The sequence below is a fragment of the Tachypleus tridentatus genome, chromosome 1 (genome assembly GCF_004210375.1).
Source record: "Tachypleus tridentatus isolate NWPU-2018 chromosome 1, ASM421037v1, whole genome shotgun sequence".
Taxonomy (NCBI): domain Eukaryota; kingdom Metazoa; phylum Arthropoda; class Merostomata; order Xiphosura; family Limulidae; genus Tachypleus; species Tachypleus tridentatus.
The window spans coordinates 115,567,739-115,639,827 of record NC_134825.1 but is presented as its reverse complement, the minus strand read 5'-3'; the positions used below and the strand labels follow the sequence as shown (position 1 = coordinate 115,639,827).

Here is a 72,089-nt window from a genome sequence, read left to right as displayed (position 1 = left end):
TTATTTCGTGTTTTCAACAATACTCTGAATACACAAAGTATTATTTTTTTGAAAAAGAAAAGGTGAAACGGACGTTGTTAAAAACAGTAAAGTTTCTTTGTGGGTCTTCCCTTTTAAACCACCCTAGGGGAAGAACAACCACCAGTTTTAAGGTCTGGAGCTGCCCCTATCTAACAGTGTTATCCTATCCAGGAATATTTTAAAACGAAACCGTATAACTCAGAATAAGATAACATAGTGTTCAACAAATTAAATACATAATTATTCTCAAACTCTAACAATTCGTAAATTTAAGACATAAGCGGTCTTTCACACCAGGGTACATTTCACATGCTGTTTTTATACGTCATGGTTGTTCCCCAATAGGGAAGCGATTAATTTATGAATTTACACCGCTAGAATCCGGGGTTCCATTCCCCTCAGTGGATGCAGCAAATAGCCAAAGGTGGATTTGCTATAAAACGAGCACACAAATATAATGGCCAATATATATGAAACATGTTTTTTTTTTCTGAAAATTTGGTGTTATCAGAACACATATTCGGCGTATTTATAAGATACCTTGTTACCAACAAGAGGGCTGGACAAAAAAGTCAGGGGTTATTTTAAAACAAATCTTTCACCCATAGTATCTTCATGAATCCTCTGTCCAAACTAAAAAAAATGAGGCTGTTGACTTAACACTTTAGTCAGCCCAACCACTCTATCAGTGACGTATTCTTCTGTATTGAAACCGGGTTTCAATCAACACCCATGGCCTAGCGCGTAAGGCGTGCGACTTGTAATCCGAGGGTCGCGGGTTCGCGCCCCTGTCGCGCTAAACATGCTCGCCCTCCCAGCCGTGGGGGTGTATAATGTGACGGTCAATCCCACTATTCGTTGGTAAAAGAGTAGCCCAAGAGTTGGCGGTGGGTGGTGATGACTAGCTGCCTTCCCTCTAGTCTTACACTGCTAAATTAGGGACGGCTAGCACAGATAGCCCTCGAGTAGCTTTGTGTGAAATTCCAAAACAAACAAACAATCAATCAACACTCGACATATTTGGTTCCGCAGAGCTCTCTGCTCCAGCCTTCTCTACTTTAGCAGTGACAGAAGGCAGCTAGTAAACACAACCAATTGCCAACTGTTGAGCTACTCTTTTACGAACTAATAGTAGGATTCGTGATGACGAGAAAACCCGCTTGTAGAGAAAATTATATATGTAAAAAAACAGCTGGTATGGATAGAGAAAGCACTATGTAGAGGAGCGAACAACGTTTCGACCTTCGGTCATCGTCAGGTTCACAAAGAAAGAAAGAGGTAACTGACCGATAGCTGACCACATGTTTGAAGGCGGTTGTGTAATTGAGTGTAGGAATGTAGATGGCGTGCTTAGATGTTTGATTATATTTATTAAGAGAAGTATAAAGGTGTTTCTTTGTACTGGTTTATTTTGGGCTTGAGTTGTTGTATAAGTAAGGCTTCTTTAATTTTGCGTTTGTTTATGTTTGTTTTGTTATTTAGTATTTGGGAGTTTTCCATGGTTATGTTGTGCTTATATGATTTGCAGTGTTCGAAAACGTGTGAAGGTGACTTTTTGTGTTCTTTGAATCTGGTTTCCATTTTTCTACTTGTTTCTCCAATATAGAAGTCGTGGCAGTTATCACATTGTATATTATAAATAATGTGGGTGTGGTGTTTGTCAGTGTAGTTTTTACATAGTATAGACCTCAGTTTTGTGCCTGATTTTGAATAAATTTGGTATTAACTGAAATGTCATATTTTGTTACTAGTTTTTGCCAAATGTTGATTATTTTTCTGCTGATGTGGGGAATAGATGGTATGCAGCATACTGAAAAACCAGGCACAAAACTAAGGTCTATACTATGTAAAAACTACACTGACAAACACCACACCTACATTATTTATAAAATACAATGTGATACTATCACGACTTCTATATTGGAGAAACAAGCAGAAAAAATGGAAACCAGATTCAAAGAACACAAGAAATCTTCTTCACACATTTTCGTTACCTTTATACCTATATTAATAAATATAATCCAACATCTAAGCACGCCCTCTACACTCAATAACATAACCGGTCTTCAAACGTAATCAGCTACTGGCCAGTTACCTCTTTCTTTTTTTGTGAACCTGACGATGACCGAAGAAGATCGAAACGTTGTTCGCTCCTCTATGTAGTGCTTTCTATATCCATACCAGCCGTTTTTACATATATGAATAGTTGGATTGACTGTAGCAACACAACGACCCCACGACTGAAAGGAAGAACAATGTTCGGTAACGAAGGTTTGAGCCCGCGACCCTCAGTTTGTGAGTAAAACGTCCTAATCGGTAGGTCCAACAGATGACACAAAAATACTAGAAACTTACTGAACCAACGATTTAAACAATGTAATTTCGTATGTTAATAAAACCTTGACACCGCATTAACAATCTTTGTTATTTTTCTCACCAGAAGGTTATTTTAAAAGTTACTGTATATTATTTGATGTTATCGTTTATATACGTATTATTATTGGAGTTGATTATTTAAATGTTATTAATAGTTCATTAGATGCTTTTGTTTGTTTATTTTTTAATTTCGCACAAATGTTTGTTTGTTTGTTTGTTTTATTTCGCACAAAGCTACTCGAGGTCAATCTGTGCTAGCCGTCCCTAATTTAGCAGTGTAAGACTAGAGAGAAGGCAGCTAGTCATCACCACCAACCGCCAACTCTTTGACAACTCTCTTACCAACGAATAGTAGGATTGACCGTAACATTATAACGCCCCCACGGCTGAAAGGGCGAGCATGTTTGTTGCGACCAGGATTCGAACCGGCAACCCTCAGATTACAGGTCGAACGTCTTAACCCACCTAGCCATGCCGGGCCAGGTGCTTTTTTCGATAAATCTTTCTTTTGTTCTCGAACTTAATTCTGGTACAAAACACACATTCTTCTAATTCGTTGTTTCCTGACACTTTCACAGTTAAATCACAATATGGATGACATTCTCAAAAGTTCATAACCTCTCACTTCCGGTTCAACGATTAAATAACTGAACAGTCCGGCATGGCCAGATGGTTATGACGCTCGACCCGTAATCTGAGGGTCGCGGGTACAAATCCCCGTCACACCACATATGCTCGCCCTTTTAGCCCTGGCGGCGTTATAATGTGAAGATCAATCCCACTATTCGTAGGTAAAAGAGTAGCCCAAGAGTTGACGGTGGGTAGTGATGACTAGTTGCCTTCCCTTTAGTCTTACACTGCTAAATTATGGACGGCTAGCACAAATAGCCCTCGTGTAGCTTTGCGAAAAATTCGAAAAACAAACAAACAAATAACTGAACAGCATATTTACAGCGGTTATTTGCCATTTATCACTGACGAAATTCACCTTTAAGTTCGGGCCCGGCGTAGCCAAGCATGTTAAGGCGTTTGACTCGTAATCCGAGGTCGCACCAAACATGCTCGCCCTCCCAGTCGTTGGGGCATTATAATGTTACGGTCAATCCCACTATTCGTTGGTAAAAGAGTAGCCCAAGAGTTAGGGAGGTGATGACTAATGGCCTTCCCTCTAGTATTATACTGCTAAATTAGGGACGGCTAGTGCAGATAGCCCTCGTGGAGCTTTGCGTGAAATTCAAAAACAAACAAACAAACCTTTAAGTTCTCGAGTGACCGTGTTTTTTTTTTCTGGCCCTAACTTTTTTTACGCTGATCTGACATGTTTTTCAAGACTATGTTCGTTGTTTGCTTTCTCATAGTGCTTTCTCTATCCATACCAGCCGTTTTCACACATATAAATATTGTGTATATTCAAAAGAACAGAAATTGCTAAAACCCCGATAAAAACTCATGTTTTCAGTTTTTAACCACAGAATAACAATTGCCCTTCCAAAAACATTTACCTGTTACGTAAAACCATAAGTATACGGTTATTAAGATATGAAAAGTTGGCCGAAGTAAACACTTCCCTGGGATACGCCAAAGTGTACTCACAGTCATACCTGTGCTGTGTACATTGTGAGTATCGAACCAGAGATTTTACCGTTATAACCCCAAAAGTTTACCGCTAAGTAACAGTGGGGTATGGAAAGTTATGAAGTAAACACGTAAAAAACTTGGTTTAAAATAATTTTGAACATTTCGGAGGGGTTCGGATCCCCGTCACATCAAACATGCTCGCCATTTCAGACATGGGGAAGTTATAATGTGACTGTTAATCCCACTATAGTTGGTAAAAGAGTAGTCCAATAGTTGACTGTGGATGGTGATGACTAGCTATCTTCCCTCTAGTCTTACACTGCTAACTTAGGGATGGCTAGCGCAGATAGCCCTGGTGTAACTTTGCGCGAAATTCACAAAACAAACATTTCGGAGAATACAACAAATTACTCATTGTCGTGTCATACAATCACCTAATTTTAAAGTTATTAATTAATAACTAATTAAATTTAACAAATCACACACACAGGTTACTCACCATAACTACGGTTGATGTCTGTTTGTCATAACCTTACAAAGTGCATTTTCTCTTGATACAGAAATGATGTTTGTAATTGTTGTCAAACACAGATACGACAGACAATGAAACTTCCCATACTCCAAGTGTAGTGTGGCACAAAACTGAAACTTAACTGGTATAGATACATATACAACTTTTCAGAATTCCAAAAAGCATTTGAAGAATAATTAGAAATGAAAGGTCATTACTTTTTGGACAAATTAATATTTCAACTTCAACTGATCCCAGGTGTCTTCTCGTTTCCTTCATGTTACGACATGTGACTTACTCAATCTATAAACAAAACCCCAACACGTGAAAATAACATGTCTTAGACTTATTTTGAAATAACACTTAAATTCAGTAAAAGTTGTACCTGAAAGCAAAACCGAGTCAAAAAGAAATTTCTAAAAAAAAAAAAGGCCTAAATCTTTCAAGTTAAATTAAATCATATTTTAACAGCAACGAACACTAAACGATTATGTTACCCTCGGTGAACTCAACAGATAGCCCGACGAGGTTTTACCACAAGTAAAAAAACAATCAGACGATTATATGAAATAACAATCGGATGTTAGGTTTAGTTTCGTAATCACTTTACAAATAAACTTAATTATGCCAATTTTATTTAATTACACATACTTTGCACGAGTATATATGTAAAAGTGTTTCGTGTGTATTTACAATTGAAAATATATTTTTTTGCTGATTATATAAATATATTTCAACCCCATATTTACCCCGTGTTGTTTTTTTCATACATTCACTATCGTGGGTCCGAATTTTGCACTGCACTATATGGTTGCCCGTCACAACCCTCGTATACAGAACTGGAAGGAAAGGTGATACATTAAGTTTTATATCAAATACGTAGGAGACTCAATATTTATAGTATTTTTGTTAGATGTTTGCGTCTGATATAAGTATCAACGCCGTAAATCCACAATAAAAAGTCCGGTTAATAAGCTTGAAACAACCAACTGATGAGCGAAACTGCATCACCCAATTTAGGGTTGTTAAGTCCTAATAAATTAGATACATACATTTATAAAACTAAGGATGATAAGAAATGATTCTTTCATTTTACTAAAGAACCACTAGGTTTTTAAATAAGATACAAAAACATACTTTAGCTTTCTTTTCTTGGCCAAACTGCTTTCAACTGTCGCCATTTGCAATTCTCTGGAGTTTTCAGTTTTGTTTACATTTCTGTTTTAGCTTTTGTCTTTTCTTAGAAATTTACGATGCTGATGGTGTTTCAACAAGTCATTACCGACATCAAATCGTTATTTTACAAACGGTGACTTTTGAGCCCTGAGCAAAAGGATGGCGTTCAGTTTTAACGAATAAAACTTAAAATAAACAAAGGCAGAGTAATGAAACATCAGAATACATTATCCTTATTATAAACTTAACTGTTGTTATTTCGGTTTGTCTCTGGTACAGTTGTCAGCTTGACCCTCTCGGTAAAAGGCTATTTCCTCTCTCATATCAACTGCGTCACTGCAGATTCTGATTACGAAACAGATGCGTCGCAACACCAGTGATGAAACACGCAAAATAATTTCCTTTTACTGTTCCGCAACAAGTAACATACGTAGATCTATGTGTGTCCAATAACAGAAAAGAGGTGTTTAACAAAAACAGAATCGAATAAAAGTTATCGTATCAACCAGCGTTCAACAACTCAACCGGTAAATACACCGGTAACTGCGCCATCAATCGTAGTTTTGTGAATATCTGCGTAGGTCTATAGTGTCGTCATATATCTGGCATTTTGCCAACACCCGCAAGCCACGTGCTCTTTTGACGTATTTTTATAGAGTTAACAATAATACGCATTTTCTATATACATCAGGTATATGTTCACGTTTCGGTGAAAATGTTGTTTTGTTGTCTTTTTTTTGCATGTGAAATATATTTATTTATTACAGGCAACTCGAAAATTTTAAATATAACAGCAAAAAGGAAAACATAAAAATGAAATTTCGTTTTGATTTTTCTTTAACAGAAATAACTACGGTGGATTTGTTGATCAGTATCCAAGGCTATATTGTCAGTTCAGATTAAAATGCGACCTCTTCTTGCAAGTTTATTTGAAGCCTAAAATAACAGAATAAATATAATAATTCTGATTCATATTTTCTTTTCACCAAACATATAAAGCAGGAAATAGAAGAAATGGACAAGCTGTTTGTTGCCTACAGAAATAAAATATAACGTGTGTGTTTTATGATTAAAAATGGATTGTAACAATAAATTTTACTTTGTTTATCGCTTTATTTCATAAATACATAATTCAGTATATTTTCAGGAAATATGGCTAGATTTACTGCCATAGCGACAAATTTTTAACATTTGTTTGTTAAGAATCCACTTGCTCATGAGAATAACAAACAATGTATTCTTTTTCGTTACTGGTGTTTTAAAAGCAGGTCACATAAACCTCTAAAAACCAGGTTTCGTTACTTATAGTAGACACAGCATAGATCATTCACTGTATAGCTTCGTGCTTAACAATAAACAAACAAATCGCACACTCAAAACATACTTCCAATGTTACCAGACATAATTTGGCCTGATGGTTAGGGGCGCTCGACTAGCAAGCAATCTGTGGGTTGCAAATTCGAATTCTCGTCACCAAAGATGCGCGCCCTTTCAGCCATAGGGGCGTTATAAGTACAGTCAATCCCACTTTGAAGTATTAAAGGTATTTTTACTTTCTACGAGAGCCATTCAAACAGTTGTATAGATTTATTAACGTTATCATTGTGAATTTTGAAAAAGCAAAACTGTGTAGCTCTCAAAGTTGTGTTTGAATACACTGCTTGGGCAAGTGGTTAGGGCGTTTGACTCGCAGCCAAGCATGACCATCTAGGCTTTCACTGCCTAATTAGGGACGGCTAGCGTAAACAGCCCTTGCGATATTCAACACAAACTAATATGAAAACTCATAATTCAACCTGTGAAACATTTACTTTGAACAAGTTAAGGGCAGGACCATGCGCAGGAATTTCAATTTCATGTTTGATATTATTCAAGTGTTAAGCCTAACTAATATGTTACTAGCGTTGTTATGATTTCATGTGGCCCGGCATGTCCAGGTGGTTAAGACATTCGACTCGTAATCCGAGGGTCGCGGGTTCGAATCCCCATCACATCAAACACTCCCTCTTTCAGCCGTGGGGGCATTATAATGTGACGGTCAATCCCACAATTCGTTGGTAAAAGAGAAGCCCAAGAGTTGGCGGTGGGCGGTGATGACTAATTATCTTCCCTCTAGTCTTACACTGCTAAATTAGGGACAGCTAGCGCAGATAGCCCTAGAGTAGCTTTGTACTAAATTTAAAACAAACCAAATCAATGGTTTGGTGTTTATTTTCTACAATCTTTCATAATTCCAGTGTTCTAATAGAATAGGCCCAGCATGACCAGGTGGTTAGGGTCGCGGGTTCGAATCCCCGTTGCGTCAAACACGCTCGCCCTTTCAGCTACGGAGGCGTTATAAAGTGACGGTCAGTTTGTTCGTAAAAGAGTATCCCAAGAGTTGGCGGTGGGTGGTGATGACTTGCTACTTTCCATCTGCTCTTTCACTGCAAAAGTAGGGACAGTTATCACAGAAAGCCCTCGTGTAGTTTTGCACGTAATTGGAAACAAACCAAATTAATACATTGCAACAACAGATAAAGGACAATTTGGATTTATGATATGTTAATCTTCTCGTGTGATCTGAAGTACAAATAATTGATCATTCAATAAAAGCTTGTAAGTTAAGGCTTGATTCTGCTCATGGCTTTCACTTCAATGTCCATTAAAGTCGTTAGTTATACCAACACCATTTTGGCACCTATATTAGTTGCTAAGGTTGTGGAACACAGTGCCAGCTTTAACTTCTATAAGGCTCTCAACAGCAACTACATGGTACTGTTAAAGCTGTGTACAGGGCACTTTTAAGACTCGAATGAATGCACATAGATATCTACCAGACCTCAACAGCAACTACATGGCACTTTTAAAGCTCTGTATAGGGCACTTTTGAGGCTCGAATGAATGCACATAGATACCTACCAGAATAACTTTTGCAAGTGCTGAAAACACTTCAATATAAAAACGAATGTGCAGCCTCATTACGACGTTCTGTCATACAATATCTTACAAGCGTGCATTTGCACAGTAGCTTCTGCAACGTGGTTTCGATTGTAAAAGGCTCTGTTGTAAGGATGTCATGGCAAAAGCATACCATTACTCTCTGCTGGCTTTCCACAAGCCATCCAGTGTACATGGTCAAAGGTTTCCCAGCACCCGCTTCAACAATCCGATCACACAGAACCTTCAAGGCTGAAGATTTGACTGGTATGTTTTTGTATGTAACAGCATGGAAACCTAAATAAATAAATACTACAGTTAAAAACAAGGGCTTTTTTTTTTTTGCAGAGTAAACATCTTTACGTGAGCCAGAGGTACAGACACCATCATATTCGACATGTTCCGGCTTCCTTACTTATAGTTCGCTTATTCTGGGGACAAAGGTTATCATAGTTAGCTTATTCTGGGATCAAAGGTTATCAGCATATGTGACAATGGTGTGCTCGCGCACTTCCTTGTAGCTCGTGTGGCGAGCTGTGAATCCGAGGATCCATGTTTTATGTCCCGTTGCTGCAGAATCGTTCTCCGTACTTCGAGGCTATGACTATGTTACAAAAGTGGCGGTTAAATCCCACAATTCAATTGGAGCAATTCAAAAATTGGCGGTAAGTACTGTTAAATAAATTATAGAATGGCCAGTGTAGCTTCACGTGAATATTCGAAATAAACAAACGTATTGACTTGCCTTGGTATTCAAATCCATATTTGTCCTCAGGTGTGTCAACGGTAACCTTTACAGTTTTATAAGGCTAAAATCCGGGGTTCGATTTCCAAGGGGAATAAAATACGGGTAGCCTTGAACAAAGTAAACAATAATTTATCTACATCTTATTTTTCTTTTAATACGCTCTTTAATAAAGCACTTTCAATACTTTATTTTTGTTTTTATATGTAACTAGCTCGAATATCCGACCATTGGTTTGGTTTGAATTTCGCGCAAAGGTGCGCGAGGGCTATCTACGCTAGCCGTCCCTAATTTAGCAGTGTAAGACTAGAGGGAAGGCAGTGAGTCATCACCACCCACCGCCAACTCTTGGGCTACTCTTTCACCAACGAATAGTGGGATTGACCGTAACATTATAACGCCCCCACGGCTGAAGAGGCGAGTATTTTGGTGAGACGGGGATTCGAACCCACGACCCTAAGATTACGACTTGAGTGCCTTAACCACCAGGCCATGTGCCGGGTCACCGACCATTGGAGAAGTGAAATGAAAACCCGTTTGTAATGAAGGTTGTCAAATTATACTTTTTTTTTTTTTCTTAACATAATAAACATTAAGAGTGCAGTAATGATACATAAATATACCAACACTGAAAAGAAAGACATACTGTTTTCACGTGTTCTAACAATGATACATAAATATACCAACACTGGAAAGAAAGACATACTGTTTTCACGTGTTCTAACAATGATACATAAATATACCAACACTGAAAAGAAAGACATACTGTTTTCACGTGTTCTAACAATGATACATAAATATACCAACACTGAAAAGAAAGACATACTGTTTTCACGTGTTCTAACAATGATACATAAATATACCAACACTGAAAAGAAAGACATACTGTTTTCACGTGTTCTAACAATGATACATAAATATTCCAACACTGAAAAGAAAGACATAGTTTTCACGTGTTCTAACAATGATACATAAATATACCAACACTGAAAAGAAAGATATACTGTTTTCACGTGTTCTAACAATGATACATAAATATACCAACACTGAAAAGAAAGACATACTGTTTTCACGTGTTCTAACAATGATACATAAATATACCAACACTGAAAAGAAAGACATACTGTTTTCACGTGTTCTAACAATGATATATAAATATACCAACACTGAAAAGAAAGACATACTGTTTTCACGTGTTCTAACAATGATACATAAATATACCAACACTGAAAAGAAAGACATACGGTTTTCACGTGTTCTAACAATGATACATAAATATACCAACACTGAAAAGAAAGACATACTGTTTTCACGTGTTCTAACAATGATACATAAATATACCAACACTGAAAAGAAAGACATACTGTTTTCACGTGTTTTAACAATGATACATAAATATACCAACACTGAAAAGAAAGACATACTGTTTTCACGTGTTCTAACAATGATACATAAATATACCAACACTGAAAAGAAAGACATACTGTTTTCACGTGTTCTAATAATGATACATAAATATACCAACACTGAAAAGAAAGACATAGTTTTCACGTGTTCTAACAATGATACATAAATATACCAACACTGAAAAGAAAGATATACTGTTTTCACGTGTTCTAACAATGATACATAAATATACCAACACTGAAAAGAAAGACATACTGTTTTCACGTGTTCTAACAATGATACATAAATATACCAACACTGAAAAGAAAGACATACTGTTTTCACGTATTCTAACAATGATACATAAATATACCAACACTGAAAAGAAAGACATACTGTTTTCACGTGTTCTAACAATGATACATAAATATAACAACACTGAAAAGAAAGACATACTGTTTTCACGTGTTCTAACAATGATACATAAATATACCAACACTGAAAAGAAAGACATACTGTTTTCACGTATTCTAACAATGATACATAAATATACCAACACTGAAAAGAAAGACATACTGTTTTCACGTATTATAACAATGATACATAAATATACCAACACTGAAAAGAAAGACATACTGTTTTCACGTATTATAACAATGATACATAAATATACCAACACTGAAAAGAAAGACATACTGTTTTCACGTATTATAACGATGATACATAAATATACCAACACTGAATTGTTTGTTTGTTTTGGAATTTCGCACAAAGCTACTCGAGGGCTATGTGTGCTAGCCGTCCCTAATTTAGCAGTGTAAGACTAGAGGGAAGGCAGCTAGTCATCACCACCCACCGCCAACTCTTGGTCTACTCTTTTACCAACGAATAGTGGGATTGACCGTCACATTATACACCCCCACGGCTGGGAGGGCGAGCATGTTTAGCGCGACGCGGGCGCGAACCCGCGACCCTCGGATTACGAGTCGCACGCCTTACGCGCTTGGCCATGCCGGGCCCGCTAACACTGAAAAGAAAGACATACTGTTTTCACGTGTTCTAACAATAGTGGTTGCATAGTTCATTCTAATGCTGAGAGATATAGAGCATTGGTAATTTTGTGTTTTCGAAAATAAATATGACATTAAGTAGTATAGGAGAACACAGTCTTCTAGAAACTTCTAATGTCATTCTGTATCGCTAGTTGATCGAGATACATGGAATCGTATTAGGAATAAGTTCACACACACTTACTGACGTTTATTTATACGCAATATGTTTTTATAACCGTATTATTACGAGCTTTAAAGCGTTTTTTTTTGCGTATAAATAATTTCCTTCTATTCTCGAACCATGTCCTAAAACTTCTTTACATCACGTGACAAGCTCGTGGATTAGTGATTAAACCTGAAGCTGCCTAGTCCACTAGGACACTTCTTTCAGAAAACTTTAAGAAATTAACTATTCAGTACAACTGTTTATTAAGCATACTTAAGTCATTATCTGACAAAAGTCTCTGAGTATGTGTGTCCGCTTACAACTAGCGAATTGATATACCGATTGTTATCAAACCTGGCATTATCTTCAGGAGTTTGGATATGATCCCCCTGTGTCTTTCCCACAAATTGTGTCTGCTCACTTATAAATTGCGATCTGCTGGGTTGCTTATTACCAAACCTGGTATATACCCAAAGCTCTTTCCCCTACAAAAAACAAAACAAAAAAACTCACAAATCAGTTTTGACGACAACCAAGGTCGTTCCTACAAAAACTTTTAATGATGCTATAATATTGTTTAATCTCCACGTAGTCTCGTGTTCCATCCAGTTAGGGTGCCTGATCTAAGTCATTTTCTTAGCTGGGGTTTGGGTTCTTCGCGCACCATCTCTCACTTTCACCATTGTCTTGTCTGATATTCGGGGTTTTGATCAAATATGGCTTAATGATCATCTGAAAGGTTGTGGCTTGAAGGTCTAAGGTTCGAGTTGTGATGTGCTGATGAACACGCTTTTAACTATGGGAGCATCACAGCTCTCACAATAATTCCTACTGTTCAGTTAAGACAAGTCAGTCATATAGGCGGCACATATTATCGGATGAATACCCTTCCTCTTTACTATTTGTGATCGGTGACATTGATCGTGCAGCTGTCTTATCACCTAAGGTTTAAAATACCAATAAATAAACAAGTTATTTTATTCTAGCTAATTTCAAGTTAGATTATTCGCAGCATTTAGACATTTGTTTGTTTTTGAATTTCTCACAAAGCTACTCGAGGACTATCTGCGCTATCCGTCCCTAATTTAGCAGTGTAAGACTAGAGGGAAGGCAGCTAGTCATCACCACCCACCGCTAACTCTTGGGCTACTCTTTTACCAACGAATAGTGGGATTGACCGTCACATTATAACGCACCCACAGCCGAAATGGCGAACATGTTTGGTGTGACGGGATTCGAACCCGGGGCCATCAGGTTAGGTAGGGGTCGAGCGCCCTAACAACCTGGCCGTGCCGGGGCCTGTATTCAGACATTAAGTGACTAGAAAGTTCTCTCAGAACAAAGTAATAGCTTAACCCATTGCATAACAAGTCATAACTCTGAGATAAATTAGGATATGCTGACAACGGTGATGCGTTTGGTAAGTAAACTTAATTTAGTTTAAAAACTAGAGATGAGGTAGAGGTGTTCTGTTGACAAGTTGTACTTTGTTTGTTTGTTTGAAGCTGAGCACAGAGCTACAGAACGGGCTGTCTGTGCGCTACATACCACGAGTATCGAAACTCGGATTCTAGCGATGCAAGTCCGCAAACATTCCGCTGTGTCACTGGTAGGCCAAGTTGTGCTCAATAGATATATACGCATTCTAATGTGGAAACACGTTCATTTTTGACGTCACAGTTGAAAGTGCAGAATTTTATGCATAATAAGATGTGATTACAAAAAACGGTAACCGATATTTAGAGCCAAATAAAAAAGGAATAGCTTGTAACCCCAAAGAGGACGCCAAGAAAAGGGGAAAACACGAGTAGAGTGGCCCGAGAGTTGACGACTAGTGCTACTAACCACATTTTCTCTCTCGCTGGTCTACCAATTGAAGATTTGGGCAGCGATGTAAAACCCTAGCTTAGCTTTGCGAGAAATTTTAAAAACAAATAAACAAGTCTAAATCAATTATGCCGTAAAACAATACAGATAAGTCCCCCCGCTAGTACAGCGGTAAGTCTAGGGTTTTACAACGCCAAAATTAGGGGTTCGATTCCCTTCGGTGGACTCAGCAAGATAGCCTGTTGTGGCTTTCTATAAGAAAACACACACACAGAAGTGATAAATTAAACTAGAGATTTAACTTTGAGTATAAATATTCTATAATTGTTCGTACTTCAGGTCCATGAATAATGACACACCACTGGTACTGATAAAACACATCAGCTGCGTGTTTACTTTTGGATGAAATAAGATTTGGTTTCGTTTGTTTTGAACTTCGCGCAAAGCTACTCGAGGGCTAATTTAGCAGTATAAGACTAGAGGGAAGGCAGCTAGTCATCACCACCCACCGCCAACTCTTGGGTTACTCTTTTACCAACGAATAGTGGGATTGGCCGTCAACATTATAACGCCCTCACGGCTGAAAGGGCGAGCATATTTGGTGTAAAGGGAATTCGAACCCGCGACCCTCCGATTACTAGTCGAGTGCCTTAACCACCTGGCCATGCCGGGCCTAATGAATTAAGAAATTAAAGTCCAAAAACGGCTACTATCTATATTCAAAATTCATGATGTATTATATTCAACTTTGGCAAAATTTATGAAAAACAAACGCTCCAAATTAATGTTCAATAATTTATTAAGTTTTAGCTTTCTAAATACAGGAAAGAGATCACGTGACTCTAAATTAAGAATTATGTATGTACTTTTCAGTACGTGGATTACTGTAATTTTATAAATATTTCACAGCGCTGCTCAATGACGCTGTACATGTAGTCATCCATAATTTTGAACTGTTAGCCAAGATGAAAGGCAGTTGGTTAGCAACACCCATCGCCAACTCACGAACTATTCTTGTCCTGTGTAACCGAATAATGAGGAACTAACCATCGGTTTTATTATACCCCAAAGAGCGAAGTGCATTTTTTATGCAACGGGACGCGAATAATCCAAATTACAATAATATATTTCGAATCTAGAAATCTTGGTTGCTTCTTAACATTCAAGTATATGACAGATAATACGCGTCCAAACTACCAATCACAATTAATGTGCTCGAACTTTCGCTGATGTTTTATGAAGCATTTATTCTTCATGAATTTACATTACAACTTCCTAATTACGTCATGTAGTCGGACATGTGAGGTACTGGGATGTTGCACGTGTGTTAATTGTTTATTATTTTTGATTTTCCCAGAAGTCGTTTTGTACGAATCCTGGATGTTTTCCAGGGCTAAGTCCTTGTATATAACTTTGTAAAAGCATTTAGGCACGTTTTTTTCATCATTATGACATGAAATAATGCTTTATATAGTGCTGCATACGTCAAAAAGTGGACTGCGTTAGAGTGTTGGTGGATAGGGTGCTCCAATGGACCATAGTGTGCTATGTTGGCTAACAGAGTGTTACATTCGATCATTGGGTACTATGTTGTATAAAATGGCGCTATCATTGAGTGCTACGTTGGACTACAGAATGGTTATTTGAACTATAGAATATTAATCTATGATGCTGTGGTAGATCATTGGGTACTGTATGAGGAATGGACTTTGAAACTGTTCCAAGTTCACCTTATTTCGCACGGTGGAACATCTCTCCTTCATATTTGTGGTTACAACATATTATCTGTATTATGGCACCGCATGAGTTAATTTTAACAACAGACTTATTCGTAACCGTTGTAATCGCGAAATATATTTTTGTTTGTTTTTCATTTGTCTAGCTTAACGGCTTCTTTCTGGTCCATACAATTATTTTTACTTCAAGAAACTTCTTTTGCTCTCGGTGACATAACTGAGAAGTAGAAGATCCAAACTTCAAGCCCCGATGCTGATACAAGCGTTCCACACTTTCAATTGTGACCGAGGTTTGGTGTGTTTTGAATATCGCGCAAAGCCACACGAGATCTATCTGTGCTAGCCATCCCTAATTTAGCAGTGTCAGACTAGAGAGAAGGCAGCTAGCCATCACCACCCACCGCCAACTATCTGCGCTAGCCGTCCCTAATTTAGCAGTGTAAGACTAGAGGGAAGGCAGCTAGTCACCACTATCCACTTCCAACCCTTGAGCTACTCTTTTACCAACGAATAGTGGGATTGACCATCACCTTATAACGCCCCCACGGCTGAAAGGGCGAGCATGTTTGGTGTGTGACCGAGGTATAAAAGTGTGAACTAAGAAAGGGTCTTTGACCTAGATGTTCATCTCACGTAAACGTAAGGTGCTGTTCAAGTTGAACTTACCAGTACTTTTTGCATCAAGCGTATATTTAGATAATACAACACAATAGAATATTTTATTAGGCCTAGTAGAAACATAACGATGCATTACTAAACTAAAGGTGAAAAGGGCACGGTGTATAATGTGGGTCCAGAGCTGTGTCCTTTTTTTTTTTTTTTTTTGGAGGTGACTGCTGTAAAAAGGACCAACATTGCAGTGGAGATACACTGTCTTCAATCTTAACCTGTGTTTAACCAATGTTCATGTTTATATTACAACAATATTACCTCACATAGTTTACAATACAACATAGATAGTTTATGATTATATTATAAAGTACATTACAGGGCACTACATATACACTACCACACAAATTAAATCGTAAGAACTGAATATTAATCGTATGAGGAAAACAGTTGATTTTTAAACTACTGTACGAGACGCGCGTGTCACAAATGCACGTGTGTGTTGACTGTTTAAAAGTGGTAGTTTTAAAAACCAATTTCACAGAGTTTATCCTTATACAGATTATTTATAACAGTAGTTTTGTTTGTTTGTTATTAAGTACAAAAACTCACAATTAGCTCCATGTACTATTCCCACAACAGGTATCAAAACCCGGTTTTCAGCTGTGCGAGTCTTTACGCTTAGCGCTGTGCCATGGTAACCTTACCAAAACTACAAGTTACGATATAACTTAATTTTAGGCAGTTTAAAGTATCACAGTTTAACTGATAGCACCATTGAGAAGAATCGTTAAAAAGTGTAACTTATAAAAGTTTTCGATATCCGTGATTCGTGCAGTGCGGGTGGTCCATTCGGTAGTTGCTTTCCGTTTGAAAACAAGCAAACAAAACGGATATAAAATCTCACTTTAAATTACAAATACTTTCGGTGGGCAAACTAGAATTTTCACAAAAAATAATGACCCAGCGTGTTGTGAAATAATACTTTTTTATATAAAATGGTTTGCATTTTTAAAAATAATTTGTATGCCGTGCTTTTAGTGACAAATTCAAGTACTCTACAAAAATATATAAACAATTAGCTGTAAGATTACAAACTACACAGTTTTGGATGTGAGATGACATCACCTGTCATAGATGGGATACCCAAAACTTACTTTATTTGTATGTTTTGAATTTCGCACAAAGCTATACGAGGGCTATCTGCGCTAGCCGTACCTAATTTAGCAGTGTAAGACTAGAGAGAAGGCAGCTAGTTATCATCACCCACCCCAAACTCGTGAGCGACTCTTTTACCAGCGAATAGTGGGATTGACCGTAACGTTAAAACGCCTGAAAAGGGCGAGTACGTTTGATGTGACGGGGTCGCGGGTTCGCATCCCCATCACGCCAAACATGCTCGTCCTTTCAGCTGTGGGGGCGTTACAATGTGACGGTCAATCCCACTATTCGTTGGTAAAAGAGTAGCCCAAGAGTTGGCGGTGGGTGGTGATGACTAGCTGCCTTCTCTCTAGTCTTACACTGCTAAATTAGGGAAGGATAGCACAGATAGCACTCGAGTAGCTTTGTGAGAAATTCAAAAACACACACACATACACTCTTTTGTTGTATTTTATCTGTCATACGACAAGAAGGAAGCTGTCAAATTTCAGCATTTCCTATTGGAAACAACAACTGAGTGATGGTTTAAAAGCATCAGTGTTCACGTTTCTCTGTGAATTAGTTTTTACCGACTTTAATTATATACGCTCTGTTATTTTTTTAAAGTATCTTTGTATTTGATACGATCTCAGTTATGCAGCTTGCATGTGTATGAAGCAAGAGAAAACATGACAGTTATTGTCCTTGAAAATTTATGAGTTCTTTCTTGTTCATTCAGTGCACGTGTCAGCAAAGGTTTCAAGTAACAGATGTTACATGTAGCGGTGTTCAAACTGCAAGGTTTTTATGTCTGATGTTAATCATGAGATGGCTCACATTAAATCGTTAATTGAGATCCGTCCACTAGCGGAGGAAATTTTGATTCTGGTGGATTATGTTTTAGTACATAAATACAAACAAATAAAAACGAGTTATTCTATGGTCTTAGGATGTAATAAATGAATAGTTTGTTTTATAAATATCAGAAAGAAACACAAAATAAAAAACGTTAAAAACATAAATATTATTTTTCATAGCTCATTGTTCTGTTATTGCGATACGAGAGCGAGAAAACTCAAGCAAATTCATAAAAAAATGTTATGTGCTGCCATCTAGTGTTAATTATTCCAGTAATATGGTATAAACTACCAATATTTGAGAAAATGTTCTTACAAATAAAGTATTATTCTCTTCCAACTATCATTCGGTTTTCATAATATATTATGCACAAACCTAGCCGAGTAATAATGATTGATCGTCAAGTTTTTAAATCGTCAGCAACTTAAATTAATATACGCATAAAAATAATTTATAAGTTGATTTAATAAATGAAATGTTATTTATCGGTTCTTATTGAATAAAGGTTGGATCCCCATATTAGAATTTTAATAACCTTAAAATAACATTATGTATTGAGATTTCGACTTTATGTGTACATACGGTTAAAGACGTAATCCGTAAATGGATAGCTTACTTGCTTTTGGTGGTCGGTGCTAAATTTCTGAACTTACAACACTAAAATTTAGAGGTGAATACCTTATTGTTAAGGGAACGTAGGTGGCTCATTTCTGAGGTAACTTTTCGGGCTTTTAACACTAAAATGAGATGTTCTGTTCCTCGTGATCAACAGAAAGCACAAAGTCCTTATTTTTTTATCTTTAATTTTAGTGAATAACTACACGGTAAATTTTATAAACATTGAAAATAAACATTATGTAATTTATAGTTTCACATATAAGCTATTATTGTAAATGAATAATTGCAAATTGCTGTAATGTTTGTTATCAAACCATATCGCCCTTTCGTCCCGCGAAAAGGTAATAGTGAGCCCTGGGCGAAATATAAACTTATACCCCTTTCTTAATGACCATTTCTTTTGAGAAGATACAATACCTTTTAAGTTCATTAATGATAAAAATTGAGGAAGCATATATCTTAATAAACTGGTTTATGACTATTCTTTCATTATACACGTTATATTTTATTATCTGTTATTTTTCTCGTAACGTACAGCATGACCTTGATGGAGGTGGACTTGGAGAACTGCACCCTTTTCTATTGGATGAAATGCAATAAAAAGTATATAATCTTAGATGGTTTACGTAATTTGTCGTTGTTGTTTAGCGCTATCTATAGGTACTAAAAGTAATAATAAAATGGATGTATACAAAATATGAACTGTGTTTATGTCTGCTCCAGAATGACATAATAAACTGATATTCTGTATAAAATATAAAGTATCATCAATGTGTTTTTGAATATTACTTCAATAATGTAATTACTGCTACTAAAGTGTTGTGTTTCAAAAGTAACAAATTGTTGTAACCTACAAATGCATAATACTTCTCGTTATTAATGGAATGCGTTCGTTCTACTGATGTCATGACAGTAAAAATTGCAATATTAAGCGTCCCTTATGTGACGTCATTTTAGTGTCTACTAACTTGCTGATATAAAACACACTACAGTATAACAGTGCAAGTGGCTTAAACAAGTAACCACTTCAGGCGGGGCCCGGCATGCTCAGGTGGTTAAGGCACTCGACTCGTTATCCGAGAGTTGCGGGTTCGAATTCCCGTCACACCAAATATGCTCGCACATTATAACGCCCAATCCCACTATTAGTTGGTAAAAGAGTAGTCCAAGAGTTGGCGGTGTGTGGTGATGACTAGCTGCCTTCCATCTGGTCTTACACTGCTAAATTAGGGACAGCTAGTGCAGATAGCCCTCAAGTAGCTTTGCCCTCAAACCAAACCTTCAGTCGGCCTTCGGTACCATTTCGGAGAAATTGCTGTTTTTTTTTAACATAAGCCTTGTGAAAATGTGTCAAACAATAAACTATTATAATAAATACACACCGTTGCGTGTTGTGCAGTCAAAACAACCAGCAGGACAAACTGTGTTTTATTTATTAACATTAGTGATAGTTTAGCGATTTTCCATCTTCCATAGCTCAAACTGCGTTAATTCAAACTATCACATATTTTCAGCGTGATGTGTTCTACTGGTTACTTACTTCACGTACCCAATGTCAAGGCAATCCATCAAGAAATACATGAGACATATTTATTTATTTTGCCTCTCGATTCCATGAAGGAACATAGGGCCGCAATCGCTTGCAGATTCATTAACAGGCTGTTTTTAAGTGAGTAGATTGTAAGCTCACTGCACAACCCCCAACCAGGAGGAGAAACCTTAGCCGTCCATAATTTTGCAGTGTAAGACTTGAGAGAAGGCAGCTAATCATCACCACCCACCGCCAATTCTTGGGCTACTCTTTTACCAACAAATAGTGGGATTGACCGTCACATTAAACGCCCCACGGCTAAAAGGGCGAGCATGTTTAGCGCGACTAGGATGCGAACCCGCGACTCTCGGATTACGAGTCGCACGCCTTAACACGCTCGGCCATGCCGGGCCTACATGAAACATAGCTTTAGTATTATTTGCCTTGTAGGAATACAAATCATGACCAGCACGCAAACATAGCATGTGGCACTTATACAGTCACTTATGAGAGCAGAAAGGTATTCTAACTTTGTGTTACCAACCAACAAGTAATGATTCTCAAACTGTGCTGTAAATAATTTTATTCCGAGATGTGAGTCCGGAAATTATTCAGATATTGAATAAAACAAAACCTGGAGAGCACAAAGGTGTTAACAACGCCTGTGTTAACATTTGACAGTGGTTTAATTAGCTGGATTCGATTCAAGACGTGTGATACTGGTGTGAAAACAATTTGGTGTGTACTACTCAAAGAAAGAGCCAGCTGAGACAGGATAAACTATCGGAGAATAACTGGATCACTTTCAGCCATGAATATTGCTGGTCCATTGCCAGAGACAGAATAGGGTAATCAGTAAATACTCGTTATAATATAATACTTCACAAAATAGATCGAGGCTTATCCATTGGTTAATACGTTGGTAAAGTTCATAGCTGATATGTTGGTGGAACACTGAATAGCCAGCTTCATGACATCAGCAAAGATCCACATGATTAGGAAGCTAATTTAAGGATCCAATCATTGTGAGTCATGTTAAGTGTTAGTTGAGGTTAAGATGCGCACATTGCCTTATTACTCCACAGTCTGATGGTTTAGGAAAAGGAAGAGTACAACCAAATACATTCTTGTCACTTTTGTAACCCTGCTGAAGCCAGTGGAGCAAATAAACAATTATCTACAGGTTGTTTGTCAAACGTACTCGTGTCCAGTTGGGAAATTTTACTCCTTGTTGGTATTGTGTATTGTTCTTCCCTATAGCAGACATAACACAATAGCCACAAGACTATCTGGAGCAGCTAAAGCCAGTATTTGTTGATGATCACGACTTTGCAAGTCAGTTGTTAGGAAATTCACTAAATGTTAAAATAAGTGCTGTGACAAGATATTAAAGGACTAACATATCAGTTTGGGGACTGGGTCTAGTTTTGGTACCTACCGATGGCAGCTGAAATCTGTCATGCTACGTAACTGAAAGGACATGCATGTTCGCTAATTGAAATCGAAGCTGCGACTCGTAGATTGTGCATTGAGCTACTTAACTACAAGACCATGCTAAGCCGCTGGTATCGAAGTCAGATTTTTAGCGCAATAAACTTTCAGATTTACCGTTGAGCTACCAGGAGGGGAAGCTCTTTGATAGTTATATACCATTACGTTTTATGTATAACCTACGTTTTTTTTACAATAATGAAATAACTGTGTGTTTTGTGTTTGATTTTTATATATTAGTTTTGGACTGATGGATTTAGCTGTCTGAGGTATCATTTAAGACTAGTGATGCTTTCGTTGAAATCTAAATTAACCTGAGAATGATGATTCTCTAACCATTAAACTAAGAATTTTAATTTTTTCGCTGCATGATTATTTTATATATATATTTAATTTAGGAAAGTTATTTATCTCCCGGTAAAAGACAAAGGTAAAGTAAGGTATTAATTTAATGCATTTATTCCATTTTGGTTATCGATAAATAGCTAAAATTGTGGATTTATTTTCAACTCTCAAGTGGTCATTTATTAAAATACTTTCTCTTTTTTTAAAGGCGTCGATAATTATAATAGCTTGCGACAGTTAGTCTCAAATTGCCTGTGACGTGTATAATTCACAAAGTTATTTAATTAATATCACTTGGTGACTTGACAACAATCTCCGCAGTTTGACGTCAATATCTGTACGTGGTAGCAACCCTTTTTAACGAAAAAATAAACAAGAATTGAAATATGAAACATAGAAACGGTTTTTGTATATTTTTTTAACATTGTAAATGATGTGTTTTTATTATTTTTGAAAGTCAGTTACTGTAGTGTTTTCACTAGCATAATATATCGCGTATTTATTAGATGAAAAATACATGCCAGCAATGTTTAGCGCATGCTTATTCGCTTTGGTTTAAGTTTTTATATATATTTTCCAAACAAGTCACTGATTGGATAGAATATGGTTTTTAATTGATTTTCAACCAATTGTCAGGACTGTAACATAAACCAATAGCAAAGACACCATGTTCACTAGAGGCTCATGGGTAAAAAAGTTTATTGTCGTACAGGTTGAAGGGGTGTGTTAATAGCTTCGTGTCTGAAAAGGTTTACATTTTACATTCTGGCAAAGTGTGTTAAAAAGGCTAGAATGAAAAGCCATATTGCTTTTGCATTATTTGTGATAGCAACATTTTCTAGAGATAGTGCTGGATATGTGGAGGTTAGTAATATAATTGTTATATCGTTATCTCGGCACATGTGTGATTAATAGTGATCCCAGTGAATCGTTTTCCTACTTTGGATCTCGGTGTTTCGTTAGACTGTTTATTTCGCTGTCTTAAGACCAAGTTAGGCTTAATAGTGAGCTGAAGTCGTTGTCGCTGTACTAATATAATTAGTTTTATATACTTATAGATATTTATTTAGTTAGTTTTTCAGCCACTTATTTCTGCTTATAAAAGTGGTTGTCTAATACAGGTAATTAACATGTTTTTGGGAAGGAAAAAAATGATTAAATCCTAATTTAAAGTTGAACGGAAGAGAGATGTTATTAAATGTGAAAAGACGAAAGTGCTGAAGCTGCGTGAGTGATTGCTTTAACTTAATTTTTAAGCTTTAAGTTTAGTATAATTTTGATGGGGCTAACCTTAAAAGAGTTATGGAATAATAGAGTCACAAGTCATCCAACCAGTGCTGATGGTAGGACAGTGTTGTAGGAAGCAGTTTTGGAGTGGTAGGACCCTTTCCTGATTATAATTGTGTGCGTTCTGGTGGCATGGCCTCCTCAGAAAATATTTAAAAATTTAATGATATTCTGGGAGATTGAATCTTGAGCTATTTTAACTACAAATACTGCATACATAAAATATAATGTATTGAAATAAAAAAATGAAGTTTTAATACAGAAATTGTCACTGTACATGTTGTGCAAAAGTGGTCAGGTCTTGTTCTTAGTGCTTCTTACAGTGATGTAGGACAATAGAATTTTAGTTAACATCTATTGAATGTAAGTCTGAGGAGGTTATAAGTACAGTATGAAGCATTGTATAGGCCTCATTTGAAGTGTTCAGTCTTGGGATCCTTGCCTCAGGTAAAACATTGAATTGTGGTAAGGGTTCAGAAGAGAATTACCAGACTGATATCTGGGGCAGAAAGTGTCATACGAGGAATAGATTGAACAGTTGGTAGCTTACCATTGGTCAGTTTGGGTGTGCTTAGTACAGAAATACAAGTTACTGAGCAGGAAACCAATATTTAAGGGTTGAAAGTGCATAAATTAAAAATTATAGACTTGAGATTGACAGACAGTTTTACATTCCTTAAGTTTTATTTACTGTTACCATGGTCTTTTAAGGTAAATTATCTTTCAAATAGGTCTGCATATGCTCAAGCATATAAATAGGTTAGGAACCTTGACATTTGCCTTGGGGGGGTAAGATTGGCCTGGTCAGTGGGAACCTTTCTGAATTAATTTTTATACTTCTAAAATTTTCAGATTATATAGTTTGTTTTTCCTTTTTTTTACACAAATGTAGTAAATTGTTTCATTGTGTACCTAGTGATACTTTAATGGATGGAACCATGGTAGTAGTAAATAAACTTGTAAAATATTCAGTTGTGTTTATTACCCTCAACTCTGTAATTAAGTTATTTCACCAAATACTAATATGTTTATGTATTAATTATGTAAACTAAAATAATTACCACACTGTAATTTCAACACCATGTGTAAAAGGCATCCATTGCCTTTTATGCTGTATATATATATATATATATTTTTTTTTTTTCCAGCAGTACACTTTTGTGTGAACAGGCTCCAGTAGTGGCAATAATAAAATAAATCAGAAATGTGAGACGAGTTCAATAAGTAGAAATATTACATGGCTACAGTATTAAAAACCAATCATCTTCGACGTTTCAGAGAATAATAAATGTGATATTTACCAACATGTACTTCAAATATGACAAGTAGCCTTTACTAAGGACTCCAGATGTCTTCTACAGATTTGTGTATATTTTACGTTATAGTACGTGTATTATACTGGTCAAAAGTAACCAGACGTCATCCAGATATGTACTCAGAATGTGAATTATTGGAGCATGACTCAAAGAGTGATTGATTATAGCTAATTTTTCGATGTTGTTCATAAAGTGGTTGACTTTCTTAACTTCACATTGTACAACTATACTGTTATATACGTGGTAATTCTACATTGTAAGTGAAGGTTTCTACATTCTGTTTCAATAACATTTAATCATTTTCACACGTGGAACTCGAGTATGATAACATTTACAGACAACAGAGGACCTATTGGTCAGTCTTGGCTGCCCCATTCTCTAACTAAAGTAAAAGTTATGAAACAAATTTAAAAAATAAAAATGTTAAAGCCATCCATTATCTAGAGATATCAAGAATTGTAGCAAGTTGTACTTCAGTGCAACTTTATCCTTTGTCATCAGGAGTTTTATTTTTCCCTTCTCTGCAAGTTGTGGATAATGACTTCTGTACCATTGAGAAATCCTACACTATCCAACTTCCATGTCCTTACCATCATGAATTTTCTCAAACTGCTTACAGCCAAACTACAGGTCTTTAAATTTTGTTTTATTTATATATGCTCAGGTTGTAATTTAGAATACATCACTGCTTTACAGTAACTGCTGGCTCTGTTATCACTTATACGTATAAAATGACCAACTACATATGATGCGAGTCTGTTATGTTCTCATGTAAGTTGAATAAAAACGAAAAATCAAAATATTAAATGCAGATTGCTGTGCATGAGAAATGTAAACACTGATTTGGCTTGCATTGGAAGTAAACATGCTTACATGAATTATTTCCAAATATAACTTTCTAAAAAAACCATATATTAAACTGGATGATTATGGTTATTGAATGCCAGAACTATATTGTAATATATTCAGACAAGCAATATCATTAATGTGAAGGTTTTACATAGCTGATAAAATTATAAATCAAACAAACATATTTTCTGTTATATCTATGATGATTTGTGTGCACATATTGTAATGAAATGTTGCTATTAATGTGTTATGTGATACACAAGGTAATTCACTTATACTTATTTTGGGCTTCACTTTGCCATCATATTACCCCCAAATGTTATATGAGAGATACAAAAATAACAGTATCTGTTTTTAACCTTATGTCAGTGCTGCAATTTTTAACTTCTTTCTGTACATGTTTACAGAGTTGCATTAAGATTTTAAACTATTTTAATTTGAATGTATTGTAATTACATTATTATTAAGTAAGTCATAACTGAAAGTTTTATATTATCTGAGTTTATTCTTTTATCTCAAAAGGAAGGATTTAAAACTGCAGGTTTTACCATCACATAATCTGCTTGCAGTTACGAGTCTAAACTTTAAACTTTTGTATATGACACTGTGAGAATAGAAGAAAGACAAAGTGAAATTGATGTTCTACCTGTCTTTCTTTAGTATCTGGATAATTTCCACGAATTTCTCAATTGAAGTTTAAATTATAATATTTCTAAGCTTAAAGTCAGCAATGCCCACTTGCAAAGTCAAAGCTCTGTTACGAGGTGATAGTTTTAACTTGAATGACATGTCTACAACCAATAAAAGGAGAAACTTTCCCACTATTCAGTTATAGCCTACTGAAAGTCCTCCTAGTGAATAGATTTATAATATACAACAGAAATGAGCTTAGTCTATTGTTTTCTTAAAATGTACAAAGTGTTTGGCAAGTGTATCTTGCTTCGTGTGCGTTAGTTTGCTAAACAGTTAGATTGCATTTAGGTTTCATATTTATATTCTAAGTATGTATTATTTGTATTTATAAATGCATATTTGAATATTTTGTTATTTTTTTCCCCCAATGCTTGCCCCCCCGTTGCTAGAGAAATTCCCCCACTGCTTGGTATAAATTTAACTCAATGTAGTTTGACTTGTGGAAATGTTTGAGCAAAATGGTGTCATTCTGGTGTGCAACTGTTAGTGAAAGAGTTTGTGGACGACCTTTGTTCTGTAATAGCTGTTATAATTGCGGGATCACATTACAAGGAACAGGTTGACACACCTACATCAAAAATAAAAGATAAAAAATTGAAAAGGAAAATTAAAAATAAACTAAGAAACAATAAAGAAGTGAAGTTATGCATATGAGAAAAACATACTGCAAAACAGTCTTTAAACATTTAAAACATACTGCAAAACAGTCTGTAAACATTTAAAATGTACATATTTCCAGATAATTTATTCGGCACAGCACCTAGGGTCTACAAAAATTTGAGGGCCTACAAAAACTATGGGTCCATGAAAATTTTCTTTAAAAGTTAATCTTTGGTTTAACTTATGGCTGGCAGTTCCTACGAACAGAAGGTGCCTACGGCCCTATGAAAATCTTGGTATGGCACTGCATATTTCCATTTCTGAAGTTTAAATATTTCATTACACTGTACTGTGTTGATAATCTATAGTTAATGATAATAGAAACAATTACTTTAAAAAAACATTTTACATTTATTATAGATGTAAAAACGACTGGTATGAGTAGAGAAAGCACTATGTAGAGGAGCAAACAGTATTTCGACCTTCTTTGATCATTGTCAGGTTCACAGATAAAGAGGTTATTCGCTCCTCTACGTAGTGCTATCTCTACCAATACCAGCCATTTTTACGTATAAATTTCTCTACAAGTGGGTTTTCTCGTCATCACAGGTTTGAGAGTTATTTAGGAGGTTTTAGAGATTATGCAAATGAAATTTGAAAACTAAAAGATAATAAATATTTTTATATTTGAAATGAAACAAAACCACATTACTGTGAACTATTCTAATTCTGAATGTATGTAACTACATTAAATTAAATAACAATCATTTCATTGTAAATAGCAGAAAGTCAAATGTTTTATTTTTCAAAAACTACATAATCTTAGGATTGTGAAAGACAAACTTAAAACTATTTCATCAACTAGTTTCATTTTTATAGAAAACTTTCACAAGAGTTTCATACCTAATCCTAATGTAAGTAGGTCATAGTCATATGGTTAAGTTATATTCACAGTGAAATTACTGTTTGACTATTTAGTAACAGATTTTTCTACATAAGCACCACTGAATTAACTGTGCTATTAATGTAATTAAACAAGTGTTTTTTGCATTTTCTGTCCAGTCAGGAAAAGTTTTGTGTTCAGTTTCAGATTTTTGAGAGAATTCACAGTTTTGTTGTATCCTCAATTTCTCATTTATTGAAGAAAACAGTAAGGCTATGGGTTGTAAATGTATAAATCTTCTGCAAAAACAGTTTTAATTTTTGTATCTCAGAATGGCTGGTATGGGTATTAACACTTTTACTGATAAACAGAGAACAACATTTTGACCTTCCTAAGTCATCTTTAGGTTTACATTAAAAGTGTTAACACCCATGCTGGCTGTTCTGAGATGCATTTTTATTTCAAATGGGTTTCTCGTCATCAAGAGTTTTAATTTGTGTAGGAGGGTAGTGGGGCTTAAAATGGGTTACCTTCAGGTGAGGTAGATACAATGAGGGTAATAGGTTTTAAGGGAAAATTTGATAAATAATTGAATGATAAGGACTGCTTTTGAGTTGTTTTTATTTTAGTATAGTTTTAACTGATTAGGTCAGGGGAGGGCAACTTATTTTTTATAGGGGCTACAACTGTGGCTAATGAAAACGTTGTCCATACTATTCAAAAAGAAAGAGAGATGTTAGTTTAATCAAAATAATCGCATTTCAACTAACCTTCAATGTGAAAAGTGTTGGGGGTTTTCATCAAGTTTTGTGAAATTTGATATATCTATGCTCAGTGACCATCTTAGCTCTGCCTCTAAATTTACGTTAGTAAGCTGAGTTCTGCATCAAGACTTGAGAAAATCTCGCGTAGAAAATGTTGACTCGCACACACATGTTGGTTCAAGTATGGAAAATAATTTTGAAATTGCTATCTTTAAATTTGGAAGACACTCATTTATCAGAATAGTAAGCCAAATCTGTCTGATAGAACATTTTTGTTTACCTTTTATATGTTCTACTCTTTGCAGGGTAAACATCTTGTCTTCAAATCTATACTTGTACAAAGACTAAAAAGATGTAATTTCCTTACTGAAATATCCTAAGTCAAATTAAAATGGATCATGCAAAAATTCAAATATCAATTTCAAATTTTTAAGTTCGGAGAAACATGATTCAAATTTTTGAGAAAGATTTTTAATCAAGTTTACATAGATATCACCTTTAGCATCAGAGAAATTAGTCATTATTATTTCTAGAAAACTATTCAACTTTGCAAAATGTGTCAAATCATTCTTTTGTAATTGTTCTGCAAGGAGGTTCAACTTTAATTAAAATTCATTAATAGACTCTGATTCCTTGCTTATTATTTTACCTCTTCCGTGAAGCTTTGTATTCAAATTATTCAAGTGAGCCATCATGTCACACAGAAAGTACAAACCACACTGCCATGACAAAGTTTCAATTTCAGGGAAATTTTCAATCTTACCTTTTTCAACAAGATACTCTTTTATTTAAGGAAATAAGGAAGTAAATCGTTCCAAGACTTTCCCTCTGCTTAACCATCTTACATTTACAAAATCAGTAAGATTGTCAAAAGTACAGTCACAGCTTTTCTTCAAAGACTCAACAAACTGTCAAAGGATGAGAGAGCTTCCACTTCTGATATAATTCAGTTTTTACAAGTGTTCATCAAATTTTTCAATTCATTGCTTTTAGACATCTGAGTGCACAAATTTTCCTAATGCAAAATGCAATTGAAAGATGACAGTGTGGACTTCACATTATTTTTAATTAAATGATGCTTCAGAAGATAAATAAATCCTAATTTTACCTCAGTTATGGTGAGAACAACATCTGTTGTGAGCGGAACCAGTTTCTTAAAATCCAGATTGAAGATTTTTTGACATTTCAAGAAATTTTTCACAGATGTTTTTTTCACATGTTTGATCTCATTATCCACAAAGGCCCAGCATTTCTTCCTTCACTTGAAGATCTGAAGTTACATAATGAACCCAAAATATCAACTGTGCAGTGTCACTAACATCTGTTGACTCATCTAGTGCTTAAGAAAAATACAAACTGTCATTTAGTTGTTCAAGCAACTGATTTTCTATATTTCTAGCATTCTGTCAAACATGTGGTCAGCTTCCGGTCAGTTACCTCTTTCTTTGTGAACCTGACGATGACCGAAGAAGGTCGAAATGTTGTTCGCTCTTCTATGTAAAATATTTTCTCAACCCAAACGAGCCGTTTTTGCATATAAATTTTTTTTACTAGTTCAGCATCAGTAAATGATTTCTTTTTTTGAGAAAAAATCCAAGTTACTTTATAGCTAGCTAACATAATTAGTTCTGTCGATGATAAAAATTCTTTTTAGGCCTCCCTTTCATTCATTATTTGTAAATGAGCATTCTGTATTTGTTTGAGAAGGACACCTGTAATTTCTCTTTCGTGAGGTAAACAACACAGACCTTACTAGGAAACCTTTTTATTTATGCATTTTGTCTTACAAAACTTTACTACAAAATTATTGATTTCTTAAAGTATGTTTAGTACATCTTGTTAAGCTTTTCTGGCAGATTGTTTTGCTAAAGTGAAAAGATTATACCCACAGAACTTCCTTTCACAATTTATTGTGTGTTTATGAGTTGCCCCTTCTTTGGAATGTTGTGGAAACTTTGACAGGATATCTGCCAACAGAGAAAATAAAAAGTAATTCCCCTTTCAGTTACAGATTTTGATAAGCTTCAGTCTTTCAGTTGATGCTCTTGTAACAGACTGAAAAAACTTTGATTATCCCACAGTTTTATGTTCATTTTTGATATAGTGAAGAGTGACCTTCAAGACTTGCATCACTTGGTGATGTCTTGTTACCAAGTGGAGCTGTAGTAAAAGAACCTTATTGGTAATACAAGGTTTATTACCAAGGAAATTGTATGTTTGTAAATGTTAACAATTATTCTTCAGTGTGTGTGTGTTACATGAATATTTAAAAAAAAGATAATGAAAACCTCTTCAGAAAGAAGGGTTGGATTATTTAGCAAGGCAGGAGTTCGTTCACAATGATGTAACCAGATGTTTTTGTCTTTGTTAAATTGACTTGTTATAGGAACACAATGGAAACCCGACAAATTAATATGGATGTTACATTTGTGTGTAACATGAGGAGTAGAGTTGGTTTATTTTTAATTTATTTTACAATAGATGTAAAATAAACATTTTATATCATTATGGAAAATTTGAAAAATGTTTGACACATGCTGTTTGATTTTGATGTTTAAATCTATTTAATGACACATGCTGTATGATTTTGATGTTTAAATCTATTTAATGACACATGCTGTTTGATTTTGATGTTTAAATCTATTTAATGACACGTACTGTTTGATTTTGATGTTTAAATCTGCATTTAATGACACGTGCTGTTTGATTTTGATGTTTAAATCTGCATTTACTGACACGTGCTGTTTGATTTTGATGTTTAAATCTGCATTTAATGACACGTGCTGTTTGATTTTGATGTTTAAATCTGCATTTAATGACCGCGTGCTGTTTGATTTTGATGTTTAAATCTGCATTTAATGACACGTGCTGTTTGATTTTGATGTTTAAATCTGCATTTAATGACACGTGCTGTTTGATTTTGGTGTTTAAATCTGCATTTAATGACACGTGCTGTTTGATTTTGGTGTTTAAATCTGCATTTAATGACACGTGCTGTTTGATTTTGGTGTTTAAATCTGCATTTAATGACACGTGCTGTTTGATTTTGGTGTTTAAATCTGCATTTAATGACACGTGCTGTTTGATTTTGGTGTTTAAATCTGCATTTAAATGACACGTGCTGTTTGATTTTGGTGTTTAAATCTGCATTTAATGACGTGCTGTTTGATTTTGATGTTTAAATCTGCATTTAACGACACTGTTTGATTTTGGTGTTTAAATCTGCATTTAACGACACATGCTGTTTGATTTTGGTGTTTAAATTTTTTATTGTTATTTTAACCATGCACTGTTTAAGTATATTTATATGTAAACATCTTGGTAGCCTTTCACTTTTTTTTTTTTAACTGTGGGTGGGTCAAACTTGTTTTTAAATGTTCTAGGCTCTTGCTGGAAACATAGATGCTTCTTTGAACCACTTTCAACCGATGGTAGCCATACTCTGTGGCCATGGAAAGGTTTACCAGAAATATCTTAATGAAAACCTTCAGTGGGTCACTACCAAAGGAAACCAAAAAGGACTTTGTACCAAGGACAAGCTGGAAGTTTTGGAATACTGTCGTAAGGTAATTTGGAGCTACGCTTTTGTGCGAGATAATTTTGTATCACTTTTCTTATAGTGTTAATTGGATAGTTTGCATTTTTAGTAATAGATACTGTAGCTGGTTTTGTGACATTCTGTTACAGTTAAGGGTGTGTTTTATAAACAGGTTTGGAGTCATTATCAGGTTTCAACAACTAAGAAGTCGTCTAATAAGTGTAGTTTGTGCACAAGTTATATTTATGTCAAATATTTTGATGAGGGACAGTTGTAAGAGTAAACATATCATTGTTATAACAAAATGCCTTTACATACATATTTTAGAACTGGCAAAATGCATTAACAATTAGCCATAATTCCAGGTTTTTGGTAGGTGATGGTTCTTTTATTGTAAAATATTAAGTAAAAAAACTAATTTAGTTGGGGGTCTGAAATTATATTTAGGTTGAGATAAAATGTTGTATATAGATTTTCTGTATTACTATATGAGTAACTTATCAAATTTAACTGAAGTAGGATTTTGTGCTCTCATCCTTTAGTTATCTAAATAATTAGCTAATAACTTAAAAGTTGTAGGTCAACTGTGATTGGCTATTAGAGCTGGGCAATTAATGTGATTGTTATGATTCATAACTCTGAGCTTCGATTACATAAATTGTCATTTATTTCTATAATCATTTAATTGAACTTGCAGTAAAATTTATTAATGCCACAAATTATTTATTAATTAAAATTAGTGTATTTAATCATGTTTTTGAACAGTCCAACTATTAAGTAATCAAAATACTGGTGTTGTGATTTCTATTAATTATTTTAATTTAAATACAAATTGGTCAGCCTGACCGTGTGGATAAAGGTGAGTCGTAGTGCACGTAATTACCTTTATTTAGAATTACTCCAAAATATAATTAATCCTTTTACTACTTCAGTGAAGTAGTAAAAATTTTTTTTTACCATATGAAATTGTAGTTTAATATGTAAAAGTAAAATAAAAAAAAAAACTGCCACAAAGTTGTAAAATAAGACTCAAGGGAAGGCAGCTAGTCATCATCACCCACTGCCAACTCTTGGGCTATTCTTTTACCAACAAATAGGGGGATTGACCATCACATTATAATGCTCACATGGCTGAAAGGGTGAGCATGTTTGGTGTGACGGGGATTCAAACCCTGTGACCCTTGGATTAACAGTCAAGTACCTTAACCACCTGGCCATGCTGGGTTCTTTTCTTGTCAAGTTTGTTAAAAGTGGCACCTTCTGTTTATTGTAAATTTAAGTGTACGTGTATTATCATTAACACGTCCATCAGTCATTTCTCATGTCGTACATTCAGTTCATATAGAAATTCCTGGACAGTGAAAAATAGGTACAAAACGTAGAAGTTATTTCAATTTTAAATTGTAATGAACAAAAGTATGAAGTGATTCTGTGCAGAAGTAAATACCCTCAGTAATTTTGTTTATTCTTTAAATAAAAGAAAAACAAAATTAGGGCTGGACAGTTCAGCCAGTTCTGTATGAACGGTTATTACATCTCGTAAACTGATCAGTTAATTGAAATTAGTTTTTTGTTATTTCAACAACACAAGTAATTAAAATATTACAATAAGACTTGTTTGCCCTGTCTGATTTTCCTTTTTTAGATGAAAAACTACAGCTCATAATGCAAGAAAACTATTTCAATATTCCTTGTGGGTAGAGCACAGATAACCCACCATATTGCTTTGTTAATTGCAAACTAGAGAGAAAGCAGCTGGATGGTGTTTGTTTCTTCAACTGCTGGCTAGAGAGCAGACAGTTGGCTGGAAACAAATTCATCTTTTTTCTCTTGCCATTGTTTTGGAACACTTTATTAACTGATTATAAAATTACCAGTAATTGACCAGCTTAAATACAAACTTTGAACTCGTAACTAAGCCATCTCTTGACCGATTTAAGATCTACTTAGTTTTGTACTCGAGAGATCAAACCCTTTTGATTGAGGTGCTTGGCTGTGACCAAGGTCTTATAGATAAATTTTCTCTAATCCAACTAAAAAATATCAAGTGGTATGGATGTTGAAAATTCCTTGTTTAATTTAGTAAAGAAATTTGTGTACTTTAAGTATCTTTACCTTTGTGTTATAAACAAGATACAAGATAAACAAAATAAATAGCAATTTATGAAAGCTGATACTAGTTGTACAGTTGATTCTGTTTAGTAAGAACACTGGTGTATACAGATAACTCTTTCAGAAAAGGGTTGCAGCAGTGTTCAGGTTTTAGTTTGCTCCTTTTTGACTGATTTCCTGTTGTCTTAAGTTTTACTCTTTTCAGTTAACTTGGACGTCATCACCAAGTGTTTGTTTTCTGCTCTAGGCTTATCCACGTAAGGACATTCGAAACATAGTGGAGTCCAGCCAGTATTATAAGATTGACAGCTGGTGTAAAAATGATCAGAAGAAATGTAAGGAGCCAAGCTGGGTTAAACCTTACAGATGTTTGGGTATGTATCTACTGAGAAATTGGTAACATAAGCAACTGTTCTATTTCTTATTTAAAATTGCTGACATAAGCTTCTTATACTAAAACAAATATTTGATGTTAGTGCATTTAGAAGTTTATATTTTACTTATTTTGTGGTGTTATTTTACTCTGGACAACAAACAGCATGACATTTAAAAACCCAAAGTTATGAGGTCTTATGTTTCTGTCAGCTAATACTGGCACAAGACATGATTTTACATTTATATGATGACATAAATGTTGCAGTTTATTGTTCATGTTACTTCTAAAGATGAAATAATGTGCTTACTTACTAATATTGCAAGCATAAGACACTTAGTAAATTGAGAGCAAACTGTGCTTATTAACACTTGCATGGACAAATTAGTTATTACTGTTCAAAGGTGCTACTGAACTGTATATAATATTGATGCTTCATTAAGTAGGCTTGACAGTTATGCCTTTTAATAGCCTAACAAATGCCCCACTGTAGGTTTCCTTTATGTAATGTGTTCAGGTATGAAGTAATAGATAATACAAACAGCACATAAAACTTTACTATAAAGTGGAAGTTGCATAAATATCACTTTAATACACCTAGTCAAGATGAAACTATTCTTGTTTTATAAACATTATAGTTCTCAACTTTAACATAAAACATCTGTTGTGGACAAAATCTGAAACATATCTATATTGCATAAAAACATAACATTGGTTGTAATGAAATGTAAAATTTGTGTAAGCTAACAACTTACTGATTACCACTAATTATGGTAAATGCAACTGTGCATACCCTAGAACACCAGTTTATTATCTATACAAGCTTGTAGAAATATTTCATTTATTTATCACAGTGTTCTAATAAAGTTGAAAATATAAATTTCCAGTGTACTGTACTTGTACTGTGTTAATTAGGTTTGATTTCTAGCTTTAGTTTCATTCTTGAGAATGTGATGGTTAGTTTCTTTTTGTTAGAACTTCCAAATTTATTATTACAACTATGTTCTTGACTAATGTCTTCCTTTGAGAAATTGCAGAGAAAAAATTTACACCTACCAACCCTAAGTTTTTAGTAGTGTGTGTATGGAATCAGATCGTTGTGTATGCCTTATTCGTAAACTTGATTATTGTTTCTGAGTACAGATATATTAAGTGATGTCTGATGTTAAAATAACATTTATTTTGTATCATAAATGGCAAACAAATGATTATTAAATTGGAAAATGTGTTGTTGTTTTTTTTAAATTAACTTTTATGCAACAAATAGTAATAATTATGAAATCTCCAGACTTTCTTATCCTTTGCTGATAAACTAATTTTGAGGTAGTAGATTAGGTATTAGTTTACGAGTCATAAATCTGATTATATATGGGACTTTTAGCAGATACTGTAGTTTAGCTGTATTTGTAATCATACTGACAAAAGTGAAAATAAATGTTAATATGGTTTGTATTACTGAGACATTGTAAGCTTGCTCTGTCACTTGAAATCATTCTTTTGGAATCTTTTGAATTATTAACTGGGAAAAGAGCAGATACAAAGGAATAAACTTAGTCTTTGTGTTTTCATGTATTTACTGAACATCTGAGCTTGCACGAATGTTTTGAACTGTCTGACTCTAAACTTGAAAGCTTAGCAGTAATCTCATTCAGAATATTACACAAAAGAAATTAATTCATGTTTTTGTCACCAGTTAGTGGATCTTGTGAAACGAGTTTCTGAAAAAATTTCTAATGCTTGTTAAACAGTGTTCGCCATTTCATCTGTGTGAAGAGGTAGGGGTCAAATTGTGTATCGCATGACCTTTAATAGATGCCATGCTACCTGATATTGCATAATTAATGTCAGTTATCAACTGTATGCTGTACCCTACATTTCTGATTCATAGTAGATGATAGTAAAGATCTGATACAGTATACAAGGATACTGAGAAATGCAGATATACACCTGAGAGATTCTAGATATCATGTAAATGTATGAACGTGTGTGTAATTAATCAGAGGTTGGGATTTGTTGCTTTCAACACACTCCTTCCTCATGATTTTGTTTACCTATTTAATTTCATATAAATGTATTTAAATTCACTAAAATTTGTAACTTGTACCCTAGGATCTTTTTTTCAAAAAATGCAGTGTACTGTTTAATGTTTTTAATTTTAATGTGTTTTGTTTTGACTGAAAAAATTGTTTATATATATCTGTAAGATGGACAGAAGTATGCTTACTTGTCACGTGAACATCACTTTGGATGTTAACTTGTCATTCTGAGTGAGACATCAATTCACAGACGCATCTTGAGTGCCTGTTTGTAACACGTCATTCTTCATGTACAACAGACTTGTACACTTTATAAATTTGTAATTACAGTGAATCATGTTTTTTCTTCATGACCAAGTCAGGTCACTGGACCAAACACAGCCACACACAATTAAGTGGCTGTCATCGTCAAGGACATTACATGTTGTTCAGTGAATGTGTCCCTAATCTGAAAGGTAGAATCCAATTTGATTGGTTCATCAACATTTAAACTACATTCAAGTCAGCCAGGAACTCTGGTTCAGATAAAATATTTTCTTCCAAAGGCAGAAACTGTTCTTCTCAGGTGACACTTTTGATGCATGTGGTATTTATCATCTGTCCTGTAGTTAGGTCTGAGCTGTGCCCAGAACACTGAAACCGTCAGAAAATGATTAGTCTTTTTGTAGTTAGCTTTGCTTTCATGTATCGTATCATACATTACAAGTTCTCAGATATTCCTTTTGAAATATCTTCTGCCATATGATTGATATTAAATAGTTGAATATCCTGTCTAACAAAACGACTTTTGGATAGCATTGATGTAGTATGTGTAAGTGTAAGAGTGGTTGTTCTTACTTGTCTGGAAATAAGCTGTTTAAAAATAATAGCAAGTTGAAGTTTTGACCTCTGACTATTACATTGCTTGTGGAATAATTTAAATTTTCTTATGAAATTCGATACTGACTTATCACTGAAATCAAATATTTAAATCAGTTTATTTTCAGTTCTGTAAATAAGGACTCGGTCTTTACATGTACAGTTGCCAAGTTTATTCGGTTTTTTATTTTGTTTTAATACTGTTCATATAGATATTGGTTATCAAACACATTTGAATCGATGTACTCAACCTATCTCCATTAGAGCCTGTCTTTTTGTGTTAGTGGAGATTCTTCTGGATGTTTGTCTCAGAGTTGTAACATTATATGACTTCACATTTTGTTCTGTTATATTATATACTTATATTTTGTTCTGTTTGGGTTATTTAATATAAAATATTAATAGGCTCAAATAAATGTTAATTTTATTGAAAATTATAACAATAATAATTTCTAATCAGGGTATGCTATGTTTTTAGAGTGAAACTAAACATCAACCTGATCATCATATCTACTAAAAAAGATTAGAAAAACCCTTTGTAAATACAAAGTAAATAAATGAAATTTAAGATTGTTATTTGCTATTTATTCAGTTTAATTTTTTTCCAAATCAAAATATATTAGTAATATGAGTTAATAAACCAAAATAACTCAGTAAATATTTCAAATACAAATCATTTCATTATTATCCTTTTTGTCATCAATAACATCATCATCATCAACTACTGGTATGCTGCCAATTAAATGTTTTACAGTCTTTGCCAATAACTACTACTCTGCTGCATATATTCCATACAATTTTCAAATCACATAAAATTACTCTTTTGACTAATCATGACTACCTACAGTTCAAATTGTTCATCTATACAATCTTGTCATTATACTACTGGAACCTTAATGTCAGTGAATTTTCCATTCTTTCACAAATTGACAATACAAACTAAAACAGCATATGAAGGAAAGCTGTGACATTGCTTAAAAATTCAACTACTGATATGGTTCAATATTAAACTACTGATATCAGTGATATGCCTCAGAAATTAAATTTTGTACATTCACTGACATCAACAACTACTGCTCTGCTGCATGTATTCCATTAAAAATTCAAATTACTTAAAATTACTCTACATGACTACCTACAGTAAAACTTGTTCATCTATATAATCTTGTCAGTAAATTACTGGTACCTCAATATCAGTATTTTTCATTCTTTCACAATACAAACTGAAACAGCAAATCAAGGAAAGCTTTGACATTGCTTCAAAATAAAATTAATGATATGCTTTAAAATAAACCACTGGCACTGTATGCTGCAGATAATAATAAGACGTTTTACAGTCACTGATATCAACTTCTGCTCTGCTGCATAAATTACAGTCAAATATCAAATCACTTCATTTCCTTTAATCAATCTTGACTACTTTCCTCTTTTTCGAGACAAGGGTTTCCAGTGCTCTCTTCCGAGCTTTTTTTCTCTCCTTCTCTGAATGGGCAGCTCTCTGTGCATCTGTGGCTTTCTGGACTTTTTCTTTAGCCAAGGTGGCTGGGCCAGATTTCACAGAACCATAGGCCTCAAGCCTTTCTGCCCTTTTCTTCAGATTCTCCCTCAGCTTTGAGGTATACTTTGAAGCTGCTGATCTAATGTCCTTACACATTCTCTTGTCTACAGGATCAAAATGAACATCTTTCCTTTTCAACATTTCAATCGCTGTTGTTTCTTTGGAGCGTAGAGAATATTTTATCGTCTGGTATGCACACAATACCAGACCACGAGACCTGCAACGAGACTGCCTCCAAGATGGCGGTCAGATTTTTTTTTTCTGCAATAAACATTGAAAAAATACGATTTCTCCTCAAAAACCACCTACCTGGCCCCCAAATCGCTCATATTTTCTCCTCGAATTTACACGAATCTCATGGGTGATCGTTCGCCGTTTGAAAACCGCGGAAATCCGCATTTTAGAGGAAAAATGGCACGCATGTACAAGGGATCCTCCACTAATCTAGTATTCTGGTAAGGAACTGAAACACCACACTTCGCTACAAGAGATCCTCCACTAATCTAGTGTTCTGGTAAGGAACTGAAACACCACACTTCTCTACAAGAGACTCCCCACTGATCTAGGGTTCTGGTAAGGAACTGAAACGCCACACTTCTCCTCAAGAGATCCTCCACTAATCTAGTGTTCTGGTAAGGAACTGAAACACCACACTTCTCTACAAGGGATCCTCCACTGATCTAGTGTTCTGGTAAGGAACTGAAACACCACACTTCTATACAAGAGATCCTCCACTGATTTAGGGTTCTGGTAAGGAACTGAAACGCCACACTTCTCCTCAAGAGATCCTCCACTAATCTAGTGTTCTGGTAAGGAACTGAAACACCACACTTCTCTACAAGGGATCCTCCACTGATCTAGTGTTCTGGTAAGGAACTGAAACACCACACTTCTGTACAAGAGACCCTTCACTAATCTAGTGTTCTGGTAAGGAACTGAAAGTCCACTTTTGTCTCTACAAGGAATTCTCCAAACACACAAGACATCAAGTTTGATTTAAAGAATGAGATAAAGAGCCCATTAGATGCCACAAATCTATGTTCTTTTAGCAAGATAAGCTAACCTTTCTCAGTAGAACTCGAGATTATCTATTACAACTAAGTAAAAAAAACACAATCCAGCAATATAAGTGGTTTGAAAACAATAATACATGCACATGCAGAATGAAATATCACTTAAAAATGCACTTGGACTTTTTAATACAGTTATCAGTACCTTCTCGTTTCTTCTCCACTTCAGTTTTGTACTGTTTCAGAATGGCTTCATCAGTGTCTGTGGAAAAGGCAGCATCCAATGCAACTCCTTTCAAGTCTATCCAGGCAGCCACTGAAAACAAATTTTTATATCAAGATACTAATTATGATAATGAACTACAAGTAAAAGCATTTGTAATATTATGTTACAAGTAATCATTTTTAAACATTAGAAATGTAAAGTTTAAAGTGGACTTCATGAACACAGAGAAAGATGAACAGTGAAATACCTAGTACAACTCTCACGTATGTATGTAAGTACCAACCAGTTATTGTGCTTGTTTAACTACACAGAAAAATAGTGGGTGTTTACTAAAATCTCTTGCAAGATCAGTTCATGATACATGAGTGCTTATTGACCATAATTTAACCACTGATAAAAAAGTGAATTACTCTGCTCTGTAATCAAAGCCACTCTTCACATTGTTATTGTCCAATCTGGTACCCTAGGCCAGCACCAACACCCACGTGTTACTGTCCAAGTCCGTACGCTAGGCCAGCACCAATGCCCACGTGCTATTGCCAGAGTTTGTACGCTAAACCAGCACCAACTTCTGCATGTCATTGCCAAAGTTCATATGCTACACCAGCACCAACATCTACATGTTACTGTACAAGTTTGTACACCAGACCAACATCTACATGTTACTGTCCAAGTTTGTAAACCAGACCAGCACCAACATCTACATGTTACTGCCAAAGTTTGTATACTAGACCAGCACCAAGATCTGCATGTTACTGTCCAAGTTTGTACGCTAGACCAGCACCAGTGCCCATATTATCCCTCTCCAAATTATAGTCCAAGTTTGTAAACTAAAAATAAAATAAGTTTTTAACTTAAAAAGTCGAATTGTTTATATCTTTTTGCAAGTTGCAAATGACAAAGTTATTTCTAGCAATATGGTTCCACACAATTTAATATCAACATTCTTCTGTTGTTTTGTTCTTTCCACTAAATGCCAATTTATGAAAGGTATGAAAGGGTTAAAAATTACATTATTCATTTATTTTCATTAAATTATTATACATATGATGTGGCTAATCATTATGGACATATTTTTAAATGGTATGGTGTGACAAAACATTCAATATTGTTAACTTTTTTTTTCTTTTAAATATCCAATATTAAAATTGTTCAAACATCTCTTAAACTTCATTGGCCAGTGACAAACTCCATATCACTGTGCAATCCATAAACAGAACTTTGAATAAAGTTACATTTTCTTTATATTGTTTTGAGAGTTAATGTGAAATATGATCGGTCAATATCATATTATTTCCTTTCATCTGATTTCTATCTTAAATCATTAGGAAATAAATGAAGGATTCTAATATAATTAACCCTCTTAAAACCCTATCATACCTCGTATCATACATTACAAGTTCTCAGATATTCCTTTTGAAATATCTTCTGCCATATGATTGATATTAAATAGTTGAATATCCTGTCTAACAAAACGACTTTTGGATAGCATTGATGTAGTATGTGTAAGTGTAAGAGTGGTTGTTCTTACTTGTCTGGAAATAAGCTGTTTAAAAATAATAGCAAGTTGAAGTTTTGACCTCTGACTATTACATTGCTCGTGGAATAATTTAAATTTTCTTATGAAATTCGATACTGACTTATCACTGAAATCAAATATTTAAATCAGTTTATTTTCAGTTCTGTAAATAAGGACTCGGTCTTTACATGTACAGTTGCCAAGTTTATTCGGTTTTTTATTTTGTTTTAATACTGTTCATATAGATATTGGTTATCAAACACATATGAATCGATGTACTCAACCTATCTCCATTAGAGCCTGTCTTTTTGTGTTAGTGGAGATTCTTCTGGATGTTTGTCTCAGAGTTGTAACATTATATGACTTCACATCTTGCCTATGTTATGTCTTGTATGTGGTATTCACAAACATATTGACTTGTATATCCATCAGGAAAAATTTGGAAGTGGCCCTAGAGTTATAAGTTAGTATTTTTCTTTTTTATCCAATACATCAAACAACTAGCATGCTATTGTATTTGGTTATGTAATATTTTTGTACCATGAAAGTGTCTACAAAATCATTTGACCTTCAGATACTGACTTGTGTCACTCGTAGTTGTTAAAATCATTTGACCTTCAGATACTGACTTGTGTCACTAGTAGTTGTTAAAATCATTTGACCTTCAGATACTGACATGTGTCACTAGTAGTTGTTAAAATCATTTGACCTCCAGATACTGACTTATGCCACTAGTTGTTCTACATATTATATTAAATAATTAGTTTTCTTTCCTGTTTCAAAATTGGGTGTAAAAACCAAACCAAAACAACTAAATAAAATCAATTGTTTTTTAAAATAATTAATACTTCAATACTTAAGACTAATTATCTCCATCACTGAATGTAATGGTGATTGTTTTTGCCCCTGTGTGTTTGTCAGCAAGATACTCAAACTGCTGAATGGACTTGGACAAAAGTTGGTATACAATTGGACTATGACCCATCTTAGAAGTTAGTTTGCAGGGAGGTTACAAAAATCCCTCTGTTAATGTGGGGACCAATTTATCACTATTTTTGTGTTGTACAACTTTATTCCTCTTTGTGTAGCCAAAAATGTTCTGTGTCTGTTGATATCGACGGACGTTCGGACACCTTCACATATTTTATGAGGGCCAGATATGATCAAATGCAGCATAGCAGAAATATGCTCTCCACTGAGTACCACTAGTTGTAATATAGATTGTACTTTTATTAACATTTTTGTGTGTATGTTACTAGAACAGGGGTTCCCAACCTTTTGGCACTCGCGACTTGAAAATGTAATTGATGAAATAAAATTAATGTTATCCCAAGCTACTTCTAACAAGGTTATGCGACTCCCCTGCCAAGGTTTCGCGACCCCCCAGGAGGTCGCGACCCACCGGTTGGGAACCCCTGTACTAGAAACTTTATAACAGTCAAACTTGTGCTCTATTAAGCATGTTTCCCCCCCATCCCTCTGTGAAATGCGTGTTTCCTATACAAGGATATTTCTTCTTTGGGGTGTATTAAAACATTTTTTGTAATGAGTATAATTGCATCATCTTATTAATTTTTAAAATCTGTACATAATCATGTTAAGTTCAGAATTACAAAATCATGTACATTCTATGAATTTACCAGTTTTGTTATATCAGTTCTGTACAGTAGCTGTCATCTTCAACAGGCTAACAAACACTAACATTTTAAGACTAATTATACTGGAACATCGAGTCAACTGAGTCAGTATCTACTGATACTCTCGACACCATCTCGTATAGTGCTCACTGCATTAAGTAGAAGGTTATTCGATGCCATAGGCCTATCCTGGTTTGATGGTTAGAGCATTTGACCTTTTTGGCTTCAACAGTGTATAATCATACCACTTTAGTCAAAATATTTGTTAATTGTGTCTTCATTATGAGCAGTTTAAGTAAGTTTGCTGTCTGTAATCACTTTCTAGTTTTAGCTTGTGGTTTAAAAAATTCACTTATTTTTTCCAGGTCTTTCTTGTGACATTACTAAGGCACATCGAGGTTATGGTATTTTTTTCTAGAAATTTTATCCGAGACAAGTGAATGACACAACTGCATGTGGATGACGTGATCTGTGCTTTCCTTCTACATGAATAACTATCAGCCTGTTTGTAGACATAGTTAAACTAGTTCAGTCTAGACTATATTTGATTATCTCGTGTTCTTGCCATATGTTGGCTGTGGATTCAAATCCTGTAAAGTTAATTTGGTTGCTTGATTAGCTGTGGAGATGCAATAATATGGTGATCGTTCCCACCATATGCTGATTAAAGAGTTGGCAGTGACTGTTGGTATTGACTAGTTGCCTTCTTTCTAGTTTGTTACTTCAAAACTAGGAACAGCTGAGAAGAGTGGCCAGGTGGGTTGAGGTGTTTGACTCGTAATCTGAGGGTTGCGGGTTTGAATCCCCATCACACCAAAGATGCTTGCCCCTTTCAGCCATTGGGGCATTATAATGTGATGGTCAATCCCACTATTCATAGGTAAAAGAGTAGCTCAAGAGTTGGTGGTGGGTGGTGATGACCAGCTGCCATCCCTCTAGTCTTACGCTGCTAAATGCTAGCACAGATAGCCCTAAAGTGGCTTTGCATGAAATTCACAAACAAGCTATTGTGGAGTTCTAAGACTCGTTATTCTGATACTTGAAGTCAACTGGATGTGTATCTAGTGGCACCATTTCATATAGTGTCCAATGTATCAGTGGTAACAAAAGGAATTCTTGCACACTACACCTGTGTGATATCCTGTAGAACCCCTGCTTAGTGAATACTTGGTTAAGCATGTTTGTTAAATGTAACTGGTGTCAGCAGGAACTGAGTTCTGATGTTACTAGTATAGTGTTAAAGGTTTTTCTTGGTAGATGCCCATGCTTGAAGTTACTGGTGTCCACTAGACCCTATACTTTTTAGTCCATCTGTTAGATATTTTTTTGGAACATTATTAAGCCACCTCAAGGTTACAGGTTTTTTTTTCTAGAAATTTCATCCAGAGCCAGTTTATAACACAACTACACGTGGTTCAAATGATCAACAACTCATAGGCATAATTAACTAGTTCAGTTTTGAACTAATTCTTGATGACGAAAACCAACTTGAACTGCAAATGTATCTCAAAACAGCTGCTACGGGCTATGACCTAGGAAGGTTGAAACGTTCTTTGCTTTATTAGTAAGTGTTAATACCTATACCAGATTATTTGAGATACAGTTCAGTCATGACTTTGTTTGAGTGGCTCTTACTCTGAGACAACACCCAATATTAAAAGAAAACCTAATTATTACATTTCCTGATATCTTGCTCAGTTCATTTGAATAAAAAAACTATGGTGAAATATTTTCATTTAAACATGTCTTTAACACATTCTAAGGACATGGTAGTTATTAACAATATAAATGAATTGGCTGTTTATATCTTGGAGGAGGATATTTTGTGGAATTATTGGATTGCAAAAAGGTAAACAGTGATGTAATATTGTTTAAGCACGTTTGCTTAGCACTGAGAATTTCATTTTGACTAGTTATAAGAATATGCTTAATTCATCCAATTGTGTTTCAGATTAGAAAACATCTAACAAAAATTAACAAAAAGAAAAGACAAGTTATATGTGTTGGCTTTCTTGTGAGGCTACACAGTTGGAGATATTTCATATTGATTCTTGTTTGCCACAAATAGGTCAAAGTGCATGACCTTTTTTAGAGTTACATTCAAAATTTAATTAAACTACTTTTTGTGTGAATAAACTTGGCATAAAATAGTTAATACATTTTAACATAATTTTAAATTTAAAGCTTTTAATTTTATAAGTAAATATTTAACAAAAAATCTAAATATTTCCTAGTGTGAAAATTGTAACATTTGCTCTACAGGTTTCCCTCGTTTCTAATTTATTTACCATCAATCCTCTGGGAAATATCAAATTTAACATAATTACTCGTTATAATGTAAATGTACAGTTTTTTATAGTCTTCACTCTTGTTTGTTTACAGAGCTATAAACTAGAAAATCTGTCATACTTCCCACACCTACCTGTCACATCCTTTCTTCCACAAATTAACAGGAGTTCTGTTTGATGCTTTGTGCTGTATTTTTGAAATTCAGTAGAAAGTCAAGGTTGTAGGCTATCAGACAGTGAATTATGTTCTTTTCAGGGCATTGTCATTTTTAAATATGTTCTTATAGTAATTACATCTGTGAGCTTAGTTCAGTTTTTAATGGTTCTTATCACATAGTTTGAAAGCCACAAAAAAAAATTAATAGTTATTTGATATTGCTTTTCAGGTGCTATTATTCTGTGTCTCTAAGTGTATTATGTATGAAAAATATTTATGTAGTAGTAACATTAGTATTAATAAAGTAGGCTTACATTTTACTAACAGTCAACAGCTAAAAAACAAATCGTATCGTATTTCTAGTTTTTCATGTGTTTGTTATTATAAAACTAACTGAAATAAGAAAATTGGTAACTTGCTAGGTTAAATTAGGTTAAGATAATGGATAATGATAATTTTACATGAGGTGTGCACATGAGTAGCTCGTGCATTATGTAATTCAATACTTTTAGGTGAGTTGCATGTTTGATAGATGATTCACAATTTATTTGTTTGTATTATTAGTTAGATATACATGTTCAACAGGCAACTAAAAAAAAATGTTAACATAAACAGGTGTATATTGTTATGAGCTTCATGGTGTTTAAGGTAGACAGCTGTGGTTTCCTGTTATAGTTCAATCATTCTAAAGACAGTAAAAGGTAAATCACATTTATTTCAGTTTTTATACGGTGGCATATGTGAGGTCATAGTAAGAAAAGAATGCATAGAATATAAAGTTTTACCAAAAATATTTTATATTTAGTTACAAGATTATGCAAATAAAAGTTACTTTTTCATTTGGAACAGTCAACACTTTGATTCCTTATATTTTTGGAGACATATTTAATAAAAGCTTGAATAATTCTCTGTATATGCACAAAACATTAAAAGTTCCAGGTTGGAAACTCTCAACTATCAATTTAGAGTCGAGAACATTTAATTGAATCAACTTGACATCTAATGATTCTTAGAGGTGAACTTTGTTTATAATGTAAAGGAAGACTAAAATTATCTACATTTAGAACAAAGCATAGATTTAAATATTCCATACTGCCCCTAACTATTATCCCCATCTAATTTTTGCAGTGCCCCTCAGAGGTGTCGGTTAGAAGCAACATAGTATGCATACACTTGTGCTGTTTTATCGTGAACCATTTTATATATATATTATAATCATAAAATATTTAAGCCAGAACACATTAACATGAATTTAAAAAAAAATAATGTTTTTTAAGCATGCTGCACATTTTTTTAAAAAAGGGTTTCCTAAGCTACAATGTGGGATTATAAAATGTATCCTAGGGTTTGGAGGTGACTGTGAAAGTAGGATCCACATTAGAAGTATTGCTTTCTATTTGCTGAACATCTTTTGAACCATTTCTCCATTCCTATTTATACAGATGGTTTGAAATCAGATGACTCCATGGGCTCTGCCATTGTTTGCTGTAATTAGTTGTTGCATGTAGAATCCCTTCTACAGTTTCTGTGTTCACTGCTGAACTGTATGCCATTTCTCTTGCCCTGGATCACATAGAAGCTAAACAGTGCTCAAACTGCACTATTTATACTGACTCGCTTAGTTCTCTACTGGCCTTGGAATTGTTTCACGTCAGTTCACACCCTGTTCTCGCCAATATTCAAAACCGACTGGCCCGTTTCTCTTTAACATCTACTTCTATCCAGTTTTTCTGGATACCGGGCCACGATGGTGTTCGCGGGAACAAGCTCACCGGTGCTGCAGCTAAGTCTGCTCTACCACTATCATTACTGTGCCGGTTTCATACTTGGACTACAGTCCTGTATTCAAGGCTTGGCTCCATGCCAGTTGGCAGTTGACTTGGAGTGAGCAATGTGAAAACAAGTTTTTCAAAATAAAACCTATTGGACTTTCGGCTTCTTGTTTCCTTTAGAATCAGAAAGAGGAAGTTATCCTCACTACACTACACATTGGTTACAGTTTTTTAACTCATCATTTTCTTTTATCTGGGACTGATGCACCACTGTGTTGTTTGTGATACTCAGGTCACAATAAGCCACATTTTATTGTCTTGCCATCATTACGACTCTCAACGACGGCACCATTTTATACGTTTTGTCCCAAGGTTTATCTGTAACGTTGGATAGTGTCATCAACGATGGTGTCATTGTCCACCCTTCAAATGTTTTTCATTTTCTAAGGACCATTGACCTTCTTAACACTATTTAAGTTTTTATTTCATAAATTAGACTTTTATTATGATTCCTTTTTGAAACTTAACTAGTTCAATATGAAATTAGAAAATGGCCATAATGTCAAATAACTTGAAACCAGGACTGAAAAGGTGACTGATGGTGGTTTGTGTACTTGCCTGTTAGTCATCCTGGCGAGTTATGATCAATCAACTTATGCCACAGAATGTCCTTTTAAAACTAGTATTACTGTAATTTCTCTCTTACTGCTGTAAACTAGATATAAAAATTTGGTTTCATGCTGTTTAAGTTTTAATTCAAAAAGTAAACTTTATCTTGTTTTACTGTGATTCCTTTTTATGAATTTTAATACTTTTACCTTTTAACTTTACCGGATGTTTGGTGCAGGTAGCCTAGTTGCTTTGTGCCAGAAGATGCTAAATCCACCCATTCTCATGATTTTGTTTATTTATTTAACTTCATTTAGGTATAAATTATTTAATTTCACTAATATATATATATATATATATATATTTTACTAGAGGGCCCATTCCAGAGTGATGCTTTGCTTGTGCCAGAACATTGTCTGTTTGATCACGTTCATAACCAGAGCATCTGCCAGAGTTTTGACGAATGGAACCACACAGCTGCCCAAACCTGTGGAACGAGTGGAATGAAACTTCAGAGTTTTGCAATGCTGTTACCTTGTGGTGTAGACATATTTTCTGGTGTGGAGTTTGTTTGCTGTCCTGAAAATGGTGAGTACTGGTAACTGGTTAGATTAAAGTTGAGAAACTGTTTGTTTTGTGTTCTTAAGTAACTATTTACTTGTGAACGTTTTAAATTTAACTGTCCATCATTCAGTAATAACTTACTGCAAAATACCTTTCAGTTTGTTTTAGATATGTGTAACACAAAAAGTAACAAGCCACAGTTTATTGACATCAGAAGCAAATACGTGATGAGACAGAGTTACTTACTTTTGAATGTAACTAAAAATCACAAAAAACATTTTGATCTTATTAGGGCATCATTAAGGTAAGAACAGATTTTGGGAAGATTATAATTTGTCTGGTGCCATGTGAACAACATCAATGATTCTTAGCAGTCACTTTATCAAAAGTCATTCTAAATCTGATGATGGTCAAATGAGGCCGAAATATTGTTACTTGTACTTTTTAAGTAAGTTTTAATACCCATGTAAGCCACTTCACATACATATTTATTTCAGTGGACTCATCATTATTTTGATGAATACATTTTATAACATGAAGCTACAACAGTGGTGAGACAACTTACTTTTGTTTTACCATATATGAAGTTACTAAAAAAATATTTTGTGGTTTGGATACCTGTTTGAATGTTTATTATTGTTATTTTCCAGATATGCTGAAGATATCAGTTGCCTTAAATGCAACAGTTAAACTAAAGCAATTACTTATAATTTTTTTCTAGTCACTTCCTAGTTAGTGCTTGTGTGAGACATCACATTTATTATAGTTTTTAAAATTGTTAATAATTTAAGTAAAAAATTTATGTTAAATTTTACCTGTAGACCCGATAAAAAGTAACTCTCAAGTCAGATCAATCTTATCCCAGAGATGTGAGCGTCTCTTTGTTTTTGGATGTCAGGTTGAAGTGAATTTTATTTAAACCATTATCTTCAATGGTTTCACAGTTATTAACTGTCACTTGAACTCAGAAGTGTTTGTTTCTGTGTGATATAGAGAATAATGTGTGTGATATTCATAAGATATCATGGTTGGTGCATATTTATATAAAGTGGTTAGCATGTAGTTGAGTTTGATGGGGTGATAATTATTTCTTGGTAGCAGTATCAAAGCTTTGTTTTTTTTGTATTTTTATGTGCATAATACTAATTATGCATGTTTCATCTTAACAAAGTATTGATAAGAAACAAATTTGGTGACTGAAAATGCTTAGATATATTTCTGAGAGAGAGATAAAAAAGTTTATTTATCTCCATAAAAGTTTGTTAAAACTTGATAGTTATGGATTTCTTCTTGTCTGTCAGGTATAATATTAAGAGTATTTTTGACGTGCAAGCACAACTATAATGTTAAATGGTTAAAATAACAAACTTAAAAGACAAACACGTAAGCAAAATATGTGTTGTAAATACTGTGAAGTACATAAAGGTGTTATGGATTGACGTGTTGTTACTGAGAATGAATCTGTTTTTGGTGCAGCAATTTTGTTGAATGTAGCAGAGACCTACACTGAAATTAGTGAAAAGTGTGACTGTCAGAGACAGGTTCTGATTTGAAGGAGTACAAAATAGAGAAAAAGAGAAGTGGGTGGGAATAATTAAACAAAATAGATAATTTCTGGTGGCCATTTGTAAAGTTCACACCTCTTCATACACATAAGAAAAAAGGTTAAACATAATTGCTCTAAGTTTGATATTTTATGAACAATTTTAGAAAGCTCACACAGATGGCACATTTACAGTATAAGGTTTAAAAAAAAAGGAAGTACGGTGTCAGAAGATTTAACCCTGAGATAAAGTGTGGAATGTTCGACCGTGTTTAACTGTTTTTTCTTAATTCAGAGAAACTACTGTTTTCAGGGAAGAGCTCTAAACTGAGCAACAGTGTTGAGGACGATTCTGATAGTGACGAATATGACGAAGAATACTATGATTATGAAGATGAAGATGATGATGAAGAGGAAATATCATCCACCACCACCACAACAACCACCACCACGACCGAAAGCCCCATCGATCATTATTATCGAAATTTCGACACTGAAAATGAACATCGAGCTTTTAAAGAGGCCCAGAAGAAAATTCAGGAGTCTCACAGGAGGAAAGTGACAGAGGTAATGATTTGTATTGAAAGTAAATTTTAATGTTGTGGGAAAGTGATTGGAACATTTTTAAAGGTGAATGTATCTCGTTGTCTTCACACCACCGTGTTACGAATAAAAAAAATATTTCTTCCATTTTCTTGTTTACTTCAACAGTTCTGAATTATACATGAACAGCAGTCTACTGCTTCCAACTGTTATTTTAGAGTTGCTGAAAGACAACTGACAACGACGATGACAAAAAAACAAACATACTTGTTTTAAGGTTGTGTCATGTAATAATTTTTTGTTATTGTTGTATTCAAAAAAATGTTACCCACATCTTATAAAATTCACCTTTTATTTTGAGATTATGAAAAAATGGAATGAGCTTGAAGAACATTACCAAGAGATGAAGTTGAAGGACCCGAGAGGGGCTGAAGAGTTTAAGAAAAAAATGACCGAAGTAAGATTTGATTTCTTCTAAGTAAAGTAGTGGAAGTTTGGAGTAGTTGGTGTACGTTTTTGTTTTAATTTGTACAAGAAAATTCTAATGTTCAGAAGTAATATAGAAGTGAGATTTTACTTTATGAAAGTGTAAAAGTGATAAATGGAGTAAATGAGGTATTTCAGATTATTTTAATTCTCCTGAGATTGTTTTATTGTTAAATACTTGAATGAAACCAAAGTGTTGGATAAACAAGGAAGTACATTTTGTCTTTTGGTACAATATTTAGAGCAGCCACCAACCTTGCAAAACTGTATAATTACTGAGGACTGAATTAAAGTAAATTATGTCGTAGAGTTTATGATAACATTTACTCATTTGAAAAGTATTAAAAAAATTACCACACAGTTGTTTAAGCAAGTTGGGTGTAGCTGAAATGGGAGAATGTACTTTTTGGGCTTTCATGAATCTTGTTTAATATCTTTAGCTAAAGAAGGCATCACATAAAGATAAATAATAAATTATGGTTGCAAGTCAGTAATAGTTTTTTATAGAAATGTACAAATCATGTTCACTTTTGGTTCATAAGAAATATTTATAATTTACCTAGTTATCTCTTTTAATGCCCCTCACTAGTACAGCGGTATGTCTTCGGATTTACAACCCTGCAATCAGGAGTTCGATTCCCCTCGGTGGGCTGAGCAGATAGCCCGATGTGGCTTTGCTATAAGAAAACACACAAACACACATCTCTTTTAAGTGGTGTTTGTGAATTTATTTTTGGAGTTTATTCTGTACGCTGCATTCAGGAAAAAGTTTTCTTATTTCCTACTAGCATCCACACAGACACAGAACTTTGAAAATTACATAAATTTGAAGGAATAATGCACATCAATATCTTTGTGCTAAATTTCATATTTTAAGATGGGTTTCTTAACCCAATTAACACGTATCCTTTACTGCATGTCACAAGATGCTATTGTCTAACACTCAGAATGTTATAAAACTACTTTTTGTTTATGTTATACCAATTAGGATAAAATAAGTTTTTAGCTAAATGCATTTGGAGCTCTTATAGATTACAAAAAGGAAGTTTGAAATTTCTTAGATTAAGAACAGAAAAGATACTTTGTACATGGACTGTTCAAAACAAATGATCAGTATATTAATGGACAATTCTTTATTTAATTTTAAAATACTTTTTTTTATATCTGAAAGATTAATAATTGAAAGACTGCCAAGTTTTGTAAAAATGTGCACATTATACTGAAAGTTAAAGTACTAATTTTAATAAGACTAAACAAGTACAAAGAGGTCACGTGGTCGGTCATATAGACCTAGTCCATACTGGGAGAGTTAACTCCTTAAATCCAGGCAGACTCTAGTGATAAAGGATTTGGTCTAGAGCATGGGTTCCCAAGCAGTGGGACCCCCTAGGGGGTCGCGAAGCCTTGGCAGGGGAGTCACATAGCCTTATTAGAAGTAGCTTGGGATAACATTAATTTTATTTCATCAATTACATTTTCAAGTCGCGAGTGCCAAAAGGTTGGGAACCCCTGGTCTAGAGTATATATGAAGTTTTTTTTTCGTTGCATTCAAAGTATCTTTACCTTTAACCTTTAAAACTATGATTCTAAAAAGTTTGTGTTTGTTGAAAAAGAAGTTTATACAGTGAGTATTTTTCTTGATATATGTTTGAATAAACAGAAATACTGAAAACAGAAGGTAGAATTGAATACTTCCTTGATTGTCAATTGTACAACATTCTCACGTTTGTGTGGTTTAAAGCGTTTTCAGAAAACCGTAAATGCCCTTGAAGAGGAAGGAGATGGACAGAAGCGTCAGTTGAATGCAATGCATCACCAAAGAGTCTTGACAGTTATTACTTTGCGTAAAAAATCTTCAATGGAATGTTTTATCAAAGCTTTGGATGAAACAGTTCCAATGGTTTGTTTGTTTTATTTTATGATGCATGAGATAAAGTATTAATAAATCTAATTGCTCATTAAACTCATTGATGTTTTTATTCTTAATACAGAATTGCTGTTATTGCCAGAAATATTCAAATAGTATAAAAATAATGTTATATTATTAATTATTACATAAAAATCTGACTTGCAAATGATTTAAATAAAACTTGTAGTAATTACAGTTCACTTCCTTAACTTGGGTGTTGCACATCAAAACTGACATGTGTATCATCCAATTAGATTGTATGGTGGTTAAAATCCTCATAAATACTAGATACAGCAAATAAAATTATTCAGGTGTTATTTTAAAGTATGTATGTGTTATTCTGGACCAAGACTAATGGGTTGAATATAAAGTTGAAGTAAAGGTGAAACTGACCCTCGAGTTTTCGAGTTATTTAAAAAAATTGTGAAGTGGAATTTCAACAGTAAATGGAGAAACTGTTTAGATATAATATAATGCAGTTGTTTTTGGGAGAACTGTGGACATACAACATTATTAAAGTGTTCAATGGTACAACGACAGTCTCAGTAACAAGTACGAAGTTGCTAAACTGGCATGGTAACGTGTCATGATACATGCTCAACTATCAGTCGGACAAATATTAACTTATCCTATTGTTAAGTTAAAAAATATTTTTAATAGTTATTTGTTTTGGCTACATGCTAGAGGAATTACGTTTATGGAAGAAATGACGATTTTTCACTTGTTATTAAACTGTTTATGACACCGTTTATGGAAGAAGCGACAATTTTTCACTTGTTATTAAACTGTTTATGACACCGTTTATGGAAGAAGTGACAATTTTTTACTTGTTATTAAACTGTTTATAACACCGTTTATGGAAGAAGTGATGATTTTTTACTTGTTATTAAACTGAACTTTGGAAAATTTTAAGTATCAAAACACAGGGTAGTGTTATGTGGTCAAAACAACCTGCAGGGTGCACTGTTTGTCATTAACAGAGTGGTAGTTAGCATTTTTCTCCATTTTATGTAGCTTGGACTGTGTTAATCCAAACTGTTTCATATTTTCAAGGCAATCCATTAAGAAATACATGAAATATAAAATCTCTAATTTTGATTGAATTACATTCTTTTTTTCTATCTTCATAAAGAAAGTACGTAGATTTTATTTGATAAAAAAAAAAAACAAACTAATTTCATGGTGTTTTTTCCCCCTCCAGATTTGGTCAGTTAGGTGTGAAATTTGGTCTACATGTAAGTCACATTTGCAAAAATGTTGGACAAAAATTGCTTAGTTTTAACCAAAGTTGAGTTTTGTCACTTGGATTAGAGTCTTGATGTAAAGTGGTAAAACTATGGTGTAAGCATGTGCTTATACATAAATATTAGTTAGGCCAAGCAAATTAGATTATCAGTTTCCAGCTGAAGTTTTGAAAGGAATTGTACTGGTGAATGATTATTATTTACTGCCAAAACGTGATGACAAATTTTGTTTCACCCACCATCGTGCCCCAAGTTGAACAAAAATGAGGCCTGGCTAACTAACGAATGGATATTTGCTGTAAGATTCTTATCAGTGCTACAAGTGTTGCTACAAGTTTTGGTAACATTCCTAAAGTTGCATGCTCAGTCCTATTTGCCCCACCTGTAGTGTTTGAGTAGATGTTTAAGAGACGATATAAGATATTGAATTCATTAGTGCTTTGTTCAGTGATACATGTTTTTTTGTTTGATCGTTTTATTTGTTTGAAGAATTTTTTTTGATAATTTAGGTATAACTATTATTGGTTGAGTATTTTTTACAGCTGTTATTATATTTTCTATGAAATATTAATGTAGTTATTTAATTCTAATGGAGTTAAAATATGATGTAAGTTGATAAATTGTCTTTGGAAGCTCATGGAATTTTATTTCCTTGTAACTTGTACAAAGCTCATTTAAAAGTTTACCTGAATAGTGAGTGTCGCATAGTTTTAGTAACTTGAGTTAATTCTTGAAATGTGAAAAATGAAGAGAGGGTATCTTTGATTTTTGTACAAAGTCAAAAAGTACAGAGGGTAGAAGTTGTTAAATATTCAGTTGTGTGTAAATGAAAAAAAAAATTTAAATAGAGCTTTATTGAATTCTAAAGCTTTACAACGGTTATATTGTGCAGGTAAAGAGAATTGAAAAGTGTCTACTGAAGTTGTTGCGAGCTGTGGCCAAGGACAGAAACCACATGCTACACTACTACCGCCACCTTCTTAACAGCAACTTTAACCAAGCAGTTGCCGAGAAAGACGCCGTCCTGGATCACCTGAAAAACCTGAATCACATGGCTAACCAAAGCATCCTGATGCTGGAGCGCCATCCTTCTGTTGCTGACAAACTGCACAAAAGAATGTGTAAGAACCGTACATCACAGCTCTAAGTGACGGAGTAAATTACTTTCTGTATTTAAGATGTAGTGACACCTAAAGGATTGGAACAGAATGATGGAAAATTCTGTATTTGAATAAATGTTAAATTACAGAATTCTCTCAGAAATGAGGAGAATGGTGCAGGCATTGTTTAGTTACGAAAGGTTTATTATTTCAATTTCTCGTTGTGCCAAACGTGCTTGCTCTTTCAGCACTGAGGGTGTTATAATGTGACAATCAATCCCATTATTCGTTGGTAAAAGAGTAGTCCAAGAGTTGGTGGTGGGTGGTGATGACTAGCTGCCTTCCCTCTAGTCTTACACTGCTAAATTAGGGATGGCTAGTGCAGATAGCCCTCGTGTAGCTTTGTGCAAAACTCAAAAACAAACAAACATTATTCCAATTATTTTTCTTTAAAATATACTTTCAACAAGTTGCACTAAACACACAACTCTTGAAAATTAATTATTCACTAAAGTAGGGTATTTCTGAAATCATATGAGAACTATAGTGAAGTTATATAGTGTTCTTTTTTGAATGTGTACATGCACACTTGTACTTGGTTACAGTTAAATGATAGGGTTTTAAGAGGGTTAATTATATTAGAATCCTTCATTTATTTCCTAATGATTTAAGATAGAAATCAGATGAAAAGGAAATAATATGATATTGACCGATCATATTTCACATTAACTCTCAAAACAATATAAAGAAAATGTAACTTTATTCAAAGTTCTGTTTATGGATTGCACAGTGATATGGAGTTTGTCACTGGCCAATGAAGTTTAAGAGATGTTTGAACAATTTTAATATTGGATATTTAAAAGAAAAAAAAAGTTAACAATATTGAATGTTTTGTCACACCATACCATTTAAAAATATGTCCATAATGATTAGCCACATCATATGTATAATAATTTAATGAAAATAAATGAATAATGTAATTTTTAACCCTTTCATACCTTTCATAAATTGGCATTTAGTGGAAAGAACAAAACAACAGAAGAATGTTGATATTAAATTGTGTGGAACCATATTGCTAGAAATAACTTTGTCATTTGCTACTTGCAAAAAGATATAAACAATTCGACTTTGTAAGTTAAAAACTTATTTTATTTTTAGTTTACAAACTTGGACTATAATTTGGAGAGGGATAATATGGGCACTGGTGCTGGTCTAGCGTACAAACTTGGACAGTAACATGCAGATGTTGGTGCTGGTCTAGTATACAAACTTTGGCAGTAACATGTAGATGTTTGTGCTGGTCTGGTTTACAAACTTGGACAGTAACATGTAGATGTTGGTCTGGTGTACAAACTTGTACAGTAACATGTAGATGTTGGTGCTGGTGTAGCATATGAACTTTGGCAATGACATGCAGAAGTTGGTGCTGGTTTAGTGTACAAACTCTGGCAATAGCACGTGGGCATTGGTGCTGGCCTAGCGTACGGACTTGGACAGTAACACGTGGGTGTTGGTGCTGGCCTAGGGTACCAGATTGGACAATAACAATGTGAAGAGTGGCTTTGATTAATGAGCAGAGTAATTCACTTTTTTATCAGTGGTTAAATTATGGTCAATAAGCACTCATGTATCATGAACTGATCTTGCAAGAGATTTTAGTAAACACCCACTATTTTTCTGTGTAGTTAAACAAGCACAATAACTGGTTGGTACTTACGTACATACATGAGAGTTGTACTAGGTATTTCACTGTTCATCTTTCTCTGTGTTCATGAAGTCCACTTTAAACTTTACATTTCTAATGTTTAAAAATGATTGCTTGTAACATAATATTACAAATGCTTTTACTTGTAGTTCATTATCATAATTAGTATCTTGATATAAAAATTTGTTTTCAGTGGCTGCCTGGATAGACTTGAAAGGAGTTGCATTGGATGCTGCCTTTTCCACAGACACTGATGAAGCCATTCTGAAACAGTACAAAACTGAAGTGGAGAAGAAACGAGAAGGTGCTGATAACTGTATTAAAAAGTCCAAGTGCATTTTTAAGTCATATTTCATTCTGCATGTGCATGTATTATTGTTTTCAAACCACTTATATTGCTGGATTGTGTTTTTTTTACTTAGTTGTAATAGATAATCTCGAGTTCTACTGAGAAAAGTTAGCTTATCTTGCTAAAAGAACATAGATTTGTGGCATCTAATGGGCTCTTTATCTCATTCTTTAAATCAAACTTGATGTCTTGTGTGTTTGGAGAATTCCTTGTAGAGACAAAAGTGGACTTTCAGTTCCTTACCAGAACACTAGATTAGTGAAGGGTCTCTTGTACAAAAGTGTGGTGTTTCAGTTCCTTACCAGAACACTAGATCAGTGGAGGATCCCTTGTAGAGAAGTGTGGTGTTTCAGTTCCTTACCAGAACACTAGATTAGTGGAGGATCTCTTGAGGAGAGGTGTGGTGTTTCAGTTCCTTACCAGAACACTAGATTAGTGGAGGATCTCTTGTAGCGAAGTGTGGTGTTTCAGTTCCTTACCAGAATACTAGATTAGTGGAGGATCCCTTGTACATGCGTGCCATTTTTCCGCTAAAACGCTAGATTTCAGCGGTTTTCAAGAACACTAGATTAGTGGAGGATCTCTTGAGGAGAAGTGTGGTGTTTCGATCACCCATGAAATTCGTGTAAATTCGAGGAGAAAATATGAGCAATTTGAGGGCTGGGTAGGTGGTTCTTGAGGAGAAATCATATTTTTTCAATGTTTATTGCAGAAGAAAAAAAATCTGACCGCCATCTTGGAGGCAGTCTTGTTTCGTCTCGTTGCAGGTCTCGTGGTCTGGTATTGTGTGCATACCAGACGATAAAATATTCTCTACGCTCCAAAGAAACAACAGCAATTGAAATGTTGAAAAGGAAAGATGTTCATTTTGATCCTGTAGACAAGAGAATGTGTAAGGACATTAGATCAGCAGCTTCAAAGTATACCTCAAAGCTGAGGGAGAATCAGAAGTAAAGGGCAGAAAGGCTTGAGGCCTATGGTTCTGTGAAATCTGGCCCAGCCACCTTGGCTAAAGAAAAAGTCCAGAAAGCCACAGAGGCACAGAGAGCTGCCCATTCAGAGAAGGAGAGAAAAAAAGCTCGGAAGAGAGCACTGGAAACCCTTGTCTCGAAAAAGAGGAAAGTAGTCAAGATTGATTAAAGGAAATGAAGTGATTTGATATTTGACTGTAATTTATGCAGCAGAGCAGAAGTTGATATCAGTGACTGAAAAACGTCTTATTATTATCTGCAGCATACAGTGCCAGTGGTTTATTTTAAAGCATATCATTAATTTTATTTTGAAGCAATGTCAAAGCTTTCCTTGATTTGCTGTTTCAGTTTGTATTGTGAAAGAATGAAAAATATACTGATATTGAGGTACCAGTAATTTACTGACAAGATTATATAGATGAACAAGTTTTACTGTAGATAGTAATGTAGAGTAATTTTAAGTAATTTGAAATTTTAATGGAATACATGCAGCAGAGCAGTAGTTGTTGATGTCAGTGAATGTACAAAATTTAATTTCTGAGGCATATCACTGATATCAGTAGTTTAATATTGAACCATATTAGTAGTTGAATTTTTAAGCAATGTCACAGCTTTCCTTCATATGCTGTTTTAGTTTGTATTGTCAATTTGTGAAAGAATGGAAAATTCACTGACATTAAGGTACCAGTAGTATAATGACAAGATTGTATAGATGAACAATTTGATCTGTAGGTAGTCATGATTAGTCAAAAGAGTAATTTTATGTGATTTGAAAATTGTATGGAATATATGCAGCAGAGAAGTAGTTATTGGCAAAGACTGTAAAACATTTAATTGGCAGCATACCAGTAGTTGATGATGATGATGTTATTGATGACAAAAAGGATAATAATGAAATGATTTGTATTTGAAATATTTACTGAGTTATTTTGGTTTATTAACTCATATTACTAATATATTTTGATTTAGAAAAAAATTAAACTGAATAAATAGCAAATAACAATCTTAAATTTCATTTATTTACTTTGTATTTTATTTGTTAATTTTAGATATTTTGATATATCTTCTAAAAAATGAATGCAAATTAAAAGAATAAATCAATCTGCTAAAAACTGTCAATGAAAGTTATAGTTTTTATTAGTTTGATTTAGTCTTTTAATTTCCTTTTGTTATTTTATATGATATATATTGTGTACTTTTCCAACATTGCAATGTCAAAAAACATAAAGAAATTATGTCCCAGATTGCACCAAATCACACCAAATAGCATCCATTTTTTTAAAATTTTAAATAAATGTCATTGGCATGCCTGCTTGTAGAGAAGCGTGTTGTTTCAGTTCCTTACCAGAACACTAGATCAGTGGAGGGTCTCTTGTAGAGAAGCGTTATGTTTCAGTTCCTTACCAGAACACTAGATTAGTGGAGGATCTCTTGTAGAGAAGTGTGGTGTTTCAGTTCCTTACCAGAACACTAGATTAGTGGAGGAACTCTTGTAGAGAAGCATGTTGTTTCAGTTCCTTACCAGAACACTAGATCAGTGGAGGGTCTCTTGTAGAGAAGTGTGGTGTTCCAGTTCCTTACCAGAACACTAGATTAGTGGAGGGTCTCTTGTAGAGAAGTGTGGTGTTCCAGTTCCTTACCAGAACACTAGATTAGTGGAGGAACTCTTGTAGAGAAGCATGTTGTTTCAGTTCCTTACCAGAACACTAGATCAGTGGAGGGTCTCTTGTAGAGAAGTGTGGTGTTCCAGTTCCTTACCAGAACACTAGATCAGTGGAGGGTCTCTTGTAGAGAAGTGTGGTGTTCCAGTTCCTTACCAGAACACTAGATTAGTGTAGGGTTTCTTGTAGAGAAGTGTGGTGTTCTAGTTCCTTACCAGAACACTAGATTAGTGTAGGGTTTCTTGTAGAGAAGTGTGGTGTTCTAGTTCCTTACCAGAACACTAGATCAGTGGAGGGTCTTTTGTACAGAAGCGTTATGTTTCAGTTCCTTACCAGAACACTAGATTAGTGGAGGATCTCTTGTAGAGAAGCGTGTTGTTTCTGTTCCTTACCAGAACACTAGATTAGTGGAGGATCTCTTGTAGAGAAGTGTGGTGTTTCAGTTCCTTACCAGAACACTAGATCAGTGGAGGGCCTCTTGTAGAGAAGCGTTATGTTTCAGTTCCTTACCAGAACACTAGATTAGTGTAGGGTTTCTTGTAGAGAAGTGTGGTGTTCCAGTTCCTTACCAGAACACTAGATTAGTGGAGGGTCTCTGGTAGAGAGATGTTATGTTTCAGTTCCTTACCAGAACACTAGATTAGTGGAGGATCTCTTGTAGAGAAGCGTGTTGTTTTAGTTCCTTACCAGAACACTAGATTAGTGGAGGGTCTCTTGTAGAGAAGCGTTATGTTTCAGTTCCTTACCAGAACACTAGATTAGTGGAGGATCTCTTGTAGAGGAGTATGGTGTTTCAGTTCCTTACCAGAACACTAGATCAGTGGAGGATCCCTTGTAGAGAAGCGTGTTGTTTCAGTTACTTACCAGAACACTAGATTAGTGGAGGATCCCTTGTAGAGAAGCGTGTTGTTTCAGTTCCTCACCAGAACACTAGATTAGTGGAGGATCTCTTGTAGAGAAGTGTGGTATTCCAGTTCCTTACCAGAACACTAGATTAGTGGAGGGTCTCTGGTAGAGAAGTGTTATGTTTCAGTTCCTTACCAGAACACTAGATTAGTGGAGGATCTCTTGTATAGAAGTGTGGTGTTTCAGTTCCTTACCAGAACACTAGATTAGTGGAGGGTCTCTTGTAGAGAAGCGTGTTGTTTCAGTTCCTTACCAGAACACTAGATTAGTGGAGAGTCTCTTGTAGAGAAGCGTGTTGTTTTTGTTCCTTATCAGAACACAGGTTTAGAATCTGCTTTGCTAATCGTAAGTTAATTAATTTTGACACCTGAAACTCTGAGGTAGCTCTTCCTTTTCGAAGTGAGGCAACTTTAAGTATACCCTCTTTCTTTAAACAAACCCGTGACAGTCCCTTCCTCAAATCTCTTGTTTATAACATGAAGTGTAATAAGAAACTTCTTGGTTATTTCATATCATAACAACCCCAAACTTCTGCTTTAACAAGAACCTTCCTTGTTGTTGTTTACATCACACTCCTAACAACCTTTCTGGCAGTCCTCCCCTCTTCCAAGTTTCTTATAATAAACTTCAGGGCAATTCACCACCATCATTACCTTCTACTTGTAAAAAAAATAAATTATTTAAAAGCTGTGTACTTGTGGCTATATGTCCATTGTGAAACTTCTTATGTAGAACGAAAACAGAAACGGTTAGAGGAAGAAAGAAAACAAAAAGAACTGGAAGAACTTGAGAGGGAGAAGTTGCTAGTCGAGAAGAACCACGGTGGGAAGTTAGATAAAGAGTTTGATCCTGAATCTATGGAAGATGAGAGTTTGGTTTCTGAAATAAATCATCCTGCGTTCGTGGACCACAGCAAAATGGACGAAGTCCCAGTCCTTGAAGAGCACAATGATTTGCCAGAACCACATGTAGCCCATGCTCAGAACCAACCTCTTCATCATAATGAAGTGGTAAGTATGAAAATGGTACTCATTAGTTTATGTCCTGAACATGTGGATGAACAGTTTATCTGTTGATGTTTATTACTGTAAAAAGGAGGCTGCACAGTAAATACCATGAACCTATAAGATAGTCTCAGCTTTAGGATGGTAACTTAAGATTTTGTACAACTTAAATTAAGTGCAATTAGATGTTTTATTCTGACATTATCAACTTCAAAATTTACCTGTTTTCGATTTTCTTATGCCAGAAATAAACAGCAGATGTGTACAGAAGCTATGGATGTGGGTTTTGTGTGTTTGTCATCTACACAAGTGGGAGGCATAAATATTTCCATTCCCTCAATAAACAGTAACAGTTGGAGATGAATCTTTGAAATGTGGAATTTTTCATGACCCACAAAATAAATATCTGGGGAAAAAAAAATGTGACTGTGAATATTTCGGTTACATTTAGATGATGACACAAAAGTGAGAGATCAGCCAGTATTTTTTATAACTTGCTGTAGTTCAATTAAAAAGGTAAACTATCAAGTTAAGACTGTTTTAACAAAGTTTGTGGTTTATAATCTTTTTGTAACTGTCTTATTTAGTATTTCTAAAACTTTTACTTTCATAAGAGTCTTAAGATACCTTTCATTTTATTTTTCTTTACACAGTTTGTATAATGGCCAGGCTTCTGTTACTATGTAGGTTTCACTGTAGCAGTAGTGGTCTAATAATTGTTCAACATGAAATTTAGGTCACCAAGAGGAATGGTATTACTTGTACCAAGCTGCTTAATTTTTGTCGAGAAATAAAATATATAACTTGTTAGGTCCTGTATCATTGTTAACTGAGTCTGTTAACTGTTTGTTTCTAATAATGTTAACCTGTTCTGATGTGATTCATGTTCACTATATCTTAACTATCATTCTTACTTATAAAATTTGTTAAAGTTCTAGTCTACATAGTTTTTCCCCAAATAAGTTACGTTTTGATATAAACTTGCATCCAGTAAACCTGTCTGTAATTATATTCTTTTATTTGTAGACCTTCTCGGTTCGAAAAGAAGGAATCCGAGACTACAGATGGAATGGAAGTGTTTACATCACTTTGGCATTTGCAGGCATTGCCCTCCTGACTGCCTTAGTTGTGGGAATTGTGCTCTTACGACGTCATTCCAATCAGTCACCACAAGGTCAGGGGTTTGTGGAAGTTAACCAAGCAGCAACCCCTGAGGAAAGACACGTGTGTAACATGCAAATTAACGGTTACGAAAATCCAACTTACAAGTATTTTGAGTCCAAGAATTAAATATATTTCTTTCTGTAATTGGATTTTATCCCATAATCAGTTTGTCTTAAGGTACTGCTTTATCACAACAAAAAACGGTACATTGCATTAAACGTACGATATATCAGCAGTTCACATGTGCTACATAGAACAGTTTATGTGGTATTCTAGTAGTGTTTTGTGGTAGTGTTTGAAGTGCAAAAAGAATCATACTATAGATCAATAGAAGCACATATTCAGTTAGTGTTTGTGCTACAAACGTTTTTTTCTTCTCTTCACTGTAGATTTAACAATGTATCAGATGTCTATAAACATTTAATATACAAGATGTGGGTGTGTTTGTCTGTAACCTTAGATGTTCATTTTATATTTTTCTTGTGGTATTCAAGTATACTGAGAATTTTACATAATGCAAAATAACTACTAGTTAACATATTGTCCAAACTCTATCTAGATTTGATGTAGTCTTGTTTTGAGGTCAAAGATCCAAGTTTGTTACCTGGACAGATAAATAAAATGCCTAGGAAATCAGGCATGATTTAAAAAGTTGTGGCAGTTCAAACCACAGTACATCAGGGGTTGGTAATATTGTTTTTAATTTGAGAGGAATGTTTTTGTTAATAGTTTCATTTTGAAGTTACTTGATTAAATGCTTTTTATTCCAAGATGTAATTCTTACAGTGAAAAAGATTCATATTTAGAACAGGTTTGGTATTTCGATCAGTAGTGTTAGGTTGTTGAATTAAATATGAATTTGTTCTTTATTGTTAAAACGTGTACTTTCAAACACTCGCACCAGTGATTAAGAATGTCGTACCTGTTCTAAGTACAGATTTTACTCACTGTAACACTGTTTACTCCGTAACTTGTAATAACATTTTTTTGTTTTATCTTTATAGTTGTAAAGTTTATTACTTAATGTTTTGTTGTATAAAGTTATAGAAGTCTTTCAAAGAACAGAACTATATTCAAAACTGTGCCAGAAAACTAGAATTTCAGATTTTTGTAATTATGTCTCCATAAAATAGCCTTACTACAAGGAAAAGAAAAACAGGTATTGTGATCAATGTATCTTATTGATTGATAATATGTGTGTCAAACTACTTACAAATGTTATCGAAATGCAGTATTGTGCTTTAAATATGTAATAAATTCTGCTTTGGCTAGAGAGCGTAGGGCATCGTCCCTGTCCTGTAGTGGAACAACAAGGAAAGAGAAGATATTAAAACTATGTCCAGTGACTACTTACAGAGTTAATATATAAAGACCACACCAATGTCTACAACTTTGGTGTTCTAAAATGAATAAAATCTTGATCAGCTAGCTTTGCTGTATTTCTTCTTTCTAATAGATTATTAGGTAGGTCATGAAAGAAAGGTCTGACAGTACTGTATGTGTTTTATAATGTGCCATTTACCAAGTTAATTGTTAGTGTAATCTGTCTGTATTGATGTACTTGTCTGGATATCGCAATTGAAAAACTACTTAATTTTGTAAGTGCTAACCCACAATGCCTGTAGCAGTTTATTATGTTCCAGTAAACTGTCTTACTAGGCTTAAGTTTGGAATGGACGTTGCAAATGACTTTAAATATTCTGTCAATCTTTAAAGCAAAAATAAAGCTCTATGGTCATATAGAAGGATATCAGTTTCATGTACGCACGTTAGGAAACTCAACGAAAACACATTCACTCGTAGAAGCTTTGATTTAGACTGGTAGATAGTAGTAACGAGGTATAATTATGGCACATTTCATTTACTCTCTATTGTACACACAACTGTGGCTAGGCCGTGAACGTGCAAATAGTTAGAATAACTTTGCCGTACCACCAAGTAATGAACTATTATATATAGCTCCTTTATTTGATAGGAAGACGTACCAGTACAGGGAGGTTGTCCATTTTAACAACTTTTATTCAATAGCTCGGTGTGGTCTAAATCTAAACGTATACTTCACCAGTGGTAGAAAATTATTTTAAAATGTACCACTGGGAGGATATTTGTTTTTAAGCCAACAGCAAACTCCGATCATCTTGTTATTTCACAGATATAAAATGTTCATGCTTAATTATTTTAAGCAGGCTATGAATTAAGTTTTTGAGGTGTGATGCTGGGTTACTTGAGTGTGTATCATTAGAACCTGATATTTTTGTAGAAAATTATTTGTGAGATTGGTTTAAGAAAGATATTTGTACTGTGTTCTTAATGATTGTCACCAGGTCTTAGTTTCAAACTGTATTCTCTTCACAATAAAATAATAATAATAAACGGGCTATGATTTCATTGTCAAAGCATAATACATCAGTAATTAAACCTGGAAGTCTGAATAATGTTGAGCAAGGTTTATCAAACATTCTCATTAACATTAATTCAGTTTATTTAACCAATTTGCAACTAGTGGATATATCATAGTTAGTAGTGCTTGGTTATGAAGTATTATAATATTTGTGAAATCTGCTTAAAAATAAAATAGAAAGCCTAGAACCTGAGCACTTTCAAAAGGTGGACCCAGTTTGCCCTGAAGAAGAAAGGTCCACCTTTCGAAAGTGCTCAGGGTCGAGAGTTTTTAATACCATAAAACTGTTTTTGTTTAAATAATATAGGCAAGAACTATCCACCTTGACAACACTATAGTAAAGTTGTGGTCTCCACTGGGTTTGACTAAAAAAACATCAAAAGTTGGTACACGGAAGTGTGAATCCACAAACATTCTACTTCAAATACGGAAAGTTTTCTTCCAGAATAACATAAACACAACAACTGGGACACGTGCTGTTTACTCAGCTAATTCTGAATACACTAAAAGATAAAAGTAGCTGTCACACATAAAATAATTCATTAAGTTTCTACAGGGTGTACAGAGAGCCTGGAACCAAAGATGACTTGCAGCTGTTTTTTGTAGATCCATGTAAATTTCAAGTCACAAGGACAGCATATGACACGTGTACAACTTAATGAAATAGCTGTGGTTCCAAACATTTTGGTCAGAGTGTTCTCATAAATCTTGTGTTTATAACATAGATAGACAATTGAAGAAAAAAACATTTTCATTTAAATACTTGCTTCAGCATGCAATTCATGTCCACAGTTCACCTCTTTCATTGATTGTAGATCCATATTCTCAAAACAGATGACACATGGGTTATTTTCTTGATTTTTATCAATCCAGCTTGGTTGAACTGGTAAAGTCCCATTCCACTGGACTTTAGCAGAGGTTGAAGCTAATGATATTTGTAAATCTTTTACATTAAACTTTGAATTCTTTAGTTTTATGATAAGAATAAACAGTAGTAAGAGTCAATAATTTAACTTTTAAAAAATATATAACTTATTAAAACAAAAGAGAGAGTTCACACATTGCAGTGAAGCCCCAACCTATAACTGAATAACAGTTTTCAACTATTTGTAGGTTAGGTAGGACCAAGTAAATGACATATTCTACTCTGTATCTTTACAAACAATAAAGTATCTTGTAATATACATTAATTTAATGAAAGAACAGTATGATATTGCTACACACAATTTTTCAAAATAAAATTACCTTTCACTTTACTACTGTTAAGATTCTTGTACTTAATGAGCATACAAAGATTGTCTTAATTGCAAATTCACTTACATGGTTAGTCTTCCCCCATAAACATACTTAGCACTGTTGTGTGACATGTGCCCAGCAAAGGGCAGTACTTAGCAGAAAGCTGGCCATTGCTGTAATTTTGCTGACTGCCAGTTACAGAGCTCTGCTATGTGATATGTGCCCAGAAAAGGGCAGTACCTAGCAGAAAGCTGGCCATAACTGTAATGATCAACATGTAGAGTGAAGTTAGATTTAATTTTGAAAAATTTCTACGGAATTAGAAAAATCAAACTAGAAAATAATATAAAGGATCCATAGACAGTCATTGCCCATTTTTATTGGGATATCTGCTCGTGCAGAACAAACCAGACATTGGTTTTTAAATACACTGATTTTTTTTTTTAGGAACTTGGAACATAATTTATTGAAGAATTACATATACAAATAACTTTTGATTTCTGGAACTCCTGTCACCATAAACTGAAGTTAAAATGCTGGTACTTAAATCAGGGAAGATGTTTTCACAATACCCTCCATAAACGTGCAAGAAACAAAAAAACAGTTTGGTGGTTGACCGCATGATCATTGTGTGTAAATAAATCATGGGGACTTTTTTTTTTTTTTTTAGTTGCACACTGAATGTATTCTTACAAAATATTATACCAGTTATGCTTGTGAATTAGAGTAGTAAACAAAAGAATTCTTTTGTTCACAAACAAAGATAAACAAATTATGCTTTTACCAGAAGATCTTGGAAGAAGAAACTGACATTGGTAATTATCCAATACTCACACCATGCTCTTTGAATGATATTTCAATTTTGCTCTTAACACCAGCAACAGTGCTATCATTTGACATCCCATAAAACCCATTTTTCTGAGCTCTGAAGGTTTTGATGTATGTTGTAAGATCAGCTCTAAAGAGAAACACAAGATTAGTTGTTATCTCAGATGCTTATTTGTTTCATGTTTACAAAAAAACTTCATTCTGAGAAACGAAAACTTTTTGAAAAAAATTTTGCTAGTTAGCAAAGATTACTGAAGTGAATAAAATACTTGGTGGTCAAACCATTTATCCATTCCATCCAGCTGGCTATCAGGCCACTTAACTGAAGTGTTGTGGTATTTATCGTATTAGTAGGCATATCCCATGCTCGTACATTTAAACCAAGATACAAGTGAAAAACCTAGTTTTAACAGTTTTTGCTAGAAAATTGCAAGATTAAACTGTAGAGGGAGTTATATGACCAGCTTATATAGCATTGAATTTACTAGGAAAGTCTTGTTACTTTATTCAAAATTTACGTCAAGAAAATCTAAAGTGTTTTACAGCTGTTGGCATACATATATTCTCCTTTTACACTTTAATCATAATACATCCACGTTTTCTAAACCTGAAAATTTACTGAAGGTTTTTTAGTAGCAAATTGTGGTTTGTAAAATCAGAACAGTAAAATGAACGAAATTTTCTATTTTGCCAGACTCTCCAATTATACTTGTAAAATATGCCTATCTATTCTTTCACGACTGTAAAAATAAAAATTATAATTTAACAAGCCCTTCACAAGGCAGTGGAGGACATTTTTGTTTGTAAAAAATATTCCAGTTTTTCTTAATTTGAAATTATATTTTTTGGACATTTTTTATTGGCTGAAAAGAAGGCATTTCTTGAACTACATTAGTTTTGGGGCTGCTAAAAGCAACTTGAAATGGTGAGATGACTGAAACCTGTCAGTGCATTACATGCTTAATGGCCAAGTACATAAGTCTACAAATGACACACAGGTCTTCAGAACCATCTTGGTACTTGCTGTCCAACAAGCCATACAATACCATACTTGTAGCTACTTTTAAAGTATTCCTGTCTGCTTATCCCACTGCTGACTATCATGGTGCTTCAACCTTCCCTACTGAATCTTAGGTGAAATTGTTCTTATCTCAGTTGAAAGCTAAGCATAAAAGATTGACAGTTATTTAATTAATGATGCTGAGAACGTGGATTTATTGATATATACTGAATTTACTCCCAGCAGGTAGATCTTAGTTCTAGCAAGTATAGAGACTTGAGGATGTTGTATTTCACTTTAAAACAATTATCAGTTAACAAATGAAAACTTGTCTCAAACAAATACACCCAAAGCCACCATCTTTGGGAGTTTCTGGATTTAACTTACTTTTAATATTCAACATAATGTTGTGTAAAGAGGCCCTCTGGCTCCTGAGGGACATATTAAATAAAAATTATGATACACATTAAACAACTGCTTATTAGCAACTGTTTAACGTAAATACAATTGTATTGTTAGATAAAAAAAGACAGAAAAACCAGTGATTCATTTTACTAGTAGGAAACAGAAGCCATTTACTTCACGGTTTAAGAAGAAATTTATGGATTCGAGGATGTACGTCATCAAGACATCAATGAATATTTCGCACCACGTTCAGGAAGGAATTAACACCAATAATGAAATAAAATCACTAAAGCTGAGCCCTACAGAGCAGAAATGTATGGAAGGAAACACATACAGAGTGGAGATTGAGCAGCTGGAGATAAGGAGGCACTAAAGTAAGACAATTGAGGAAAAACAAACAAGCTGACAGAATGTCCCAAAGCTGACAAGATGTCTTATTGGTATGTGAGGAAAAACCAATTGGTACCAAGGAACAGTAGTTATAGTTTTGGTTCATCTTGAAACAACATCAAGTACAAGAAGCCATGGTTTAAGCATATGAATACAGCAGAGAGAAGATGGCTCAAGGAAACAAGAAGAGACAGTGGTTGCCTTGCTGATCTTCAGTGGGACCTCTGAGAAGACAGCAACCTTAGCATCTGTGGAGAGCTTTCAGCAATCAAACTTCACACAAATCTAAATACCTTCTCTGCTTTGTCTAATAACATATCTATTGTACAGTATATCATGAAAGAGGTTCTTGAAGGAAATAAAAAAATACTTAAAACGTTATTATCTCAGAGATGTTAGTAAGTATAGTTAGAAGAATTGTTCATGAGATATCCAAATGTTAGAAGGAGCACTGTGAATATAAACTGACAGAATTTGTCTAGTTAAGTAGACTTTACGTTACCTTGTCTCCAAGTTGTTTCAACGTTAATCGTGTAAATTACTTTTAGTTGGTGGCTTTAGCTTTACTCATGACTACATATAACAAAATATTGTGGTAATAAATAGTTTATAGACTGCAAGTCAAACCCAGTGATAAGAGAGATCCTGTTAAAGTTGTTGCCAAATTCTGCTGCATAATTAACACAACTCGTAAGATAACAGAGACTGTAAAAACTATATGATACATTTCATTCTCATGAAAGTTTCTATTTCGCCAAGTTTTGCCACATATTTCATAGTGCAAAACTAACAAAGACTGCTAACCCTACACAACATATTTACACTAACTGTACTAACATCCACAGACTGCTATCCTTACACAACATATTTACATTAACTGTACTGTTATCCACAGACTGCTAAACCTTCACAACATACTAACACTACCTTTAATACCTTCCATTATCATCATGAAGTGTGCTGGAAACGTAATTAAAAGGATTTCATGAAGATTTTCTCATTACAAAGAAATATATATTAAAACTACCATACTGTTGTATAATCACACAATTTGTTGTTTATTTTCAACCACGATATGTTTGGTGTTTAATATATTTCACTTTCCAGTGAAAGAAACAGAAGAAAATGTTCAACTCCACGATGTATACATATAATGTGCATAATTTACCAGAGAAATGTGGCATGAATATTAAAAAGTTACTAGTTTTCAAAGTAACAACTCCATGTTCACTGGTGACCAGTATCTCATATTTTCAAGTCATTTTGTGATAAACACATGATAAGAATTGCTTGATTCTTTAAGAAATGTCACAGTTTTCTCAATACAAGCAATTTTAAATTGTAAACCATAAAATGTATGATAAATGTTATAATTTAAACCTAAAAAAACTGAGGCAATGAATAAAAATATTCATCTACACAAAGTACACACAGATAGTTATAACCAAGAATTTGAGTTCTTGTACCATAACTGGCTAAAACTGTGAAATTCTGTCCCATGATTTCTCTTTACCCAAAAACTAATTTGTTTATTTCCTATTCTTTAACACATGGTCTAAGAGTTAATGAGACAAAAGTTGGAAGAATTGGTGGACTACAGAGAAGTCTAATAGTTTCCAATATTTGTGTTAGAACCAAAATAAAATACAGGGCTTCATCTGATAAACTCTAAAAACCACACTTTACTGCCAAAAGAACTCACTTCTCATTGGCACTTGGCCATGAAGAACTTATGGTATTAGCTGGGCTGTAATCCTATCGTACAAAATAGTAAAGCTGCTTATGTTTGTGCTAGTGCTGCACTTAGCTACTTTAAGACAGCAAGTATGCTTTGTTGAGCTTTCCACAGCCATCACTATCGATGGATCATATTAATGGCTTCGAAATTAAATAAAAAATAGTATCAAGTTGTATCCACAGAAATATCGAACACAAATCTAAAGAGGTTATAATTTCATTGTATAAGGTAATTGGTTAAACCACAGTTGAAAAGATGTGAGCAGGGCCACTGTTTAATTCAGTGCATGAGAAATAGAAAAGACACGAGTTTCTTATTTTATATTATAGCTTCTTAACATCAGTAATTTGAGTTTTCTAATTGATACAAAACTATACACTTTTATACACTATAAATTTTAATGGACTTATTTTTATTCAAAACTCTAATGATTAAACTTAGCATTGTTATGTGTGAAAGATGTCAAATGTCAGCAAAACCTGCAAAGAAAATATATAAACTAAAATTTGCCGATTCCACAACTATTCACCTTCGTAAGTCACCACTTGTGAAAACACCTTTGGCAGCAGTTATTGTTGTGGGTCTTTAACAGCTTTGCAAAGATAGTATAATTTTTGCCCATTCCTCATGGTAATACTGCTCTAATTCTGGTTTGGTTTGTGTTGAAATCCATGCAAAGCTACATGAGGACCATCCAACTAGCAATCCCTAATTTGGCAGTGAAGGACTAGAGGTAAGGCAGGTGATCATCTCCACCAACCACCAACTTGTA

General features: G+C 34.4%; 1 protein-coding gene across 7 annotated transcripts; it reads left to right on the top strand.

Moving 5' to 3' along the window:
* Window positions 1–22,759: 22,759 nt before the first annotated feature.
* Window positions 22,760–65,692, top strand: LOC143222135 (amyloid-beta-like protein). Of its 7 annotated transcripts, none has more exons than XM_076448166.1 (12): window positions 22,786–22,949; window positions 24,521–25,318; window positions 31,861–32,043; window positions 34,375–34,501; window positions 48,543–48,758; window positions 50,591–50,844; window positions 51,182–51,277; window positions 53,048–53,206; window positions 55,352–55,580; window positions 57,458–57,568; window positions 61,884–62,161; window positions 63,182–65,692. In XM_076448166.1, the coding sequence occupies exons 2-12, from the start codon at window positions 25,226–25,228 to the stop codon at window positions 63,443–63,445; spliced, it is 2,010 nt and encodes a 669-aa protein (XP_076304281.1). In that variant the 5' UTR covers window positions 22,786–22,949; window positions 24,521–25,225; the 3' UTR covers window positions 63,446–65,692. The 7 variants fall into 7 exon arrangements, with proteins under 7 accessions (XP_076304300.1, XP_076304290.1, XP_076304324.1 ...); XM_076448156.1 differs by having other exon boundaries at window positions 50,573–50,844; XM_076448185.1 differs by lacking the exon at window positions 24,521–25,318 and having other exon boundaries at window positions 22,760–22,949.
* The last annotated feature ends 6,397 nt before the right edge of the window (window positions 65,693–72,089 follow it).

What these genes read in the sequence shown, in the direction of transcription:
- LOC143222135 (XM_076448156.1), top strand. Translation starts at nt 25,226, where the DNA reads ATGACTTCTGTACCATTGAGAAATCCTACACTATCCAACTTCCATGTC. An exon ending in TAAACCTTACAGATGTTTGG is followed by an intron (nt 34,502 to 48,542) that starts GTATGTATCTAC and finishes ATATTTTACTAG; the next exon opens with AGGGCCCATTCCAGAGTGAT. An exon ending in AGTGGAGAAGAAACGAGAAG is followed by an intron (nt 57,569 to 61,883) that starts GTGCTGATAACT and finishes CTTCTTATGTAG; the next exon opens with AACGAAAACAGAAACGGTTA.